At 33.4% G+C, this 72,089-nt stretch overlaps 2 protein-coding genes and 1 long non-coding RNA gene across 3 annotated transcripts; 2 read left to right on the plus strand and 1 right to left on the minus strand.

Moving 5' to 3' along the window:
- Positions 1–2,396: 2,396 nt before the first annotated feature.
- Positions 2,397–3,422, plus strand: LOC126693340 (uncharacterized). Its single transcript, XR_007645309.1, has 2 exons — positions 2,397–2,688; positions 3,212–3,422. It is a non-coding gene; the product is annotated as an uncharacterized LOC126693340 (long non-coding RNA).
- A 2,758-nt stretch (positions 3,423–6,180) lies between these two features.
- Positions 6,181–10,489, minus strand: LOC126693338 (uncharacterized). Its single transcript, XM_050389281.1, has 3 exons — positions 10,025–10,489; positions 7,351–7,580; positions 6,181–6,655 (listed from the first exon to the last, which is right to left on the minus strand). The coding sequence occupies exons 1-3, from the start codon at positions 10,350–10,352 to the stop codon at positions 6,377–6,379; spliced, it is 837 nt and encodes a 278-aa protein (XP_050245238.1). The 5' UTR covers positions 10,353–10,489; the 3' UTR covers positions 6,181–6,376.
- A 41,783-nt stretch (positions 10,490–52,272) lies between these two features.
- On the plus strand, positions 52,273–56,438 carry LOC126693341 (probable auxin efflux carrier component 1b). The gene is made up of 6 exons (XM_050389283.1): positions 52,273–54,146; positions 54,559–54,835; positions 54,920–55,005; positions 55,269–55,426; positions 55,541–55,617; positions 55,943–56,438. Exons 1-6 carry the CDS (start codon positions 53,024–53,026, stop codon positions 56,007–56,009), a joined length of 1,788 nt encoding a protein of 595 aa, XP_050245240.1. The 5' UTR covers positions 52,273–53,023; the 3' UTR covers positions 56,010–56,438.
- Positions 56,439–72,089: the final 15,651 nt, after the last annotated feature.

Raw genomic sequence — 72,089 nt, forward strand, 5'->3', positions numbered from 1 at the left:
ATATAATAATAATAAATAATATATATATATATATATTTTTTTTTTTTGCTAATAGTTTATTGAGTTTATGATATGTAATAATTATTCTTTGGTTGGTTTATAACCCAAATACAGACCTCATGGCTACAAACCCATACCCAAACACAGATCTCATGGGTACAAATCCATTTGCAATATGTGGTTTCATTGTAAACCCCACCTCCAAATCCCCAACTCTCACCATCTATGAAGTTCCAAAAACGTCCTAAAGCCATCACCTCTCTCACCACTTCTCATCCAAATCCCAAGCAAAAATTCTAGAAATTTCATGAGTTAAGGTCATTAAAGATTTTGAATTGAGGAAAATTTTCTAATTTATGATTCTAGGGTAGTGAACAGAACATCAGTAGTGCCTTTAATTGATGGTGGTTTTTTGTTATCATGAATAAATTCATTCACTTAAGTAATCTGCTACTTTATGAAGGAAGCATTGGGTTCTGGTGTGAATTGGCACATGTTGATAGTATTGCCAGTCAAAGGATGTTTTTGGTGCATTGGTTTGCTGTGAAATGTCTGAGTTATACTCTCCAGTCTCCACCATCAAACTCAAAACTCAAAATATTATTTTGCAACAAAGCATATCCCATATCCATTAAATAGGATTATGTATATATTTTCTTTGGATTTTACCATGATTTCCATTATTGAGTTGTTTTCCTATCCTATCTGTAGCAGCCTTGCCACAAAACTTAATACCAACTTGAAACATTGAGCATTCTTTTTGGCATGTTAGAATTTTTGTGAATGAATCAAGAAAATAGAGGTTCAATTTTTAACCAAGATTTTTGTGAACTCCAAGACTAAACAGCCTTCTCATCAGCTCATCTCTTATTTATTCAACCTCGGGTTTAAGATGAAAATAGGAATCATCATCATGTATTAAACTCAGCATATTACTTGGGGTTGGCCTTAGAAATTACTTTTGTTAATTTGATCTATAAAGGATCATATTTAGTTCAATCCATTAAAAATATTATGATTTTTTTATTTAATAAGTTTTTCCTAAATTTTAGTCAATGTTTCTTTTCCAATTAGTTATGTAATTATTAAACAAAGACTTGAAGAGTAAAATTCCTTAGCCTCAAGTCAAAATCATTATGTCATGTGACCATAAATTTGTGTTCGTATAACTATGCTAGAGTAAATCTTCAATAGTATTTAAGCTTGAGTTAGAATATCTAAACCTATTTCAAGCCTATAATTTATAAAGTAAAACATGTCATATCAAAAACAAATAAGATATGTATAAAGAAAAAGTATTAAGACATATTTTCAAGTGTAGATTAGGAGTTGTACATTAAGAATTATGTTCTGCCATCATGTATAAAAACAAACCATTCCATTGTTTGTTGCAATAGTAAGAGAAAATAGCATAATATCTTTCAAAGGGGCCAACAAAGAAAGCAATGGTGCAGCCCATGCCTTTATTTCCTTGAGAATTTTCAGATATTGTAGTAAAAGCCATTTTGGCAGCTGTTGTATCTCTATTTACTACCAATTACTTGAATAACAGTTTCTTTAGTTTGCGAAAGTGGGGGTGTTTATAACTTATTTGGATGAATTTAGCAATAAAATTATCTCTAAAAGTAGTTAAATCATTAAATTATTATCCCTAAGGTTTATTATGAGTTTCTTCCTTTATATTTTTTAGACAAATTTATTCTCTTAATACTTTTTTTCCCTTAAGCTCTTATATTTTAACTTTTTTGTGCTCATGTAAATTATGAGTATCATCTACATTCTAGATTATAGAGGAAAATTAATATATATATATATATATTTTTTTTTTTTTTAATTAGTAAATTAATGAATAAAAAAATAGTTAAATGATATATTTGCCTATCAAGGTTTGTGTTCTATCATAAAGTAAGCATTCATATATATATATATATCATTCAATTAATCTAATTTTTTGCAATAATTGATATATAATTGTTAAGTTTCATTTCAAATATAATAATACTTTCATAGTACGCTTTGAGCCATAGTATGTAGAAGATGAAATCTTATTCTTTCCAAATGATTATTACTTTGAGAGAGTAAATATATAATTTTCTCTAAAATAATCTCGTGCATCGCACGGGTTAGCGACTAGTAATACTAAAAGCTGAAGCGTAGTATTTAATGTTGCTACGCTCACGTTGAACCACATCAGCAGCCATGTCATTTCCATCATCTTTTCTAAATTTATCCTACAATTTTAAAATAGTTTTTATCAATTTTAAAATGCTGATAAATATAAAATAAATTCCAGCCCTATCTCTACCATAAAGCCCACTTCTTCTAAATTTAATTCCACCATAAAACCCAAACCCAAAGCCTTTTCAACTAAAATCCTTTTGTTCTATGGTTTCACATTAAACTTTGTAAAACCCTTTGTTTTCACGCTTTAAACTCTTTTGTTTTCCCTTTCCTTTTGTTACACGGTTTCAATTTCCTGTCTCCCCACATTTTAGTTCTTTCCCCTTCCCCTTCAACGGTTTCACATTCTCCCCACATTTTAGTTCTTTCCCCTTCCCCACCTTTTGTTCTATGGTTTCACATTAAATTTACGCCAGCCTTACTCCCTTCTAATGGCAGCCTCTCTGTCTTCCTTCCTTCTTATCTTCCTCTCTTTACATTATATGAATACTGACAGAAGCTGCTAAGGTATCTCTAAACCTCAATTCCTTTTGTGCTCTATTCTTTTGCTTGATGTTTTTTTCCCCCTTCTTACTGCGGCTTTCGTGCTTTAGGGTATTGAATTATTTATTGCTGGGTTTTTTAATTGGAGCTCTACCTCTTTTGGGTTTGTTCATTTTGAGTTTTTAGATTGTTGGGTTTTAAATTCTATGTGATTACAACGACTTATTGTGACTCTAAGTTCTTAGCGTAGTGCTGTGGTTTTTGCTTCCGCTATTTGTTAGTGTGATTCTAAATTCCTAGTATTTGAATTTTCTGCAGTAATTTTTCTGCATAATTCTGTTTATTATGGTCTTTGGTTTAGACATGGTTTATTCCAGCAGTAGTGATGAAACTGTTCCGCTTTGGGACTACTGTACGTTTAATCATCAATGTGCTAATGTGATTGATATTGGTGACACTAAAATGAGTAATGTTTTGCTCTCAATGATTTGTTCTTATTTTGCTATTGTCACTTTTTTTTTCTTTTGTTCATTTTTCATTTGCTCAGTTCAAGATGTGATCTGGATTTGGCATGTTGGTACTGTTGTGGATGTGGATACCGAAACAGGTGCTGAATACAATCTTAATGGACCTACTTCCTATGAAGTTGTTAATGAATTGCTTTTCAACATTGGTGACATTATAATGAGTAATGTTTTGCTCTCAATGTGTAGTGAAGGTGAACATTAACAAAGTAATGATTTGTTCTTATTTTGCTATTGTCACTTTTTTTTTTTTCTTTTGTTCATTTTTCGTTTGCTCAGTTCAAAATGTGATCTGATTTGGCATATTGGTACTGTTGTGGTGTGGATACCGAAACAGGTGCTGAATACGATCTTAATGGACCTACTACCTAGGAAGTTGTTAACGAATTGCTTTTTAGCTGAGGTAGAGGGTAGACCTAAACTTCTTTGCTAAGTATTTATCGTTGGAATTGGACTTCTATTAATTGGACTTTTGGATTCATAAACGGGTTAGATGTGAATCAGTTAATGTATCTGGTTTGAGAAATTATATAATATTTTGAGATGCAATTCACTATTACCAACACTGTCAGCATATATGCACATCCTAGCTACTCTTACAACACATGATTCCTGGTGTTTGAATTTTCTGCAGTAATTTTTCTGCATAATTGTGTTTATCATGGTCTTTGGTTTAGACATGGTTTGATATTCATGGTTTCAATTTTAAGAATTTGTGAATTCATGAAACTCAAGTCATTGCGTAAGCATTTTTATGTTACTAGTGTTAGAACATCCCTCACATGCTACTTCAACGACTGTCTTCTCAACCTATACACTGGTGCTCTAGAAATTAGTCAGGGTATGTAAGTGGTTAGTGATGGATTTATTATATTGAACTTTATGCCAATGTGAACTGAGAATTCTTTAGTGTTGGAAAAGTACTTTTCTGTTTGTTTTGTTTATTTGATTTCTTTCATCATTCTTCTTTATGACTAAATCCTGTTATAAAAATTCTTTTTCTCACGGGGCCTTTAACTTTTATCCTCTAAAAACCGGTTCATATGGGGTTTTTTATCTCCAAAGAATATGGTGAAAAGGAAAGCACTAAAAGAACAATTACTCCTCCAATTGATTTCTTTTTCATTTTCCTTTTAATTTAATTGTTTTGAGAGGTTTCAAATCTAATGTCTAAGCTGTGGACTGCAGAGAAATCATTCCTTCCAAAATGAGATATGGAGTGGTTCTTCTTTTGTCTTCAATAACTGATCTGGATATTAATTAATTTTCAGCTATTTCAAAATTATTAATAATTTATTTATATATACAACTTATGCAGGGTTTATGTTTGGACGGCTCTCTTTCTATTTCTTCTTGCAATATTCAATGCTTGCATTGTCATCAATAGATATCTAATTTAAGTTAGTGATATATAGTTATATACAATTATTAGTGATATAATTTTAGACTTTTTTATAAAATAAAATTAATACTAATTAATTGTTAAGGATAAGAATTGTTATTCAACTGAAAATCAAACTCATGCTGGTTGTGATATGGTGATATCTTAGAAATTCGAATTACAAAAGAGACCTACAGTTGGAGGTAAGATAAATGATAGCATTAGCCATTAGAAATAGAATCATTTGGGGTAATATTAACTTCTCACCTTCTCTACACTGCTTTAAAGAACAAAAAGCAAGGATGTGGATGTATGGCATAGGTTTGTTAAGATAGAGTCACAGCTATTTATTGAATAGGTAACATGTTCAATCTAAAATTTACTATTCTGTTATACAAAAGATATATAACTTTTCGGTTGCTCCACAACTGATATTTTTCCATTAATGAAAGTAACTGACACATGTTAATTTATTTGCTACCCTCATCATTTGCTGATCATTTAGATACATGGAATATATGATTGCTAATGAAAACTCTATAAAATTGTTTAAGACATTGCTAGGTTGGCGGATCAAAATTTTGTAGCCCAAATCAATTCAAATCAAAACATCTCAATAATGATACACTTTATGGAGGAGGACATTAAACGTAAGTTACAATTGAAATATATATTCAATACTATAAGATTTAAGCTTTATAGTGGAAGGTATATGAAAGGCGTCTATTCACACACAAACACACACACACAAAAACTAAAAATAATTGCTAATAACTTAAACAATCACTCATCCATAAAACAAGCAAAACACTGTAAATTACAATCCTAAATAACTTCAAAAATACAAACCAAAAATATCATTAAAGTACTCTCTACACAATCACGAAAATGAGCATATAACATGAATTACCTATAGAATTATTGCTCGAAATATTTTCCAATGTTGGAAGACAATTGCCAAAATTTTTAGGCAACATCAAAATGAGGTACACAATTTTAAATTCACAACTAATGTCTATTACTTTCACATGAACTACTTTCTCTCTACTAATCACAATTTACCACGTCCAAAATTGTGTCACAAAATATTGTAGTCCTATATTTTCTCTTTTTATTAACTTTATCCAATGAAGTCGTGCACTATTCTAGAGTCATTGTTATATTTTTGAAAAAAAAAAAATTTGACTTCATGGATCCAATATTGCCATTAATTCTAAACCAACTAGATGGAAAACAATTGATGCAAAACTATCGACAAATCCTTCGGCATACAACTTTTGGAACAAACACATTTCGCATCTCAAAAAACCAAGCATGCAAGAAAAATTGAGTGGGTCATTGGGATCATGAATGCCCTTACCCTTATGGAAATGAAGAATTACATGTTACATTCAAAATGTGCTCAATTGACTTGGAAATGTACAAATTAGCCAACCAAGTATGGCAGAAATTTTGTTTCCAAAATAAAAATCTACAATAAAATTTCCTCATTCTATTCCGAATACAAATCTCTAATAATACAAAATTAATTCCATCACCAAAACCTCCAATCACCATGAATCTTGCAATATATTGGTCAAACATATATAATGCAGCTTGAGTAGCAATACATAGAAAAATATTAATAATTAATAATCTATAATAATAAACTTATCGTAAACAAATTTATCACGCGCAACGCGCAGGTCCGCGACTAGTATAACATAAAACTCTACACCACCCTTATGGTGATCATAAATAAGTGCCACAGATAGAAAATTCGAAACCAAAAAAATACGACGGTTCTATCTCATTACAGTACATCGCTTTAAAGGGAAGAGTAAATAGGGACACCTGGTAAGGTGGCACCCGCATCAACAATGAAAATGTTGCCCGAAACATATTCAGAAGAGTCGTGTACCAAGTATCGAACAAGTGATGTCAATGCGGGATCTGAGGTGCCATACTCTCTTAGAGGGACGGTTTTCCTTTCCACATTACGCAGCCAATCTCTTTGCATAAGACCTTGAGTAATTTCAGATTTGAAAAGGCCAGGTGATATAGAATTCACTCTAATTTTGTATACACCAAATTCCAGGGCCATGACCTGTTATAAGTAGAACCATCATTATATGGAAAAATAGTGACAAGAAGAACAAAACCAACACAACACAACACACACATATATTATGCAGCACTCTTATATAAAAGTAGGAGGCACAAAAGTTGAAATAAAAGACAAACTAGTCTGAGTCTGATAATTGATAAGAATACATTTCCTATGGGCAAAGACTTAAAAGAGACTGGCTCTTAGCTCCAAATAAGTGCAGGGTATTCCATAAATATTAAGTTTTTGATGTGTTCATCATATAGTTACAGAAAAAGACATCTAGGCAAACAGTCAGCGGACATAATACACCTGTCCCAATTTCATGAAAATACAGTATGATGGTAATTATGTCTGTTCTGACACTCAATTCCAAAGGGGATTAATGTGAAAATCTTTAGGACTTGCAGTTGAAAATGCCTGACCTGAAGAGAATCTCTAGTCTTCATTTGTGTGTCTACTATCTAGCTTCCTCTCTTGGAAATTGGTTCTTTACTCTTTTATTTTTTTGTCTCCAAATGGTAAAAAAGAAGCATACATTTGTTTTCCTATTGTTGAAATAATTGAAGTGAACTTTTTCTTTTTCTATTACGATTTTTCATCTTATAGTAATTATTTTGTTTCCAAACAATTACAAAACATGACAATGGTATTACCCCAATATTTTGGAAGAGTTGCATGGCAATCAACATTACCTTTGTCAAGGTGTTTAGGCCTGCCTTTGAAGAATCATAGGCCACACCTCCAGGCAATAGCCCACGGTCAAGACCAGCAATAGAAGATATGTTTATGATTGATCCTCCCTGCTCTGCATCGCGCATGCGTATGCAGATGTATTTTGACACCAACCAGGCTCCTGTTAAATTTGTTTTGAAAGCCTGATTCCATTCCTCCTCAGACAATTCTAATGGAGATCTCACATTACCTAATGTACATCACATAAGAGTTAGAAATATGTATCAGCAATAACCTTCAACAATCAAATAACGAAAACAGACAGGTTGACATCCAATGTTAACAATACACTCCAAGATGCACAACTGATCTTGTGAATTCAAGAATGAAAAGTGAAAACTCAAAGATGTAAGTCTTAAATAATCAACTGTGGGATGATCCAACCAAGCCATCTAAATCACACTTTTCCATTTGACTTCATTCCTGTGTGATTACCTTAAATATACACAACGTTCACCTTTATGAGCAAGACAATGAAGTCACATGTGAAAATCATGTACAAGGTGTTTAAAGAATAAGAAGCTAGGAGTAAAGGGCTTTAAACTAGAAATAGAAGAGCAGACTGCGCCTCATTTAGAGAGTAAAAAAATGAGCAACAGCTTACTAGTGACTATTAGATTAGAAGATAAAATTCATAATTTCTTAATAAATTAAGCTTTTGGGGCTGTTAGTAATTTACCATGGTATACAGGTCTTGGGTTTAGTCCACGTTTCCACCATATCTCTCATTTTAAAAAAATTTCTTTGGCCCCATTTAATAAGAGCAGTTTAGCCTCGTGCTTGAGAGAGCATTAGATTAAATGATTAAATTTATTATTTCCTACTAACTTTAGTTTGTTGGACTATCGGTATTTGCCAGTGACAAACATGGGGCAACCTCCACTTTCATTCCAAACCAACAGAATAAGCAATCAATCCAAGAACACAATCGGACAGGCAGCCATTGAGAAACTATTGATAACTTTCAACACAAGCACAAACATCATCTCTAATTGCCTTGAACAGCTAAGACTTCACTTAACCATTATAGATCTGGCAATTTTTTGAAGTCAAAATATGGTAAATAGTAGCAGAAAAGGCAAGCTTGCACAGATTCACAGTTCTACCATTCAACCCTCAAACACCCCAATGAGATCAACAATCATTGTATATAAGGATTAAGGATAGCTAATACTACTCTGCAATGTTGACTTTTGGCCTCACTGACCCACCAAAGAACTAGGATAAATAAGCAAAATTATTATATTTTAATGGATCCGGTTACCAAGTGTTTAAAGTGCATTACTTAGGATTGAGTTTTTTTTTTTTTTTTTTTTAATAAATTGCAGTCATCAACAACAACAACAAAGCTTAGTCACAACAATATAAGATGTAGGATATTAGTTTATGAAATATTTTTATAGACTTTTTATGAGAAATGAAAAAAATAATTAACCTTTTAGGTGACTTTTTATATTTCCCATAAAATATTTCTCATAAACATAGTATTAAATATTTTATAAAATAATTCATTAATAAATACCGCAAAAACACCCATTAACCACATATATATATATATATATATATAATGTGATGAGTTTTATTGCAATTGACTAGCTTTTTTTTTATTTGGTGACTCAAGCCCCATATAGTCAAAGGAGTATTTGATTATGAGTTATTTTAGAGCCACAGTCTTAACCACATTTGTTTTTCACAACTATCCTACTAAATAAATTATGATTGATTGACCGTCACTTTTAATTGAACCATCATTTTTTTCTCCGCTTATGATAGGCACGTTTAATAGCTGTGGCAAATGATGATAAAAACAGTTTGGTCCTAAAATTTATGTTTGATTATTGGCTTTAGAGATAGTCGTTACTCACAATCAGTACAACTCGCTCGAAAGGGCGAAGGTATGTGTGACGTGTAACATGGCCCCCCAAAACTTTGAAATCCTCTGTATGATGGTTTATAAATTTAATAGAGCCTCTACTGTTAGCTTTTATATTAGTTTCTACATCCACACACTTTTACTAAAACTCAATAAATCCCTAGGCACCATGTGTCCTTACCTTTTATTTTCTTTTATGAATACAAAAGTATGCACTGTGTTCCTAGCTTCTTTGTGTGTTAAATTGTGAAAGTGCATTGTGCACTGCTTGAACTTCAAGAGTTTTTTCAATTTTTTTGCCCCAAAAAATTAATCTTTTTCTCATCAGTAAAATTTTCTGTCATCACCATCATCTCGGATTTATTTTTTTGTCTTTTACTTTTGGACTTAGGTGTCTAATACGTTGTGCTAACATTGATTTATTTCTAGGAGAGAATTTAGGTTGTCATATCCTATAAAATTGATAATGGATGAATTCTATTGAATGAAACATTGATAATAACATCTATAGAAGATTCAAGATTTTTTTTAAATGTTTTTTTGGTGCTTGTTTATAGCAAATTAGATAATATTTGTACAATTATTTGAGTCAAGAAATTATTGTCATAATTTGATTTTGTTCATTTTGTATACAATATATTTATGAATTATGACTAACATATAAATACAAAATATCAGCTTTCCAAGTAATAAATCCTAACTACGCTCGTGGTTGCACAATTCCTACCTAACAAAGTAGGATCAAACATATTCCTTCGTACCTCGAAATCCGGCATTATTGACTAGGGCGTGGATATGGCCAAACACATCCCAAGCCTTCTGTACAGACTTCTCGATGGTGGGTCCATCGGCAGTGAGGTCGAGCTCCACGGCCACAGCTCCTGGGGAGCCTGAAGAAGAAGAAGAGAGGTGATTGATTTGATGACAGAGTGATTGGAGTCGATCGACACGTCGAGCAGCGGCAATGATCTTGCAGCCAGCTTTAGCGAGGTCAAGACAGAAGCCAAAGCCAAGGCCTGATGAAGCCCCAGTCACCATCACCACTTTTCCCTCTAGTTCTCCCCATTCCTCCAACGCCAATGCTGCCATTTCTGTGACTCTGTTGGTTTTCTCTAGTTATCAGTTATCACCAAACTTTGCTGTAAGTGTAGTTGTTGTTTTAATACTGAATGGTTTAAGATTTTTAAAAGCATTAGGAGAATTTACTTATTACCGTTTTAAGAATGTAGAAAGATGCAATGAGTGAGAATTGAAATAATGTAACTGGACAGCTTTTTGGAGCCAAAACCAAAACTCCCAGTACCACGAAAAAGGAAAATGCGAAGGACAAAAAAAAGACAGCTTTAGAGAACGTGCAATTGAAAGTCACATGCGTTCAATTGCAGTGTATTTCATATGATAATTATGGCAAAAATTATGGTAATTTATGTTCTACTAGCTAAAATTACTTAATTGGTAACTCAATCGGTAAAGACTTTGATAGTTAAATAAGAGATCTGGGTTCAATCCTTACCTACACTAAAAACTGATTGATGTCTTAGTCTGATGATAAAGAGCTATCATCAAGAGCGAACGCTATAGGTTGAAACTCTCTCAAAAAATTAAATAAATAAAATAAAATAAAAAACCTAGAATTACTCATGTTAGTACACACACTTGTCACAATTGTCATATGTAGCATATTGTGATAAATTCTAAAACTAACTAGTAGTTATTCACGGTCTATCATGTAGGATAATATGACAAAAATTATGGTGTTTTTTGTGATATTAGAATTACTCACATTTGTATACACACTTTTACACAATTGTACTCACACTTTTACACACTTATTACAACTCTCATAAGCAACAAATTTGATAGATTATAATTGATTGTCTACCCTTAGACATGGCAAAACGGGCAAAAATTTGTTGACCCGACCCGAATTGTCACATTTTAACCTGACCCGAACTAGAATTTTTTAACTGAAATAAAAAAACAGGTCAACCCACAACCCGTCCGTTTTTTTTGTGGACCAACTCGACCCGGCTAACTTGTGACCCGTTACATCCATCACTATTACATGAACCATTATTTTCTCTCTACTGCTCATCGCGTAACATCATTTTCTCTCTACCACTCATTATCTGTCTCATTGTACATTATCTGTCCCATTGTACAATCATAACAAATGAATGAAAGTGAATGATAAAAGAAAAAACGTGATAGAAAGAAAAAAGTGGAAGCTAGCAGCTTTTCTTTGCAAATCTTATTTTATTTCTAGTCAAGTATAGGTACAGCTTTCTTTTTTGAGTAATGGTCAGGACACAATTTTGTGTCACAACTCGCCATGTGGCGAGTTGTAAGTGGTGGAAGTGTGTCCCCATATGGCCCACCATCACACTTTCACCACTCACAACTCGTCATGTGGCGAGTTATGGCACAAAGTTGTGCACAAAATTATGTCTTGAGCATTACTCTTCTTCTTCTTTTTTTTGGTTAAAAGACGATATCATTAAATCAAAAAACTACATCCAATTTAGTACAAAGTCTGTTAAAGAAGACACCATTACAATCATCCTCCAAAGCCTTAGCTAAGTCCATAGACGGACTTGAAAACAAAATGTAATCTAGCTCTTGATCAGCCCCTAGTCTAGCCATCAAATCAGCGCACCAGTGTTTAACTTGAACTTACTGAAATCTGGTCATCCTACAATCATCCAAAATGGGAGATATTATATGATTTACATAGTTAGAATTTTGAAAGACATCCACAACCACTTTGGCATCTATCTCAACAATAAGGCAGGGGATATTCAAGCTACAGCACAACATAAGACCATCCCTAAGCCCCCAAAGTTCAACAGTAAAACTATTAGTTGCTCCTACATATCTTATGAAACCTACAACCCAATTCCCCCGTTCATCCCTAACTACTCCTCCTCATCCAGTCCGCTCCATACAACCTATAACCGAGCCATCAGTGTTCAATTTTTTCCACCCTATTGGAGATTTCTCCCACCGGATTCTCTTGCTAATTTTGCAGACTAGGTTTCGTGGTGAAGTGACACAATACATATACTCTGCAGCTTGGTTGTAAATCTCCCTATACAGGTTTGGATTTGGACTCTTCCTATTAAAGACAAAAGAATTTCTACTCTTCCAAATGCTCCACACAGCAAAATTGAACATGATTCTCCATGGTGGCTTCCCTTGTATAAGACTGCAGCTCACTTTCCCATTGTTTTGTAGCCAATTATGTAGATTACTCCTCCAAAATTCACTACTTGTTTCCTTCACACCCAGCTAAACCCAAATTTGTTTTACCCTTGGACAATCTCTAAGGGCATGCAATATGGTTTTCGGTTCTCTTTGGCAGATGGGACACCCTTCTTCATCCACAAATCCTCTCATAATAAGACAAGTTTTAACTCCTATGCTACTGTGAACACATCTCCATAAGAAAGTCTTAATTTTAGGGAGTGTCTCTAATTTCCATATCCTACCAGCATCTATAATACCCACACCATCCACCTCTCTAGCAAAGGAGTAGGCACTTTTGAGATCAAACATGCCTCTTGCATTACCCTTCTAAGCTATCTTATCCCTACCTCCATCCACTAAAGAAATAGGAATGGATTGGATGATCAATTTAATTTCAGGTGTAAACTCAAGGGGAATTCGATTCCAATCCCATCCTCCATTCGTCAATACATCTTTAATCTTCCATTGGCTTGCTTCACGGGTTAAAGGGCCATGAATAAGGCTACGGATAGGACCTTTACATGTCCAGTTGCCTAACCAAAAGATGAGTGTACTGCCTCTATGAACCATCCACATGCTGCCTTTGTTAAAAGCTTCCCTACCCTTTTTAATGGCTCTCCAAATCTAGGAACAAGGCAGTCTATCCATATTAACAGCATTTAATCTCCTATTGCTGCAATATTTTCTTTTCAGCACTTGCACCCATAAAGCACCATCTTCTGTATGAAACCTCCAATTCAACTTAGCAAGGAGTGCAATGTTTCTACCCTTCGCCTCTTGCAAACCCAGCCCACCTTCTTCTTTAGGTTTTGTTACTTTCTGCCAGCCAACCCAATGAATTTTCCTCGTAGTCTCTAATGAACCCCGTAAAAAAATTTTATTAACCCGATCTATGCCATCCAAAATTCTTTCTGGTAAATAAGTGCCTTGCATGACATAAGAAGGAATTGTTGCCAAGGAAGCTTGAATCAAAACATCCCAACCAGCTTAGGACAGCATGTTAGCTTTTCATCCCAACAACTTTTGCTTGACTCTATCCAAGATAAAATTAAATTCATGAGTGGTGGTACCCGGATGCTTGATGGGAAACCCAAGGTATTTGCCAAGAGAGGGCGTGGATGCAAACTCAAGAATATCACATAGTGATTCTCTTGTATCCCTATCCACATTAGGAGAGAAATACACTCTTAACTTGGTAATGCTCACTGATTGCCCCGACATGCCACAAAATTCACCAAGAACATCTCTAATAGCAACACAATTCATCCCACCTACCTTCCCGAATAAAACTAAGTCATTCGCAAAGAATAAATGCAAAAAAGTTGACCCACTTTGAGAAGCCTTAACAGGCTGTCACATTTTTGCCTCGCATTTTTCTTGAATAAGTTGACCAAGGAAGTCCATGCACAAGATAAACAAGTACAAGAAGAGTGGGTCTCCTTGCCTAATCCTTCTCGATGGATAAATGGGATCCAATGCTTCTAGATTAACCAAAATTGGGGTCGAAACTGTTGACATGCAACTCATAATGATATCAATCAGATCAAGGGGCAAATTGGCTCTAATAAGCATGCCTCTTATAAAGCTCCACTCAAGCTTATCATACACTTTCTCTAAGTCCACTTTAATGGCCATATATCCCACTTTCCCCTTCTTTTTTCTAAGGGTGTGTACAATTTCATGCACTATAATTGCATTATCAATGCCTTTCCTCCCCGGCACAAAGGCAGTTTGAAGAGGGGATATAAACTTCTCCAAATAAGGCCCAAGTCTGGCAACAATAATCTTCATTATCACTTTATAGACTGTATTACATAAACTAATAGGCCTATAGTTGCCCAATGTCTCCGATCCTTGAATCTTTAAAATGAGGGCAGTGTGAGTCCTATTCAAGAATTCTGGTACTTTCTTCTCAATAATAACTTTCTTCACCAAATCAATCACAAAATTGCCAACAATCATCCAAAATCTATGAAAAAATCCCGCATGCAACCCATCCGGCCCTGGGGCCTTAAATGCCTTTAGAGACTACAAGGCATTTTTAATCTCCTCCACTGAAGCATCCCCACTAATGCTATCCCTTTCCTCATCTGACAATCTACCTTGCCAAATAGTGGTAAAAGGAATAGACCAAGAAGCACTATAAGGTGAGGAAGAGTACACTTCATTAAAACCACTCCTAATGAAAATTTTTATTGCCTCTTCCTCATACACACTCCCCCACTGAATCTTTAATCGCCAATATTTGATTCCTTTTCCCCCTAACCAAGGTAGACACGTGATAAAAAGTAGTGTTACGATCTCTTTGAATCACCCAATTAACTCTAGACTTTAATGCCCAAATCTCTTCCTCCTAATTCAGCACATTATCATGCTCTTTAAGCAACTCACTCTTAAGATTTAGGAGGAAGTTTGACAGTCTGATCGCCACAGCCCGCTGAATGCCATTTAAGCGAGCCATAATATTCTTTTTTCTAGCAAAAACGTTCCCAAATTGCGTTCTATTCCACTTTTCTGCCTCTTTAGTGAAACACTCTATAGCATCCGCAAGCATGGGGTAATGTCTTCACGCTTGAGAGACTATGTTGGGAAAAGTTGGGTCAAATAACCAACAAGCCTGGAACTTGAAATGTTTTTTTCCTATTAACAGCAACTCTCAGCTGTATTTCCAAAAGCACGGGGTAGTGATCTAAATGGCATCTAGTCAGGTGTACCACTTTTACTTCAGGGTACATAAGGCACCAACTAGGGTTAACAAAAAATATATCTATCCTCTCTTGAATGAGAGCTTGAACATTTCTTTTGTTAGTCCAAGTAAAATGCGGGCCAGAGAACCCAATGTCCATCATACTACATTTATCCAAGAACTCCTTAAAAAGTAAAGATCTACTGACACTAACAGCCCTACCCCCAAATTTATCACCCTCCATAAAAGGCTCATTAAAATCCCCAGCTAAAACCCAAAGCATATTATGCATCTCAGCAACTTTAATTAAATTATTCCATAAAATATGTCTTTCAGCAATTTTAGGACTAGCATATATTACAGTAAACAATCAATTGGAGTTAGAGCTTCATACCTTCACCACAGTATGAATCTCCTATTCAGTATTGGCTAAAGCTGTTATCTCCACCCAATCTGAATTCTACAGCATCCATAAACCTCCCACATACCCAATGGTCTCCGTGTGAATCGTACCATCGAATAGCAGCCTATCTGTGATCTCCCTAGCCCTATCACCTCCAATTCTAGTTTCCATCACTACCAATATTGCTGGATTATGGCACCATATCAATTCCCTAACATGTCTTTGAAAAGAGGGCTTCAGAGCACCCCTACAATTCCATATTATTATATTCATGATGAGAGAGTGCTCCAAGGTAGGACATTCATCAAAAGGCAGAAGCGATTTCACCTCTTCCCTCAAGTTCCATTTGATCCAGTTCACCATCTCTTTTGTCTACCCCTCCTCTGGAAGCATAGTCAAGTTGTGCTAAAGCACTCCCATCTCCATTTCTTATACTACTACATGCATGTTGAACACCATCGTCAGCTTGAAAACTTGGAAGAGCTTTGTAGTGTGCTTGTTCCCCATGATGAACGTGGAGATTGGTGATCTTTCCAACATCCGTCGCTCGGTTAGACATTCCATTGGATCCACATCGCACAATAGGGGAGTTGGTGATATCTGAGGCAACAACTCCTAAGTCAGACATCTCTTCCCCTCCACCGACGGCAAGTCCACCATAAAAACCCACCATGGATTTTTCGCTTCCTCCCACGCTGGATCTAGAAGAGACAATCCACCCTCCTTTGCACTCCTCTCCGTTAGAGAAAAGATGAACTTCCATGCCAACTGTAATTTCTTGTTGAACCAACCTATAGTCCGAGTTGGATACGCCCTGATCTCGACTAAGACCACCTCTGGTATCTCTACTACAACCCCCTCTAAATTGATAGCCCAACATTGATTTTGACCCAGTTGAGAACTGAAATTGAGTGGGAGTTCCCGATTGTTGCTTTCCATCACTTCCTTCCTCTCCTTCATGCGAGCTCCTTTCTTGCGAAGTGATTAGTAGTGGCAAGCCAAATACCTTTGCTCCTTTAACGGTGTTAGATTGAATAGAAGATGATGCCCTACTTCGAGCAATTCCCTTCTTACCCTTTACTGAGGCTTGTGGGTTGGACGTGTTGGGCTTGATAAGTGCATCAGATGATCTGTCTCTGTCATTGGGCTTGATAGACGTTGCCTCCTTTCCAGGCCTAAATTGAACCTTCTTTATTAGCAGACCACTTGGGCCTACTTCGTTGGAATCATTAATTTGATTAAGGCCCTCCTTCACTAGGTGCTAGACTACGTTAGTAGATTAAAGCCCATCAACAGCTCTTCGAGGTGAGAGCTTTCTCTTAAAATCTCTACTCGGCCCAGTACTCGTTTCAGTTGATCCAGGAAGCATGTAGGACCGCGTCTCCTTCCCTATTCATGGTTGCCCATGCCCTATATTCATTGTGGTCCCATCACGCCTCTTTTGCTTAGTCCCTTGTTTCTTGCACATTACCACTACCCATGGTCCGTATGTACTTTCGGCTAAATCCTTTTATGCACTATCATGCATGTTCAAACTGGGCCCCACATTTTGCTTGGCATTGTCAGGGTCATGCATATTGCATGCCTGCACCTCAGTCTCTCTATCAGATTGGTTAACCTCCATTCTCGGTGGTGATGGCTGACGGATAGCATACGGACATTGCTCTTTACAATGTCCTATTCTCCTGCACCCAAAGCACAACTTGTGGATTCTCTCATAACACACTGGCTACTCATGTTTTCCTATCAAAATGACCGTAACAAGCAGCTTCTCGACATCAACTTGTACGCAAAGCCTGGAAAACCTACCTCTAGATTTAGAGGCCATGTGAGTGTCCACCCTCAACATGATACCAATCGCTTTTCTGATCTGAAGCAAGGCCTCTGCATTGCAATACTCTATCGGGAGTTCGTTCAACCTTATCCACACTGCCACCGATGATACATTTGCCAACGCCGGTCGAAAATCCGGTTCCCAAGGTCTTATGGATAAGAAGTGCTCTCCAATAAACCAAGGTCCCCTTTTAAGCGCAACTTCATAATCTTCTCCCAGTGAAAATCTTGTATGGAAGAAGCCATGGCCTAAATCAACACAATCCAATCTTCCAGCAGGCCTCCACATAGATAGCAGTCTATTTTGTAGGAAATTAAACCCCACAGACCGACCATATACTTTTACTATAAGGGCTTTAGACCAAGAGCTATGAATCCGCTATTTAAACTCCTTAGAAAACTTCACTGTTACCAATCCTTCTGTAAGGGCTTCGACCTCTTCATCAAATTCAGCATCGTCTTCCCTGAGGTTTCCAAAGCTGAAAGCTTATGTGAAAGCACCAAGGATTTCACCGACTAGTTTGTCTTTGAATGGAGTGGCTCGACTCCAAATACCTCCATTGTTTCTTGGAGAAGAAGCAACTGAGTCCAGACCTTCTTGAAAACCCGCATGACTTACATCTTTAACTTTTTGCTTACTACGCTATATTTCCTCCTATTCCTCCCTAGAGAAAGCACAAGAGCATTCCTCTTCTTTCTTACGAGAAAGCCCTACATTTTCTGAGAAAGCTAACATTTTTTATAACTTCATTTGTATTAGGATTAGGTGGGTATTTTCTTCTCCCAAAAAAAAAAGATTAGGTGGGTATTTAGTATTTACTACTTTTTTTCTCACAAATTCTTTTTACTTTTTTAACTGTTTCTTTTAATATTTTAAATTTAATAGTTGAGACTGAAAATTACTTTTTACAATTTTTAGTCTTTATCATTGATTACAATTGCAATGCACCTGATCTCTATCACCATTATTTTTGTCCCATTATTAGCCTTTAGGTACAGTAAATTGATTAGACTTTTTTATGATTAAATTTAAATATATGGCTTTTACTAACCGATAAAAAAATTAATGCTATTTTCTCTTTTAAGGACAATTAATATAATATAATTGTAAGTTTTAATTTAAATTTGGGAATATACTTTAAAAATTGTACTTAAGTTTTATGTTTTTACCCAACCAAAAAATGAACCTTTAAAAAAAAAAATATTGATGATTAAATGAAACATACCCCAAATTTTTAGAAAATGAAAATTACCAAGGAAAAAAGAAAGACGAAAAAAGTGGTTTGAGCATACTACTAATACAAGTGAGAGAAAGAGAGGAGAAGAAAGCTGCATGGTGGAGCTGATATCAATTAACTAGTTTTGTTTGCTTTTTATATTTCTAGTCAAATAATTACGAACAGAATTTTTTATTGTTGTTGTTATTGTTGTAACTATCATTTCGATAAGTAGATAATGAGGGAGGGGGATTTGAACCAATATATGAGATACCACAAATATGTTCTTATTAAGTTAATGTATTCTCACATGAGTTTATTATTAACACCACTTATATCATGTACCAATAGTAAATTATATTATTGGTTTTAAAAAATAGTGTCCCATTTTCTTAGAAAAAAATTTGTCCCCAAACTTATTAATATCTTATTCCAAACTTTTATGAAATTATAATAAAATATCATCAAGTTTATTCTATAAAATTTATAAATCCATCTAAAAAAAAATGATGTCACATTTAATTTTGTTTCGATAAAAAAAAATATGTTATAAAATTTACAGCACGTGATTGTCCTATGTCTAATACACCTAGGTAGGGGTGTTTGCGGTATGGTTCGGTACGATTTTGTGCCATTTAAGCACTGCACTACACCTCAGTTTTATGATAAAAAAACCACACAAAAGCTCACCCTATAAATATATATATATATATATATTATATTAAATATATATTAATATTATCTGAAATATGAAGCAGCCATTGTTAGTGCGTTTCAAGTATGCCCAGGGAGTAAACGACAATGTTTTAGTTAGTGTCATTAGGCTTCTCACTTTACTTCTCCATCAATCCATCTCACTCACACTCTTCTCTTCTCTCTTGATATGATGATACCCTCTAACATGTATAATTGTGTATAGTTTAATGTCATGGATTATTTTTTTGTCAATCTATCTTTATTTTTTTGTCTAGTAATTGGTATTTGTTATACTTGTTTTGTTTTATGGGTTTTTGTTTTGTTGTAAAAACTACTTAGTTACTAACTGTGTAATCTATGACTCTATGTCATACTGTCATGTCATGGTTAAGCAATAAACATCATTCTATTACAAGGAAAAAAAAACAAAAACAAAGCTCTGGGCTGGCCCAAACTTGCCTAGCAGGTGTTGATTAGGAAAAGCCAACCCAAAATTATAATTTATAAATAAATAAATAAAACTAGTCCAATAGTTTAAAATTTTCCCTAAAACAAAGAAGAAGAAAAAATCAGTTTTGGACTAGGCCAATCCGGCCCCAAATTTTGAAAAATATATCAGCCCAAAATCAACCAATCATACCTTGTACACCACATTGAATTGCATATGTGACCACAAATTAAGGTGCAAATGGTTTTGGCCAAATCGCACTGAAAAGTGAAATGCTAAAAATGACCCAAAATCACACCAAACCATACTATGAACCAAGGTTGTCAAAATCGGGATCCTATGTGGGATCGCTGAAGGTAGGTGAGATCGTAGATCGTAGGATCGGATCGTGAATCGTAAGATCCTACATATTTTCAGATTTAAAACAAAAAACACATTGATAATGACTTTGTATGTTGAATAATTACGTAAATTATAAATTCATCCATAAAAAACTTAGATTTGCATCATATGATGTAATTTGCATGTCATACATCGCTAAGTCTATACTAACGAAACAAATATATTTAAGTTTTGACTTAATGTATCTAAAAAGTTCAATAAATATTTAATTAGCAACCAAATACCAAAATATTTATCAAAACATAAGGAAAATATTTTTAGGTTCTAAGTTCCAAATTTGAAATCCAAAATAAGTTAGCAAATGGAAACTAGCTAACTACAATATGAAATCCAAAAGTAAGATGAATATTAAGATAAAGTGAATATTTAATTATTCTCATTCTAAGGTTCTTATAACCAGGGGCGGAGCCAAGGGGGGGGGGGGGGGCGAGGGGGGGCAACTACCCCCCCTGACCTTCCTCCCAAACCACTTTAGTATAAGATTTCTGGATTACTTTGCTCCCCCCACGCCAAGAATTTCTGGACAAATTTCAAAGACAACCAATTAACATCAAATTCTAACCCATAATTTCAGTTAACTATGCAAATGATACAAATTTGATAGTTTGATGCCGAAATTAATTCCCCCCAACAAAGAGAAGAGTATACAATATGTTATATATCTTAAAACGAAAACAAAGAGCTGTTTAACAGCGTTTGGGACACTTGCAAAATTAGAATTGGCTACCATAGTGTTCTGATACAAAGAACTGCTTAATATGCTTCTGTCAAATACCTAAAGTTCAAGTAAATTGAGATTTTACATTCTATTGATCTAATATCATGAATGTTTGTGAGAGTTAGTGCCTTATGAGGTGGCTTGTTATTCTCTAGCAGCACATGCAAGAACTTGATGTGCTGTCATGAGATGTGCTACACACTTGTACCTTTATCAACAAAGTTATACTAAATATCATACTAGAGAAAAAAGATACAAAGAGATAATACTAAATTGGACACATTGACACTTACTAATTTTTTTTTTTTTAATGGGAGATACACAACACTTAATCTTTACAACAATTGAAATTCAATTTTCATCACAAAGTTTAAATAAAAATCATCTACTAAATTGTGTTTAAAATATTTCATGGCTCCAACTCTAAGTAGCGGATCCATACTTTCAAATTTTGTCTAATTTTTTCATGACACTAAATCTCTAATGCTTACATCTTTCCACTAATCTTTTTTTTTTCCCCTCAATCTCTTTGACTCTTTCATTGTTTCAAATTCTATGTTTTGGTAACAAACTTTGAGGCTTTTTAGCAATGAAGTGTTAAAAATTAATTAAAAAATTGAGTGGAAAATCAATAGATGAACGATTGTGTTTCCAAAGTTCTCTATAATTTTGCCCCCCCTGAATTGAAATCTTGACTCCGCCACTGCTTATAACCACCGTCCTAAATTCCTAATCATCATCATTCATTTCATCATCTATGTAGACATTATATATTTGTATACTAGAGTTGTAAAAGATATCAAGATACAATTTCACACTCAACTATTCAAGTTATACCACTTAGCAACAATTAAAGAGTATACTCAAAAAAATCAATCAATCTATATACAAATACAAGCATAACTGATAAAATTATATATATAAAAAAATATTTTAGTAATATTAGAACACAAATTAATATATTGATCAAACAAATTTAACAATATTATAGCTTAAAATGCAGCAAAGCTAAGTCAAATTCTTCATTTAGAAATGATGAAACATTCTTTCATTTTGATTACAAGTGAACTAGAAACTAGAAAACATTTGCTTAGGTTGACATAATTTTATAAAATAAAAAAATAAAAAGTCATACCATCACTACATGAAAAAATAAAAATCCTTAAAGCTTCATCAAAACAAAAAATTCATCCAAAAAAAAAAACAAAAAAATTATGTTTTTGGTAGGATCGGTAGGATCGGTAGAATCCCATACGATCCTACGATCCTATACAATCCTACACGATCCTACGTACGATCCTACCATTTTTACGATCCTAGTGCGATTCTAATCATTTTGGTGAGGTGGGATCGTAAAATCGTGCGATCCTACGATCCAGATCGCGATTTTGACAACCATGCTATGAACACCCCATAAATGCACCCACTCTTTTCCTAATGGGGGTAAATACAAATTCTTTATCCTATTTTTTGTGTTTCATTTTATATACTATTAGCTACTCGTATGTCCATGTATATTTTTACATATTTTTTATGGAATAATTTTTCATTTTAAACTTTGATTATTTTATTAATGGAATATCGATAAGGAATATTTGAGGAAACTTATTAGTGCAAACCTATAAGTTAGCACCTAATGAAGCTGTTTGCGGCCAAGCGGCGGAAGCAACTCCTACAAGTTATGACCATATTTAAGGCTAATCTAACAAGTATTAGAAATGCCAATTTTGAAGTAAAAAATCCTGTAGTTTAGTGATATTATCCGAATAGGGTATTGACGCTCTATCGTTTTTTTTTTTTTTTTGCACTGTTGTTAATCATCCTACTAGATTTGTTTAAACAGAGTTAAAAATCTTTTGGTTCTTCGAATATAAATCTTGTTCCTTAAAAGTTGTTAATGCTGCAACTTTTGTGAAGAAATTAACTCATTGGAATTTTATTAGAGCATTCACATTTGGTATTGCAAATGCTATATGTAAGAAAATTTTAGCATTAATGCACCAAACAAGTCCAACATCAGGACTCGCAACACCAACTATTGCAAAAAAATTTGCAATAGTACTACCGTGTAATTCTACCTTTAGAATTACATTGTAGCAGTGCAATTCTAAAAAAAAAAAACTAATATTTTATTCATTTTATCAATTTTTCTCTCTGGATTTTGAGTTTTTGTTTTTATTTGGGTTTTAGTATATATTATTTTATTGTATAAAAATATTATTTTAATATATTATATTGTAAAATAAAAGTTGAAATGCTAAAAGTATTATAAAATGATATAATATAATTGATAAAATAATTTTTTAAAATTATAAAATAAAAAAATATAAAATTTTGAAACGTAAATACTCTAATAAACCGAAGACCCAAGCCCAATGCCTTCAAATTATAGGGCTCTGTTACCAACAGACTGTTAGTGATGGCCGACCTGACAGGGGGATCAATCTATAATAGAGGCATAGACAGGCCAAAATGGCCCATTAGCATTAATTTTTGAAATATTTAGCAACAGAGCACTGTTTCGGAAATAATTAGGGAAATACCACTTTTTCTGGTACTCGAGCTTGGTGAGCTCGAGTACCATATTTTTTTAATTCACCGTCGCCCCATATTCAAGGAGCCCTATAGTGGCGTTTTTAAGCCCTATAGTGACGTTTTCGGGCCCTATAGCGGCGTTTTTAAGCCCCCATACCAGGTTAAGTGGCCCTATAGTGACGTTTTCGGGCCCTATAGCGGCGTTTTCCTGCAAAAATTTTTTTATAAGTCCCCATAACAGGTTCAAGGGGCCCTATAGTGGCGTTTTTAAGCCCTATAGTGACGTTTTTGGTCCCTATAGCGGCGTTTTTCTGCAAAAAATTTTTTACAAGTCCCCATAACAGGTTCAAGGGGCCCTATAGTGGCGTTTTTAAGCCCTATAGTGACGTTTTCGGGCCCTATAGCAGCGTGTTTTTTTTTTTAGAAGATGTTTGACCAATGAAAAGATGGTACTCGAGCTCACCAAGCTCGAGTACCAGAAAAAGTGGTATTTCCCTAATTATTTCCGAAACAGTGTTCTGTTGCTAAATATTTCAAAAATTAATGCTAATGGGCCATTTTGGCCGGCATAGACAAGTAGACAAGATGGGATTGGCCCACATCACTGCTTTTTGTCTTTGTGATTTAGTTCTATTGGCTCCACTGTCATAGAGCAAGTAAAAAATTTGATATAAAGTTTTTCCTTAACAAGTTTCTTAGAGTATCTAGATCAATCAGTCATGGATAATCTTGTAAAATACAAAAATTAGCTCTTTTTACATATTTTGACCTAGAAATGCTTCACATCATTACTCTTAAAATTGTGTAAAAATATGTATATCTCTACATAAGCTACAGTAACCGTGTATATTACACGGTTACTGTAACTTGTCCATTTATTATTTTATTAATTTCCCGTTAGCTCCCTTTTTTCTCTCTCTTCTCCGTGCTCAACAAACTCAGTAACTTCTCCTTTCCTCATCTTCTTCTTTTTCCTCAGATGCACACAAATGCACCTACACACAAACACATCCACACAGAAAAATCAACACAGAAATACACTTACTTAAAATAAATAAAATAAAATAAAATAAACAGAGATACACAAACACACCCACACACAAACAAACCCAAACAGACAAATAACAAAGAGACAGATCGGTGCTTATCGGATCGATCGGTGCTTGACTGGAACGATCGAAGCTCGTGGGTCTCGCTTGATCGGAGCTCGTGGGTATGGGTCTTGCCTGATCGGAGCTAGGGAGATCGGTAATTGTGGATCAGAGCTAGGGAGATCGGAGCTGTGGATCGGTGCTTGTGATCGGAGCTAGGGAGATCGGAGCTGTGGATCGGTGCTTGTGATCGGAGCTGTGGATTGGTGCAGCTGTGGATCGGTGCAGCTATGGATCAGAGCTGTGGATCGAAGCTGTGGATCGGTGCTGTGGATCGATGCTTGTGACCAAGATGATGTAGATCGGTGCTTGTGACCGAGAGGGAGAGAGATGGGTATAGAGAGATAGAAGAGAGAGAGCAACAAATTAGAAAAATGGGTAGAAAGAGAGAAAGAGTGCGTATAAAAATGGGTTAGTTGAGAGAAATAATAAAATAATTGAGAAAATTGATTATTTAAATAAAAGAGGTGATAGAATAGATGAACTAATGTGGGTGTTTTGTAACAGTAGATGTGTAAAATAAAAAAAGTAGGTTTTTTCATGTAAAATAGACAGAAAATTTAAACGAGCTGATGTGGTTGCTCTTACGGTGTCTATTAACACTAATCAAAAAATAAACAATAAACAATGCCAAGTCAGGACTCAATTACTATAAATTTTTTATAAAAAAATATTTTTTTAGAATAAATAAAATAAAGTTAAAATGAAAGAAGAAGAAGAAATTAGGATCCAATTAAATATTATATGTACCTTGATTTCATTCCATGACAAAACTTATTGTAAACAATCTCAGAAGTACTTTCAAAGAGCATCTTCAGCAGTTTTTTCAAAATTTTATATAGTTTCGAGGGTAAATAGTTTATTTTTTCTATATACTTTTTCAAATAAACTTTTCAATAGACTCGCAATCTTTTTCCTATACCATCTCAATTTTTTTTTCTTAATTCATTCTTTAATCTTTATTCATTCATTACTAATGAATATATTTTTCAAATTTCCAACAACTATATGTTTTAAATCTCCAAATTTCCCAATTGCATACTTTTTTTTTAACGAATTTCGTGGAGCACTCGTGGCAGTGGTATAGTAAGTTGTAGGACCATCTAATTTTAATGAGAAATGCTATATCCACGTACAATATTTTTACAATAAATTTTAGGTAGTAAATTATTATTGATTCTAAAGTGAATCTATTGCAAAAATTACATTTTTGCCCATTTGTAATAGCCAGTAACAACGTTTCGCTTAAGATTTGTGGTAAAAGTGTTGTGAAAATATTATGGACATAACATTTATCAATTTTAATTTCTTTATCTTTATTTTATTTTTCCCTTTTTTCTTTATTTTTTTCACCCTCATCAACCCAACTCAGCATACTATGAAAATTACTTTTTTGCCCACTTGTAATAGCCAGTAACAACCTTTCACTTAAGATTTGTTGTGAAAGTGTTGTGAAAATATTATGAACATAACATTTCTCAATTTTAATTTCTTTATCTTTATTTTATTTTTCCATTTTTTCTTTATTTTTTTCACCCTCATCAACCCAACTCAACCTAACCCTTAGCCCAAAAACTTAATAAAAATAAAAACAATTAGTCAAAATTTATAAACCTAATTCCAATAAATAAGGGTAAAATACTATTTTGGTCCATAGATTTTACCAAAAGTTTGTTCTTCATCCCTAAACTATAAAAAGTTAGTTTTTATCCCTAAACTATTGTAAAGTTTATTTTTTGTCCCTAAATTATTGAAAATGTTTTACTTTCCATTCTTAAACTTTATTAAAAGTTTGTTTTTCATCCCTGAACTATTAAAATAAGTTTTTTTTTTATCCCTATTTTTGTTTCTAAACTATTAAAATAACTCTTTATAAAATTGAAGGATGAAAAAAAAAACTTTTTAAAACTTAGGGACGAAAAACGAACTTTATTAAAGTATAATGATCAAAATAGTATTTTACCCAATAAATAAAGAGTAATGCTACAACCACAAACTATTTGGCAATATTTGTACAAAACTATTAATGTAATAAATTCTTACGATTTATCATCTGAGTCCACCACTAACATTACTTTTTTACTTACTAATAACCACTCATCACATTGGTAGTTTGTAAAAAAATTATAAAATAGTTTGTGCCTTAAGCATTTTCCATAAATAAAATAAAAGAGAGAGACGCAAAGAGACTAAGATATGTTTATTTGTCTTTGTCTTTGTTCATAATTTATTAATACTAAATAGATGCTTATTTGGAATTTCTTGATTTTTTTTTTATTTTTTTTGCTATACTCCGGTTCCCCTTAACTAGAAACCTAGCTTCATCCCTAACCATACTCTTCTCCTCTCACACGGTCTACCACCATCACCTAGGACACGCAACGATCCATCAGGCCCTTCATCATGAGCACCCCCTGCAAACACCAAAAACCAAGGTTAGAAAGAATAAACAGACAACATGACTGAAAGGAAAGATGGATGGATGCATACCTAAGCCAAACTAAAGAGACTTGTCTCCCCCATGGCCTCAATAGAGTGGTTACCCAGATCCTCGTAATCTTCGCTCGTGATGACAGACGAAAGTTGCTTAAGGGCATATTGAGGATCTTTGCGAAGAAGGACGGGGCGTTTTTCGTTGATGGGGCCTTGACCCATCATCAAGCCCTTACCTTTCCCATGGACGGGCGGAGGAGGTAGCTTTGTCTCGGTAGGAGTAACCACAATAGACCTTACCATCACCTTAGGTTTCTTAGGTGGACAATTGGTCTTGTCCAACGGTTTCCTCTTTGTGGATGGGTTGGACAGACCCGTTCCCTCCTTCTTCCTCGCAGCCGCCTACTGCTTGATGTAAGCCCTCCTCCTTCCGTCCTACATTTCTGTATAAAACGGACAGAAAGGAGTTAGGTAAAACTACTATAAGTTAAAAAGGAAAAGTAATAAATGACGGACTTATGTTGATGCGCTAGATAGTCATGGTGACGGACAGCTTCTAAGGGTTCAGGACCCTTGTAATACCAATAGATAGTATCCAGGGTAACTAGCTTCGCCCAGGTTCTCTCCGACAACTTGGTCTTAAAGATCCACTCCAAAAACTCCACTACTCGAGAGTAACCTCTGGACGGTCCAAAGTTGCAATAAGAGATGATCAGAACATTACATGAAACGAATAATAACAAAATAAGATTTAAGACTAACAGACACCTACCAGATGGGGGCATTATACCCCAAGTCTTGTCCACTGGCATGAACTCCTGATCGTCGGGGTGACACATCCAGTCATCCCCCTGAAGGAAGAAGTACCAACTCTTCTAGTTCTTGTTTAAGTTAGAAGTCTTACACACTAACCTAAGAGATGGCTTCCTTGGTGCATGCCCAATTTGTAAGAACTCCATACAAGACTTTTGCACCAAGAAAAACTTTTCAGGCGTTTGGAAAGATTTGGATGACGGCCAGTCCAAGGTATTGGAGAAGACGACGATGAAGGCCACTTAAAGGGAACCTAAGTCCCGCTTTAAACATTTGCTCGTACACTCCGACATCATCGACACCCTGGTAGTAGCATTTTTCATATTTAAATGGCAGATGGATTGGTATGCCGACAGAGATCTAGTACTTTTCCCTAAGGGTATCGAAGTGTTTTTTCTTAATGGTAGACCTGAAGTCATTCACTATCCACAACGGAAGAAGAATGAACTACCTAAGGCCATCAGGACCTATGACGGATTGGGAAGGGAGTTCAGCACTGACTATGTCCTATCATTTGAGTCACCCTCTGATCCGTCCACATCCACATCATCATCCCCCTCCGCAGAAGATGAGTTAGAGGACGGAACTCATTCATCATAGGAGGTGCCGAGGTCATCCTGACCTGACGGATACACCTCATCGTCGCCCGTCCTATCGCAGACACACGATTGATCACTCGACGCCTCACTAGACATATGTCACCTACACATGACAGATAAAACCCTAAGACTTTACAGTTTTACATAGTGGACTAGCATACAATATTTAAGAAAAGCAAAAAAAAATAAAGTTCAGCTTAAGGCAAAGGGTACTTACAGATGAACAGTGCAAGAAGGCGTGGAGAACGGTCACACCAAGAAGACGGTATATTGGTTTCTGGTAGGCAATGGTAGTTCTCTGACTGGAAATTTGTGATGGAAAGTGAAAAATGAAGGGGAGAAGCAACAAATATATAGAGGGAATGGCACGGGAGACGAAGGGACGCTTCGATCAGAGGGAATGACCACTAAAAACATGCCATGTGTCCCTACTGCATTAATTGCTCTAGGATAGTCTGTCCACCAAAGCATATTTCCCAATGGATGAGCTAGACCATCACTCCATGGGTCTGTCCATAAGATAAGGTGACGGACCCATGGAGTGAGGGGTAATTAAAAATGATAAAAGTTAAGGTTGACAAACCCGTTCAAAACAAAGCTACCATAGGTGACAATGCTGAGTTAATGGATGATCAAAAATAAGACGATGGATTGAGGTACTGAACGGAGAGACCACATGACGAATGGTCTCCCATAATGGACGGATGATCCTCTATGATGGACGAATTCTAGGTACACGGGCAGAAGGCCGACGGATATCAAGGCCACGTGGCACCCACATGGCTTAAGTAAACTCCAAGGAATTCTAAATGGAAATACCTTGCACCCTACGATTGACCGTGGTCAATGGAATCCCTATATGGGAGGAATCCCACAAAATACATACATTTATTAGGATCCTCCCCATTAGGAAACATTTTCTCGCCCAAGAAATAGAAGTCAGTTCTACACTACTATAAAAACCTCAAGCCCTCAAAAAACAAGGTACGCATAATTTACCCCAGTTTTAGTACTCTAGAGTTGTGAAAGTTCTCTAACTTAACCTTCGGAGGGTCTTTGGCCAATACCACACCGATGCTCTCTGTAGGGTTTTTTTTCTTTTTTGTTGTGTAGGTTTAGTCTAGAGCATATGAGAATTATGCGGCTTACCAACGATTTTCGACATCATCAAAACTACAAGCATTAATTTGATAACTTCATTGATGTGTATAATGATACACATTTTGAAAACAAAAAATTATGCACCTGATAAAAGTATTAAAGCTAAGTCAAGTTGGACTATTTTTGTACAAATATAATACACGAAATGTTTAATACAAGATTTATATGATTAATTGTAATAATAAAAGAATATATATATTTTTCTAGAATTTTTGCTTCACATGGTAAACAGGTTTTTTTTTTTTGAAAGCGTAAACAGGTTCTTTTAAGAATATATACATACGTGCAGTATATTACATATATTTTACTAGCTATGTTTTTTTTTTTTTTTTTTAGGGTGATTTTACTAGCTATGTTGGTGAGTTATGAAACCTCCTTCATTCTTTTTTTTCTCTATTTTTTTCCCCTATATTTAAGAATACTTTACTTTAGTTATTTCAAAATACTTTAATATGTATGAATATTTTTTGTTCATTTAACATATCCTATATGCATATTTAAGAAAAAAATAACTAAATATATAATGTTTTTATCTAAGTTTGACCCTATTAATGTTCCATTTAGAGCATTTATGTAAATAAATAAACAAATATTTATATATATATATATATATAACAATTTTAGACCACCCAAAACTTTTTCTTTTTTTTTGGATAACTACTTTTATAACACATCTTACATCTCATTCTCATTTTGGATACATCATATTAAAACAATCTTTTTTTTTTTTTCTCAACAAACCTAACCAACCAATCATGGTCTATAAAAAAAAACCAACCAATCGCAAAACCCGATTACCTCACCGACCCAAACCCAACACTATCACCACCCACAAACCCAGCATTGTTGATCCTCGTTGTTCACCCAAACCCACCAACCACCGCAACTCAAACCCAACATTGTTGATCTAAAACCACGACCTACACCAATAGCCAACAACCTAGTGCCACGACCTATGCCGAGACCCACACCACCTGATCCAAAACCATATGATATGATGAGAGTAAAAGAGAGGGAGGGAGGGAGGGAGTCTTGATTTTTTTTGTTAAGAGGAGAAAGAATGAGTGAATAAAATATTGGGGAAATGTTACACATAAGCTACAGTGCTTGTGTGTATTTATATAAGCATTGTACCGTTGTGTATAATTTTATACAAAATAAATAATTGGATAAAGCTTCTTTTTTTTTTTTTCTTTTTATCTACAATGTCATCATTTTGCATATTTATATAACCAGATGAGAATGCTTTTATAAAGATAACGCGTGGTAGAGTTTGTAAATCATTCATTACTAGTCGCTAACCCGTGCGATGCACGGGATTGTTTTAAATTAAATCAAACGTTAACATGTTCAGGTTTAATCATTTCTCAAATTTCAATTATTGAAAGCTAAATTGGCTCTAATATAAGATGAAACATGTAATATTATGAAGTAATATATTGCTATAATCATAATGTGCTCTTACATTTGGTTTAATAAGTATTACAAAAGACCTAGTAAATAGAATAAATATACAATTGTGCTTACATCTTCAAGCTTTATTCAATGCTTTTCAAGAATGTATTTCCTCCCTTTCTTAAGCTCTTCTCAACTTCTTTAAGCTACTTAATTTTTCACTAAAAAAATTTTCTAAAATGGTTTACTAATATATACCCTAAAAGTATATTTTAGTAAAACCCAATTTGTAATATCCCTGACAATTTTTTTTGTTACACGTATCTCATCTCAAGTACTGCAGTACCTAACATATAAAAAAAAAAAAATTTGAAAGTACCGCAGCACCTAACATTTGACAGCCTTTTTTTTTTTTTTTTTAACTAATGTTTTTTCACCTCCACTCATTCTTTGTTGCTTTTAGGTTTTATTTATTTTCTTAATCTTCATATTATCTCCTCCACATGTTCTCTTCCAATATGTACTTACATTTCAAAATTTACAAACCCACCATTCACTGTTTCTTGGACAAATTTCAGTTGCTTCTCCTTTGATTCAAGAGAATCAGTGCACTCTTTGACGGACTTTTCTACCAAATAAAGTTCCTTCTCCTTTGATTTTTGTTCCTTAAAGCATTCCACAATTGCTTTCTGAATTGATCTAAGCTCTTCCTGTTTTGATTTGAACTCCTTGTCACACTCTTTAATCAAATTCTGTCTAGAATTCAGTTGATTTCCTTTAAATTCAAGTTCCTCGTTGAGTTCTTCAATAGATCTTCGGATTGCATTATACTCCCTCTGTTTTAGCTCAAAATCTTCACAAAATTTTCTATACAATTCTTCAACTGAATCAAGTTGCTTCTCCTTAGACTGAACTTCTTTAGACTGGTCTATCAATTTCTTCTCTATCAAATCTAATATCTTCTTTTTTGACTTAATTTTTTCTGAACTCTCTTTAATGCAACCATCAATAGACTCAAATTCATTCTCTTTCACTTTCAGCTCCATTGTCCGCTCTTTGATTAACTTCCCTATTTCATTCATAACTTGATAACCCAAAGCAAAACTCAAAAACCAATAGAGAGAAGCGGTAACCAACAGAGAAAGATCTTATAGAAAAAACGAAGAAGACCGAGAGCAGAGGAACACGCAGAGACCACAATGAAAAAATTGTATTGCAAAGCTCACAAGAAACAAAGTAGAAGAAGAGAAGAGACCATGACACAAAAAGAGAAGCATCAGATTAGCAGATTTGGGATAATTTTAAGGAAGTATTTCTGGCTTCTGAAGTTGTCGAAGAGTTAAGAATTTATGAAAGAGCATAAGAGACGTTGGATAGAAAAAAGTCGGGTTCGCGCAAGGGAAAGGCAGAGCATCGGGTTTTAGAAAACTTTTATTATTATTTTTTTATGTTTTTTTTTTAAATATTATGCTGACGTGGAAATTTGTGGGAGCTCCAAAAGCTTCGGTTTTATATGTATATATAGATTAATTTGTGCATTTTAGTTTTTTTTTTTTAAGTAGTTTGTCAACCTATTTATATACTTAGTTTTATTAATTATTGTTATTATGATATAACAAATTTATTTTATGTTAATATTTTTCAAATAATCATAAAAATTGACCGAGTTATTATAAAAATATATCGAAAAGGAACAATTTTTTTTTTTTTTTTTTTTTTTTTTTGGAGAAACCAGACCACTGGCCTGGGAATTTATTCCAACCTGAATCAATGAACATCGCAAAAAACAAGGGGAGCAATGTCAGCAGGTAAGTCTTCCAACCATACCTGAAACCCCACACTGGAACTAGCTTTCCTTGCTAACGCATCAGCAACAGAATTACACACACGGCTAACGTAATTAAAAGCAATACACTGAAAAGCAGAGGCTTGAACATGAATATCATCTAGAATGTTCCCATTACTGGCGAGCTTGCCCGTCCCATTCAGAAGAGCATCAATGACTATGGCTGAATCCCCTTCGATAACCACACGAGAAAGACCAATCTCTAAGGCAAACTGGACAGCCCGATGACAGGCCAAAGCTTCCAATCCTGCCACAGACCGGCCAAGAGAGGTGGGCATGGAGAGCGCTCCAATAGCTGCACCACAATTGTCACGCACTATCACACCTAACCCCGCCAAATTTGAAGACCGGAATACCAACTCATCAATAACAAAGATTTCAGCTCGGAACTCATCTCGGCAATGCAGAAACCTGGACAGAAGCTCACTGAAACTTAGCAGGTTGAACCGGGACAGCTTGGTGGAACCACTCCAAGGATGACCATACACTAGAAATTTCCTTACAAAGCCAAAGAGCGTGTACAGCGTCCTCTGAATGCTCTTTACGAAGTTCACACCTAGCGGAAGAGGTGATATGTCTTCGATGCAGATTCGCCATAGTTGGCAAAGCTTCATTACAAGCCCTCCACACAAAATGCTTAATTTTATGCCAAAGACACTTTTAAAACTTCTTTTGGTTTTCCAGATTGGAGCTACCTGCATTAGGAATAGAATCACAGGATACAATCATTTTATATGCACTACTGGTAGTGAACATACCCGAGGGAGTGTGAGCCCAGGATTTGCATATACTTTAGTTAATAATGAGTTTAGGTAAGAAAATTTGGATCGGCTTCAAAAAAGTTGGAAGTAGTTAAATGGGCTTAAAGTGAAATGGATTGTAAGTAATTTCTTATGGGCTCGAAGTAGAATGGGTTTTAATGGGCTTCAAATAAGTTGGAAGTAGTTAAATGGGCTTGAAGTAGTTTATACTTATCAATTATCATAAATTTCGAACGCGTGAAACTAATTAGAACGACGTGTATCAAGTGACTTGATGTTTTTTCACATCAAAAAAAAAAAAAAAAAAAAAAAAAAGTGACTTGATGTTTTTGACTTAACGATTTTAATAGTAAGCCACATGGCAAAACCCCATTGTAGGATACACCCATACGAGGAGACACTTAGTGCCAGCCACCACAGTTGACATGACCAAATTTTTTATTTTTTAAAAATAATTAAGTACATAAAATAAATAAATAATTAAAATAATTAAGTACATAATTAAAAATTGTATACTCTTATACAGTTTCTTTGATGACCTAACATAGATTCTTCAATTAAGTTTAACATTGTGGTTGCATTGGCCAATAAATCACGTGATTGAATCTTCTAAAAAAATAAATCATATGGTTGAATTTAATTATCCTTTGAAAAGATAGTACAGATTGTGTTGTATTTGTGAATATAACCTTGTGTATAAATTTGATTGGGAACCTAAACTACAACACTTAAAATTTGTACCTAAACTATATCATTCATTATAATTAAAAGAAGTAATAATTACTTATAGGAAGGAAACTTTAAAAGGTGAAGTATTTGACCCAAAATAAAAAAATCAATTTTAATATGGAAAAAAAATTATTTAAAATAATAATACTTAAAAAAAGGGAAAGGACTATTTGATTGGGGTGAAAGGGGAGGATTAAAAATGAAAGAAGGAAAAAATAAATAATTTTTTTTATTGTTTGATTGAAGTGAAAATGGAGATAAAAGAAAATAGAGTGGATGGACCAAGTATTTATTTATTTATTTTTTCTTCCAAATTGTGAAGACAAGAGGGAAGAAAATGACATTGAAAAGAAAAATACTAAATTACCCCTATTTTCCATAATTTTATTTTTAATAATAAAGATATAATAAAGTTTTTGATGGTTGAATAAGAGATCTGAGATTCAATCCTTGCCTATACTAGAAACCGATTGATATATTTGTCTGATAATAAAGAGTTATCATCAAAAGCGAATGTCATAGGTCGAGACTCTCTCAAAAAACTTAAATATATAATAGTAATTTATTTTTTATTTTTCTACTTTGTCGTTCTCTTTATATACACTAATGGTAAAAAAATAAAAAAAATAAATTACTTTGCACATCTTGGAATTTCTAACATTCTAGTTCAAATTCCTCTACTTCCAATTCTCTATATGAGAAATATTATGTCAACAATATTTTCACTACAAATCATAAATAGTAGATTCTTATGAATTGTTATGGATGGATAAAAAAATAATTTTAATGTTGAATTCAAATTAAAATCAGTAACAATTTATCACCCAAATTTTATTTTAAAAATGTTATGAATTTAACTATTATCATCTGATATATATCCTCCAAACATGTTTTAGTCCTCTCAATCTCTCACTTTTCTAATATCCAACCAAATAGAGCACGGAGAGATTAAATATAATAAATACAATAAAACAGAAAGGAAATGTGTTTTACTGCGAAATGCGAGGAACATTAAACCATACTGCTGCTGCATAAATAGATTTTGGTCATCAATGCAGCTTTTTACGGTGCAAGAAATCCCTTTCATATATACATGTGCCGTCTGCCAAATGTTCCTAGACGTCACTTTGATGTACTTCTAACATTGCTTTGCTTGTCTTCCAATTCTGCATGCACTGTTTCCTGTGACTTTTGCCATTATCAAATCCTTTTCATTTCATTTATGCTTCTTTCTTTTTCTTAGATTTTAATTTTTATCCTCTTTTCCATCATCATAGGGTTCCGTGATTATATATATTACTCCAGAATTAAAGACTACTCCAACATACAGAATGCTAAAGATATTAGGCAGCCCCAATGGGTCTCTAGCATTGGAATACAAGAATACACTCCTGCAAATACGTGGCGACTGGCTTGGGATATGAGCAAACGGGCAAATGCACTCATGTGTTTGAATACAAGAGTTTGGAGGATTTGGGTTGTTTGGTAACATGTGTTTGAAAAAATATGTAGAAATATGTGTGGATAAAAAAGTGTGCAAAAACACATGTAATATTATTTAAAAGTTAAAAATATATGTTTAAGTGAGTGTACCAAACAGGACCTTGAATTTTAGACATATTTATTGGAAATGGCCTGGTGTTAACAAATAGAAAGTTATACAAACATGAATATGTGATTGTTACATGCAATGCGAGACGGGGCTTCTATATAAAACATTGGTGCCACAATTCCTGAGAAATTTCAAGGTTTAGGGATCCTTGGATTTCAATTATTAGCAACAATCCTAGCTAAAAAAACCAAACCAACAATAAACTTTGATCCCAAGATTTGAAGTTGAATCTATATTTTGTTCTCTATTCCATTATTAGAATATGTTTGGATAATGTTTGCAACAGCAATAAGTTTGCGCTTTAGTGTGGGTCCTCTGCACTGTTTACGAAACCCACAAGTACTTTTTTTAGCAAATTTCTCTTTAAAATTTGGTCTCACGGCACTATTCACACATTTAAAAATTATTTTGCTACAGTATTTTCAGTTTTCAATTTTTAGTAATAAGTGGTATCCAAACAGACCCTTAGTCTCATCAATCCCTCTTTACCAACTCCTAAGTTTATTTTTACTTTTAAGCATTAGCGTCCTGTATCTAAAAAATATCATATTTTACTATTTTAAAAACTACTTTATTTATTATGACGTATAATTTTACAACACATCCAATATCTCAAACTCTATTTCTTTTGTCACTTTATTTAAACATTCTTTTTTATTCTTTTCTTATTATTTCTCTCTCTCTTCCTCTTCCTCTCTCTCCCTTTTCCTCTAGGCAACCAAGCTCCAGCAAAACCCATTAAAAAACCGCCACTCACATCCCATTTTACCCATCAGACACCAGCCAGCAACCACCACGCCAGCAAGCAAACCCATTAAAAAAACCCACCACTAACAATAACCACCAACAAAAAAACACATACACAAACAAATCGCCAAAAATTACCAGACACTGGCCACAAAAATCATGCCCCCACCAAGAGAAAAAAAAACACACACACACACACAACTACAACAACCAAATAGAACCTACAACTCATAACCCACACCACCACTGCAACGCCTTCGCCACTAGAGATGTGAGGAAAGAGAGAATGAGAAAGAAAAAACTAAGACTAGAGAAAGAGAATGATAGATAAGAGAGGAAGAATAAAATAGATTAAAAGAATGAGATGATGAATAAAAAAGAATATTTTATTTTTGCAATTGAGTTACAGTACCTAAAAATTTAGGATTGTACTACAGCACAATTATAAATTTTTTTACAATTACAATACCAAATAATGCATCATTTTAATAAATTGATACTAAAATTTAGCATATTCAAAATTTTACAACTCCAAATACTGATGTTCTAACCTACATCTTTGTTTTATATATATATATATATATATATATAGAGAGAGAGAGAGAGAGAGAGAGAGAGAGAGAGATAAAAAATATGTACAATTGAATTCTTACATCACTTCTGTGTTAAACAAAATAAATCAATAAAAATGAAATCATTTAAATGCACTCTGAGCAAAATAAAAAAAAAACCTCTTCACTCCATGTATTATAAATGCACATGATAATAATGGAACGCTTTGAATAGGACCGCCCAATTATTTTATTTTTCTTGGAACCCCAAATAAAGACTTCATAATTTATAATCATGTATACTCATAAATGTGGAAGGAAGCATATTGGTAAATTAGGTCCAGAGCTTAGGAGACAGTGAAAGGGAAAGGTTTTGTCTTTTTAGAGGAATTTACCGACAGCATTATAGACAAAGTAGTAGATTGCAAATAAAGCAACGTATCTAAGCAATAAAGGTCTGATTTTAATTAACAGCGAAAGCACAGGACCTAAGGCAAGACATTGGTGAGCACGTAATTGGTGAGGCATTTATATATAGAGCGGTGAGTGACTGATGGTACAGCAATTGTTGTAGTGTCTCTCACTATATCACTGTCAACAGCGGCGCCGCCTGCGATAGGGTTGTAAAAACGACAGACAGTATTAAAGAGAGCTATAAAAGTCATTTGGACTCACTGCCTTTGGTCAGATCGATTATATAGGAATTGAAATGACAACAGAGGCAAGCGTCACGCGACATTAGTCTCGCACGATTGGCGTTAATTCCTTTTTGGTTTTGTTTAATTTTTGTTTTTGCTAAAAAAGTAAAAAGATTTGTCATGGAATTAAGACGAGGACTTGGATTAAGGGTTTGTTGGATATAATTTATTTGGTTGAAAATATTGTAATAAAATAATTTTTAAATGTGTGAGTAATATCATGAGATCAATTTTTAATATTTTTTTAAAATAAAGTAGCAGTGGATCCTGTGAATAATGCATGAATAGTATGCAAACAGTGCATGAATAGCGCAAACAGTGTCTGAATAGTGTGTGAACAGTGTATGAATAGTGAAATTTGTTTCCATGAAATGCGTGGGAAAAAAAAACGCAAACGCAGTAAACGTACTATCCAAACAGTCACTAAGTCAAGTGATAGAATTACATTTAAATAACGACACGCTTTAACCGTGGATACATGGCATTATTTGTATGGGTCTAATGTAACTGGATACATGATTTAATTCGAGTATTAATTTATTAGTTAAAGTCAAAAATATTATTTTGGTTCTTATAGTTTGGAATTGTTGTTAATTTAGTCCATATATTTTAGTAGCTTAAAATTTAGTCTATATTATTTATAATTTGCAATCAATTTATCCTTTAACAAGTACCGTCAACTCACAACTTTTTTTACGCACTTTCTTGGTAACCAAATACAAATCAAATTTATCAATCTCCAACTTTAGTAGATGCATATATCATCTCAACAACTAAAACAAAACCCAAATTTTGACTTAGAATGAATGTAAATTAAAAACAACAGGAGTCAAATTGAGTGCAAGTTGAAAATAACATAAACTAATTTGACCACTACCAAAATGTAAGGACCAAAACAGTACTTTTACTTTTAATAAATTTAGTAATAGATTTTTTGTTTACTAGAATATTATATTTTATCCCTAAACTATACATAAAATTTGTTTTAATTTGGTCCCTAAACTTTGTAAAGGGTTTTTTTTCAATATTTTATGAATAAAAAATAAAAATTTCCAATATTTTAAAGATTAAAACATTATATATATATATATATATTATAGTTTAAGGATAGAGAATGGAACATTTTCAACAGTTTATGAAAAAAAAAAAAAAAAAAAGAGAACATTTTAAAGTTTAGTAATAAACAAAAAAATTCATGCAAACTCCATGGATGAAAATACTATGTTAGCCCTTTTTTATTCTAAAAATATTTAATCATAGAATCAACAATTAGGCTCTATCTCTCTATTTTATTGGGAGGATGTAAAAGTGCGATGGTGGAAAGATATAAAATATTGGGATGAGAGAAAATTTAGAGGATATAAAATATATGTGTTCTTAGTCATTTGTGGTTGGTAGAGAAGATGGAAAAGTAGAAAGATGAAGAGTTAATTACTATTATGCTCTTATTATTTAAAGTATAATGATGGAAAAGTGGGGGCAAACTTGACATTTTGCTTCTCTAAAGTTTTCTCCCTATTTTGCAAAAAAAGATTTGTGGGTCCAAAGAGAAAACTCAAACCCTACCCCCATTTTTCTTCCACCCAATTTCTCATTTACTAAGCAAAAGAAAATGACAGTTTCTCTCATTTTTCATTCCACTAATTTGCATCCTCCTAAAACGCCTCCAACCAAACGCACTTTTAAGTATACATGCATGTGTTAGTTTTATATTAGATTGGTAGATTATTCATGTAGGCTTGTTTTATATTTAAATTAATATCTATGATATAAGTACTTAGGCTGTATATGTTTTGACCTAAAAGGGTTTTCCACATAAAATGTTTTTAGTTGAAAACATAGTAATGTTTTGATGTTTAGTTGTGTTATTAAAAGAAATTTTGAAAAATATTTTTTTGGTATTTGTTTCATACTGAAAATTACTATTTAACAAAATTTGTATAATTTCTAAAGGATTTCTTGAAATAATTTTTTTTTTTAATAGGAAACCAATAGATTTCCTATTACACAATAAATTTCCTCAGTTTCTCTTAAAAAAGCCCATGAGTGAAAGAAAAGCTACAAATGTATTCCCCCATCAAAATAAATAAATAAATAATATATTATAGGGATAAGGGGCCCAGGGGTATATATTGGGCCTTGGGCCTTAGCTGAGGACGTTGAGTGGTTCGAGGACAAATAAACAGTAGTGAAAATATAAGACTCAGAGCCCCATGAGTAAGCTACAAATGAGAAGATCGGAGAAAGTAGGCCGAGGAGGAGTATCTCCTTGACTAAACGAAGTAAAGATCAAAGTGTGTGTTCTATCATCCAGAATTACGTTCCAGGAAATTCTATTGATAAGGATATGCATTATGAGCGTACATGACAGATGGGAGCTAGGAAATATCTAAGAGAAAGCTGCTACCACTGCATTGAATGCTCTGTAGCTAACTCTCTGGCTACATTAATGAGGAAGTGATATCTGAACAGTACTCTTTAGCCTTACAACTACCCCCAAAGACTTCAGGAGGGTGCTGATGGGATAAGGATCAACACAAGCAATCTAATGTCCACGTGGAGGGTAGAGATAAAAAGAGGGAGATAGTATATAATAGAGAGGAGGCCCTAAGATAAAAGGATCCGAAAATTGAAAAAGAAACACTATAGCAATTAGAACTGTATTTGTAACCAATTTCAAGTAATATATACAAGAACTAACCTTCTCGGACTATGCCGAGGGCAATTTGCTTTAGATAATACCAGTCTACTTTTACTTTATTGTCATCTGGATCTATTATAATTGCTACCCTACTTATTAGAATCTAAATTTCCAACCCACCTTTTACAAATTCATTGTATTAGGCTCATTAGGGCTAAATCCGCTTACTTTTTGGGCTTAGGACCCCAAACTGCGTCCTTACATATATAATCCCGATTCATACTATTGATTTCCTATCAAATGTACAAAGAAGAGAAAAATAAATATATACTTCATTTTCACTCATTTCCATTATTTTTTACTCTATCCATTTGATTTAATGTCATTCATTTTTATTTATTTCCTTTATAAATTATATGCGTATATATGGGTTGGGTTGGATTAGGTTGGATTGATGAGATTTTTTTTATAATTCAACTTACCATGGGTGGGTTGAAAAAAGTTCTCAACCTTACCGATTGAGTTGATTTTGGCGAATCAGTGGGTTGCCACTCGCCACCCTCACCTGAAAGGCTGAAACTCCCCAAGGCTCTGTTAGATGTTAGCATGCGCAACGTTATCAACGGAAAAAAAATGTTAATAATGTTGACAAAGAAAATTATTTATTTAATTATAGTCTGGCTTGGCAAAGAAACCAACGGAATAAATGCTGCACAGTCCGAGACCATACCCATTAACGCACAGGCATTGTTACCACAACGGGTAATGGTGGCCCATTGTTTTTTCTAATAATACTGGCAGAAAATGGCCCATAATACTTACGGGTTCTTTTTTTTTTTGAGAAGATAATAATTGCAGCTTGAGTGGGATTAAACTGATTCAATTTTCAAACCAAGATGATAATTAGAGGCAATAATCTTGATTTTGCTTTTTAAGAAATTATTGTGTACTCTCAGAGTACCATAAATGCGTACTTTCCATTTTCACATGAAGGATAGAACCCACTATTCATGTGAGAGGGAGAAATACACATTTATGATACTCCGAAAGTACACCATAATTTTTCTTGTTTTTTACGCATAAATGAATACAAGACTTTGGCAAAAGGGGGGGGGGGGGGGAATAATTACTTCTAGGTTTTTTTTTTTTTTTTTTTTTTTTTTGAGAAACAAAAAGGGGATGCAAGAAAATAATAACTTTCATTGGTGCTTAACCTTTTTGCTGAATGGATGATGTATAATATTTCCCTAGAAAAAGAGTTATGAGCCTTATGGCGATAAAAGTGATACATTCTACTAAATTAAGAATTTCTCACGTAATCGAGTAGCTAATCACCGTCCATCATCTAAAAATTTAACATCATGATCACCCACCATTTAAAAACATACTTATAATTTCACAATATATATCAACTTCATTATCTATATTACATTTCATTCTTCTCATTACATTTTATGACCGTGTAATACAACAAATAATATATGAAACATAAATGGTTAAGTAGTACGTATAATAATCAAATTTCGGAACATCTTTTTTTTTTTTTTTTTTTTTTGAGAAATTTACAGTTTAAACACACACACACAGGGGAATTGGGAATGAACCTTTAATATCACACAACTCACAACCAACAAAAGCCGGTAACTCTTGAAGGTTGTGTGAAGGCTTTAAAGGGGAAGACAGACTCAACTCTAATCGATGTGGGATTTACCCACGTTTCTTTCTTTTTTGAGAAATTTACAGTTTAAACACACACACACAGGGGAATTGGGAATGAACCTTTAATATCACACAACTCACAACCAACAAAAGCCGGTAACTCTTGAAGGTTGTGTGAAGGCTTTAAAGGGGAAGACAGACTCAACTCTAATCGATGTGGGATTTACCCACATTTCTTTCTTTTTTGAGAAATTTACAGTTTAAACACACACACAGGGGAATTGGGAATGAACCTTTAATATCACACAACTCACAACCAACAAAAGCCGGTAACTCTTGAAGGTTGTGTGAAGGCTTTAAAGGGGATCACACAACTCACGCAGGATTTTCACTTTTTTTTTTCTTGGATCGAGGAATTCATTGACTTAATTAAAAGAGTATTAAATGTAGCTATTGGAAGACATCAAATAAACCTATAAATTAACCTAATTAAGTAGTGTTATGGGAAGTAAGAAAAAAGCTGACTTCAATCGGCACATTGGTGATGTGAGGTTAGTGAATAATTATAGTAGTACTTTAAGAATCCAAAAATTTTGTCCCAAAATATAAAATTAATTTATATTATTTTTTTTAAAAAGAGAGGGCTACATTGAAGTTTTGGTGATTGTGCGGGCGCTATTAGCTAGTTTTTTGTAAGCCATATGGCAGACAACCTCAACCAAAGGGAATGAATGACTCCCATTCAAGGATTTTAGTGTGTAATATTCTCTACAGCTTTTGTCAAGATTATGAATAAAGTGTCTCTCAAGCCTTTTTTTTTTTTTTTTTTTTGGGTTTAAGATCATCTATATATTAGAGGCTAGGGTAGATTAATTAGTCATTTTCCTAATCTGTACTTCCCATAAGACGATTGGGTGCTTTGTGATGGTTCACTTTGTTTTTGGAAAAACAATTTTTATGTCTTCTCATGATTGAAGACAAGTGCACAATCAAATTGATATGATATTGATAATAATTTGAGGAAAAAAAATGTTATGTTAACTAATGCTTTAAAGGCATATATTAGTGAATTATTTTTAAAAAGTTTTTATGAGGAAAAAAAAAAAAGTAATTAATGTTTTGACAATTTTTCTATTTTTCATAAAAGATGTATCGAAATTTTTTTAAAATAGTTTGTTAATAATGGTCTTAAAGGTATAAGTTAACCGAACCTTAAAACAAAAAAAAAAAAAAAAAAAAAAAGTTTACATGTTGCATTGTTGCTCCCTTAGGAGATAATGTCGCATTTATTTATTTTCACAACTTATCGAATCTTTGTATTATGGTCTAGGTAGAGTGTTAAATAACCAAAATCACTTTAGTCTATTTGTTTACCAAAAAGGAGAGAAGGGAAAAAACAAAGTAAAAGATTTTATGTTTTGAAACTACTAAGATTAGATGATAAGCCATTAGTCAATTGCTTAAAGTAATGGTCATCTAGAAAAGCACTATACATGGTGTGGCTTTTTAATCTGGTTGGAAAGGAATTAAGTTCTTTTCAAGCTGAAACATGCAAAGTCGGCATTATTTTCTCAAATCTTTTGCTGACTGACTTTATATTTACTAATGAAATACGCAATTCCGAGCATTTTGATAAGTAGCATCCGGTGCTAGACATGCACTCACACCTGGGCTGATCTTTCTTTAAAGAAAGTGGTTACTTTTTTCTTTTAGAAGTATGTTGAATTGAATTGAGTAATTCTAGAGACACATCTAATCACATACTAAATTTCACAATTTGTTAACTTGTGCAACTGTGAGTGATCAACACTTTTTATTCATATAAACTCATCAATTTTGATCGACCACTCACAATTACACAAGTCAATAAATTTAAAATTTGGTGTGAAAATGGTTGTGGATGGTATTGTTAAGTTGAATTTGTCTTAGGGACAATCAGGATAGATATTTGGACAGACCATGCGGATTTAACAAAGGCCAAAAGAGAAGTTCCAATGATTGATCACCGTGATGACCGAAAGACAATGATGCATGATAGTGGTGACAAATATTTGTTTGGTGCACTTTGACTTGTTTTCATGGGTTCACCAAGATCATGCAGCATATTCAACGTTTGTGGTCAATTTTAGGTAAAAACTTTAACTAAACTTACTTATTAATTAATGAATGTTAGGTAGCAGTACTTTCAAAGCCCTAACTAATTCTCCGAATCTCATTTATGGCTTTGGAAAGTTAGCTCTTAGATGAAAAATGAAAAAGAAGAAAATCTATAAAGTGCAAACCTATGACGTACACTTTATGATTATTATTCTTTATCATCATGTCAAAATATCAATTATTATTATTTTTTTGGTGGCATTTGAATTCATGTCCCTTATAAGACGACAAAAGTCTTTGAACAAATTATTGACAATCACATTAAATTTCAAGGGCAATATTAATAAAATACCAGTTATTTTTATATTGAATGTTAACAGATCGTTTCACCACATTGCCACATATATGTGTGTGTGTGAAAGGTATTGATGATGTTTGAAATCAATTTTGTCCCACCCAAATTTTGGAAAACCTACAAGAACACTTGACAAAAATCTCAAAGTTGACACTAGTATAGTGTCGGCCAATACTATTCTAATACCTAAGTTAGCAGTCATAAGATGATATTTCAAGATATCTATTGATTAGGGGAGTTCTTCATACCTTGTCATGTTAAGACGATGATATATATACAAAAGACATTTCGACATGCCCCATGATTCTAGCCACATCCCATAATTGTGATGTAGGACACGGTTTAATATTTAAATTTCATAAATATTTAATTTTAGTATTTTTATGTAATTTTTGGTTTAGGTTATTCATTTCCTTCTTTTTAAGTGCTTTTAATGTTGTTTAGTCAAATTAGGGTTTTATATGCTTTCATAGCCGCCTTAAGGTTTTTAGTTGCTCTAAGTTTTCTTTTTACTACTTAAATGCATTGTAGCATCAAAAGGCAATTTTGTTTTCAGATTTATAAAAATATAGATTTTGACTATTTCTCTCTGATGGATTCCAAAACCCTATTACCTCGTGGATTCAAGGGATCCCTCATGGATTCGAGATTTACTGCCCAAAAACTAAAATTTTAGTTTATGTCCATCAAAGAGAACATTGTGTGTACTTTCTTCAGGCTTCCGCGACATTAGTTGGTATTGGATCCTTGCCATACCTTGGTCTGATGACTAACTAGCGAGACAGCGACGACCATAACAATAATGGCGGCAATGACGTTGACAACACAATCCTCACTAGGGCTGAGTTCCTCAAGTTTCGTGATGAGGCTCGTGATGAGAATCAAAAATTTTGTGAAAAGAGTCAGCAAATTATAGGCAAAATCTAGCAAATGATTGCTACACTTCTTGCTAGGAAATCATCTCACAACAACAATGATCAATATATTCAAAGACGCACTCCTAACTACAAGAAAACTCCATTCTTTGATGGACATATGTGTAAGTTGGATTTTATTAACTGGCTTCTTGATTTGGAAGAGTATTTTAATTTTTGGAAGATTTGTGATAAAGAGAAAGTGTGGCTTGCATCCAATAAATTAGACAATGAAGCAGAGGAATGGTGGGAAGACATTTAAATCAATAGAAAGTGACGAGGTAAGCATCCAATTTGCTCTTGGCAATGAATGAAAAGGGTATTAATTGATTTATGATTTCCAAATGACTGTTATGATATACTAGATTATACAAGTGTTGATTATAAATCTGTATATTCATATGAAAAGAAATATGTTCAAAACGTGAAAGGTCAACCACAAAACCAAAATTATCACAACCAAGTCCACGTGTCAAGTAAAGGAAAGGATTTGAGGGTTGAGAAGAAGCAACCTATTTCTAAAGTAAATTTTGAAGTAATTAAAAAAGATAAAGACTAGCAACAAGTTATTGAATTGAAAATTGAAGATACCACTTGTAAAAAGTTTGATGAAGATGTCAAAGAAAAAAAAGTTGAGTTGATTGTGGATAATGATAGAAGTCAAGAGATGGTAATTATTGAGAATATTAAAGATCCAATTGAGGTTAAATATAAGGATGAGTACATCACCCACAATCTTCAAGTTCCAGTTGATTTGTTGAAGATGACTACACAATATGTTGATTTTCTTGGAGTAGAAAATATTAAATTTTGTTATCAACCCTTTGTTGATTGATGTTGCAAATAAATTGAAGGTAGATGAAAATAAATTTTATGCTACGTTTTATGAAGAATTCAGGTTTCAAAACCGGATCAAGTTATTAAAGCATTCAAATTAATTGTTTATTTGGAGCGGAAGATTTCAAACTTCGACCATCAACTTGAGGACGAGTTTGTTTCAAGTTAAGGGGTCTCATGTAAGACACAATATAATATTTAAATTTTGTAAATATTTAATTTTAGTATTTTTATGTAATTTTTGTTATTTTAGGTTTAGGTTATTTATTTTCTTCTTTTTAGGTGCTTTTAATGTTGTTTAGTCAAATTAGGGTTTTATATGTTTTCGTAGTTGCCCTAGGGTTTTAATTGCCCAACACATTGTAGCCTCCAAAGGCAATTCAGTTTTCAGATTTATAATAATACAGACTTTGTCTATTTCTCTCTGGTGGATTCCAAACCGCTATCACCTTGTAGATTCAAGGGATCTCTTGTGGATTCAAAGTTTACTACCCAAAAACTAACAGTTTAGTTTTTATCCATAAAAGAAAGTATCATGTGTGCTTTCTTTAGGCTTCCTCGACATCAAGGTGGAAATAGAGGTAACAACGTTAAGAGTTTGTATTAATTCCTAGATACAATGTATTTTTGGCCAAAAGCACAATCCAAAAGCTTTGAGATTTGGGCTCTCTTAATTAAGATGGGACGTTCACATTTCTTCTCCACATCGTGGTTAGACATGTTGTATGGATGAGATGAGCTATATAGATGACCTATATTCAACAAAATTGATACCCATCACTCCATCGGATGATATTTATTGTTAGGCAAAAATATCAATGAGTCTTTCTTTTTGATGTTGGTAGAATTTGACTCCAAATCTCTGGGGGGCTGTTTGGTAAAGTTATTCTAGTAATATTATTTGTATTTTTTGAAAATACGTGTGAGTGAAAAAATATATAAAAATATGTCTATTGTTGTTTAAAAACCGAATGGTGTTTAAACCTATGTTCCAAACGGGCCCAATGTCTTATATTTATGTTGGGGTTTTGGTTTTTTTTATTTGTTTTTATTTTTTTTATTTTTTAGGTTTTGGTTGGGGTCATTGGCCATTTTAGAGGGCCACGCGGCTGAGGAAACACAAACCAAAATAGGCCCCGTCTTTAGCTAGGAATAAAATGATTACATGAGAACGTGACACATGCCAATTGTTGCGCATGAAGTTGTGGGATTCGGAAATTTCAGATTCCCTTTTTTTGCAGCAATCATTCCCAGCATTTGAGGGTTTTTATGCTGCTTCTTTTGATCTGTTCTGTTGCTATTGTTTTTTTTTTTTTCTCAATTTTGTTGTTCATGATTTGTTCTTTTCATGGTCCTTCTTCCTGTGATGGCACAGTGGCAGAGACTATTGTCTCTTCCCATTGGACTCTTTCCAAACCTCTCCGTCTTCTATCAGTGTATTCATATTTTTCTAACAAATGAAAAAAGAAAAAGAAAAATTATAAAATAAGATTAGTATATTATTTAGAGCCACTTATTTTACTGAAATTAAAAATTTTTTGTTGAAAGTAATATAGATAAAGGTAAAAGTTAGTTGAAATAGTACTATGTGACCTATAAATAGTAATAAAAAATGCAATAAGACTCATAAATAATAGTAAAAATAAGTTGAATTTTAAAATAAATTGGCTTTTAAATTTGGAACCAATCACACACTTATTGTGATACATTGTACATGTATTGAAATTTGAAAGTTCAAGGTTGCGCGCTTGGACATGCAATTTTCTATTGTTGTTTCTGGCTTCAACATAATCTTGAACATTTTGGGCAGATTCATTCAATCAATTCCAGCTATTCAAGGCTTAATTATCTGTTGTAATCACTCTTTGTTATTGCTTTAGCAATAGCAATCAACAATCTTTTCTTTTTTAATTTTTAATTTTTTGTAAAACACAATCAACATTCTTTCTAGAAATAATTACATAATTGAATTTCATCTATAAAGACTTAATTATTATTTTTTTTATCTATAAATATATATATATATATATATATTTCCAAATTATTAATAGTGTAAATTGAACGAAATTACTTAAATTGAAAATTTTACCGCTCAATCCTAATCCAACCCAATCCTTATAACAAGTTTAAGACGCGATCCAACCAACTGATTTACAAAAAATCATCAAAGTATTACTTAAAAAGCATAATTTTTTTTTCCAAATTAATATAGAGCCATTAACCTTAAATAAAAATATATAAAAATAATTTCGGTGAAATTGTTCCTTGACTTCCTTGTACATGGATTAAAACTGGTAAAAGAAAAGGAGTAACAAGAACTATTTTCTTTTCCTCTTGAAATGTTAGATTTAGTTATAATTATAAAGCCTTTTTTTTTATTTTTTATTATTATCTAAGTCGTAAAAGAGTCGATGAAGTTGGGGAAATCGCACATGGGTACTTTTTAATAATAATAATAATAATTGTGGGAGCGGGTGATCCGAGCACATTTTTTGGCTACGGTCCCTATTCGAGAATGATTAAAGACCTGAGGATGATTAAAGATCTATGTGCACATAAACAGGAAGACTAAGGAGAAAAGGGAAACTGGCACGTGAACCGACGATCTCGAGGAGCAGAGGCATCTCGGGAATACTTTAGGTAATCAACCATACTAGAAAGAGAAGCACCAAGTAAGGTAATAAAGTAGTGTAAGCAACGAAAAAAAGGAATATCTGGGAAGGTGACTGCCACCTCTACATTTAAGGTGTTGCACCAATTGAACTGACCGCATTTATGAGGAAATGACACTTGAATAGTGTCTTCATAGCTCATAACCCCTCCTACCACCTCCAGAAGGGTCTTGATGAGACAAGTATCCAAAGGGTTTCCTAAGAATTGAACAGATGGAGGGCTGGGATGTATTGGAAGGAACTATATACGAAAATGACCCCCACAAAAATGGGCATGTGATACTAAAGAGAGGAGAGAGAAAAGAAAATACAAGAACTCATTGTAAAAAGATTATACTTGATCAATATATGAACAATATGTCCTCGGACTTGCCCGAGGAGGGATTTTATGTTGAATTTATGTCTCTTTCCCTTTTAACTTAAGCTTAGTCATTCTTGAGCCTAAACTTATGTGGCCTTGTAGTTTGCCTGTAAAATCCACTCTGTAACAAATTTATTGTTTTGAGCTTATTGGGTTGGTTCACACTGTTCTAGGTGGGCTTAAGCCGTGATTCAAGTCCCTACAATAATAATAATCATAATAAAATAAATAACACGTTTAGTGTTCCTAACAAGAACAAGAACAAGAAAAAAAAAGGGAAAAGTTTTCTATGCAACTGGGGTTTTAGGGATTTTTATGCAACTCATTTCGTGGTAGTTAAAAAAACCATCCACTTGTACTTATAGTTACCCGACATTTTTAATGACTCGTGTGATTTATTTAAATAATACATATAGATGGTTTTTTTAACCAACACGTAGTGGGTTGCATAAAAATTCTTGCAATCCAGGTTGCATAAAACCCTTGCAAAAAGAAAATTCAGAAGCATACTCAATTCAAAAAACTGGTGATGAGTATAAAGAAAAGAAAATTTGAATTTGAATTTCTCTCTTAAACATTAATCTACATAATTATATTTCCAACTTCAAAATAAAAGGCTCTTAGTACAACCCATCAAACTAGTAAATTAGTTCATATTTATCTTTCTAGCCAATGGAACATCTTGGCTCTACTATTGAAAGACTATCACTCAATTCCTATATATATATATATATATATAGGTATTGAGTGATAGTCTATCAATAGTCTGGTTACAAACTTAGTTATAGCTTAATTAATTGGATGTGCATTTTGTAAATCTACCATTAGATTATGTTTTCTTCTTATACCCTCAATACTTTCAAAATTTTTAGAAGATTAAAGATCAATAGCTATGTCATCAATTGATTATTTAAATTACAAATTTTTGTAGTCTAAAATTAGGCATAAAAATAAGTTTATGAATTATATAGTAAATAACATTCAATTGAAACAAAATTTAATATGTATGTTAAGAGCATAAAAAATATGCTATCCAGTAGTTAGATTTTTAAAATATATAGTCATACTACTTTTTTTTAATGAAAGTTGTAACCTTAGACTATAATCAAATTTGTAGCCAAACTTTGTCATATTTTAAATAAGTAACAATTTATTATAGAATAAAAGGAGATGGCCATTAGTTTAAACTCTCTCTCCATTTACATGTGATATTAAAAGTTAAAGATTTCACACATTAGGTATATTTAAGCCATGTGCCATGTATTGCAGCCAAAAAAAAAAAAAATTATTGTGGCATATGGATCAGTGACATTCCATGTTCTCTTTCATGAGAAGAATTATGGTTTGAAAAATTTTTCTCCATTATTGTAACTGTCAAATAATAAAGAAAATTGGCACATTTATTGAGGGAACACAAGGGGTTGGTGTAATAGTTTAAAATTGGCTCTCAAAGTGCTCTGGATAAAGTTTAAGTCGTGGCATAAGGCAAACATAAAATGGAGGAAAGAAAAATGATGGACGCATGGGAAAACAATTCCCTCGATTTCTCTCCAATCCTCCCTGCCTTTTCCTTCTCTACTTTCATTTTCTTCCATTTTCACTCAAATCAAATATAGTGTAGTATGTTTATAACCTTGGACTAAATTGTAGTTTCTACCTCTTACTAAGGGGGGTAGGTTCTTTTTGGCTTAATGACACTTTCAAAGTTCATCCCTTCTCTGTGCTTCATCTGTGCTTAGTTCAAGCTTCTTAAATACAAACTTATGGCACGTGATTGATCCATGAACTTGCAAGAGTGTATTAGCAATAATCATGAAGATTGTAGTAAGGATCAATGAAAGCTTTATCAAAGAACCAATGTGGACCAAAGAAGCAAGGATCAAGTGCCTAATGATGGTGCCAAGAGCTTAATAGTTGTGGGTTCTTGTTAGTTCAACTGATAAAGTCTTTGATGGTTGTATAAGAGATTTGGGGTTCAATCCCCGTCTACACTTAAAACTGATTGGTGTCTTGATTTGATAATAAAGAGTTATTATTAGAAGATGACGCCATAGGTTGAAACTTTCTTAAAAGAAAAAAAGCCTAATAGATCTCATGGTTGGCATTTCTTAGTGTTTCTAATAAAAATATCAAATGTTCAAATTCTCCCTCCTCCTATAATTATATATAAAAAAAGAAGAAGTATATAATGATGTAATAACGATGATGCAAATTCTAATCAACTATCATGTAAGAAAGATATTAAAAGTTAGATACATTCACACTTAAAAGAGATATATTCTTTTTTTTTTTTTAAAAAGAGATATATTCTTGTTTCTTAAAAAAAAAAAAAAAAAAAAAAAAAAAAAAAAAAAAAGAAAAAGAAGAAGAAGAGAGATATTCACACTTAAGTGTGTATTTTAAATTTGAATAATATATATATAAATTGATATATTGAGCTAGTTATTTAATGCCTTGAAAGCTCATCTAAAAAAATCTTATGTTAATTTATTACTTTTTCATTTATAACCTTGGGCTAAATGGCATTTTGTTCCTCTTTCCAAAGGGGACGTTCTTTTGGGCTGAATGACCCATCATAGGTTCCTCCCTCTAGCTCCCATAGGGTCTTATGTGGAAATTAGGAAGTTAGTTCACTGGGATGGGATATTACATATATATTGTAAACAAAAAAAAATTGAAGGGGTCCACTCCTAGTGCCAAAAATATTGATATGTTCCGACAGAGAGAAAAAGAAGAAAATATATTTCTTATCTATCTCATTCTCATGTGCCATAAGGATTAAGGACACTATATAAATTGCAGAAAGTGAAGAGAATCTTGTGAAGCTCTCCTGGTTTCTCCTTTTCTTTCCCTTTTCCTCTTACTTCTCTCTCTTTCTCTCCGATGCTGCTTGGTCTTTTCCCTCTCACTCACAGACTCACTTTTACTTTCCTCTGAGGTGCTCATTCCTCTCTCTCTCTCTCTCTCTCTCTCTCTCTCTCTCATTTTTCCAAATCCAAAAAAAAGGCTGAAAAGAAATAGAAAAAGAAAACAAAAACCTTCAGAAAAGCCCTCAGCTTTTATTTCTTTGTCTGCCATTAAAATGCCATAAATATAACCGCTTGCTTCTCTTTCCCATCCCCACTTGCTACCCTCTTTCTCTTTCTCTCTCTCTCTAACCCTCGCCGGAAAATAACCTTCCAGTCCTTTTCCGGCGATTTCCTCTATTTACCACTATCACTATTTTCCCCCCTTATTTTCTTAAGTTTTGTTTCTTTGAGTTTATAAAAAAATGGGTTAACTTTATGTGCTTATTTTCTTCTACATATTTTCCTCAACATCAATACTGGACTCTTTTAACTCATAAAAGAACTAACTTTCCTAAGCTGGACTGGTTTTCCGAATAGAAAACACAAGAAAATCTCAGAGAAAATCCGGGAAAGTTAATAGTTTTTCTTCCACTTTTTGCAAAACCCCATCTGGGTTTTCTCTTTGACCCCGTTTTCTCATCTGGATATCACTCAAAACCCTCCCAAAACCCCATCTGACAAAAGAAAAAAAAAATATGATTACTCTCACAGACCTCTACCATGTCCTCACAGCGGTTGTGCCTCTCTATGTGGCTATGATCTTAGCTTACGGTTCTGTAAAATGGTGGAAAATCTTCAGCCCTGACCAATGCTCAGGCATCAACCGCTTTGTTGCCCTATTTGCAGTCCCTCTGCTTTCCTTTCACTTCATCTCCACCAACAACCCCTATGCCATGAACTTCAAGTTCATAGCAGCTGACACTCTTCAAAAAGTTATAGTCTTGGTGGTCCTAGCCATTTGGTCAAGGGCCAGCTCAAGAGGCTCAATTGAATGGTCCATCACGCTCTTCTCTCTCTCCTCTCTTCCCAACACGCTTGTCATGGGTATTCCTTTACTCAAAGGCATGTACGGTGATGCCTCAGGGACTCTCATGGTTCAAATAGTTGTCCTCCAATGTATCATTTGGTACACACTCATGCTTTTCTTGTTTGAGTACAGAGGAGCCAGGCTTTTAATCGTTGAGCAATTTCCAGACACTGCTGGCTCTATCATATCTTTCAGAGTTGATTCTGATATCATTTCTTTAGATGGGAAAGAACCACTTGAAACCCAAGCTGAAGTCGGTGAAGATGGTAAACTCCATGTCACTGTTAGAAAATCCGCTTCTTCTCGTTCAGAAATCTTCTCTCGCCGCTCTCATGGTCCAAATTCTGGTCTTTCACTCACTCCTCGACCTTCAAACTTAACAAATGCTGAGATTTACTCTCTCCAATCTTCAAGAAACCCAACTCCTAGAGGTTCTAGTTTCAACCACACTGATTTTTACTCCATGGTGAATGGTAAGAATGCTAGCAATGTGAGCCCAAGGCAATCCAATTTTGGAAACTTGGGTTTTGATGAAGAGAGTGGAGTAAACGTGTTTGGAAACGCAGGGAGAGCTAATGGGGCTTATCCAGCTCCTCCTAGTGCTGGGATTTTCTCACCTGGAACTACAAAGAAGAAGGCTAATGGTGTTGGTGGTGGTGGTGAGGGAGGAAAAGACCTTCACATGTTTGTATGGAGCTCAAGTGCTTCCCCTGTGTCAGAAGGTGGCATCCATGTTTTCAGAGGTGGAGAGTATGGGAACGAGCTTGGTGCTGGGGTTGGTCACCAAAAAGGTTTGAAATATTAATCTTTGAAACTTTAGTAGTTGTATTTGTTTTTTTAGTGCATGTTTTGCTTGACTTTGTGGACTATTAGGCATGATTTGGCTTTGTTTTCGAGTTACTCTTGGAATTTTGTTAGTTTGTGTAGTTGAATATGGGATGTGGATGAGTATTAAACGTTGTTTTAACTGTGAAGTGGGGTTCGTTACATTTTGTTTGTTACTCAACGTGTCTTATCGTTTTCCCATTCAATCTAGAATGGGATTTGGCTTGTTTTCCTTGCTTTTTAGTTCCGATTCAAAACAGAATCCCCTTTTTTTGGTTGGTCTTTGAAACAGTTGTCATCACTGGGGACATTTTTCTTTTTGTTTTTGTCATTTCCTCATGTTTCGTATGATGGTAAACTAATTCTTGTGTTTGGTAGATTATGATGAGTTTGGTCGGGATGAGTTCAGCTTTGGGAACAGGCCGGTGACAAATGGTGTTGACAGGGAAGGTCCTGTGCTTTCCAAGCTTGGTTCAAGCTCTACAACTGAGCTTCATCCCAAGACTGGGGCTCATGTTGAATCAAAGCTGACAAATATGCCGCCTGCTAGTGTTATGACCAGACTCATTTTGATTATGGTGTGGCGAAAGCTCATTAGGAATCCCAATACATACTCCAGCTTGATTGGCCTCACTTGGTCTCTGGTTTCATTCAGGTATGTGAAATTAAATCTGCACTCGTTTTGAGGCAATTTCGAATTGTTAGCACATGTGTTTTAATCAATTCTGTAATTTTACAGGTGGAAAATTGAAATGCCGGCCATAGTAGCTGGTTCAATAGCCATTCTCTCTAATGCTGGTCTCGGAATGGCCATGTTTAGTCTTGGTATGTTACTCCCTTCAAGATTTCCTAACTTTCTACTTAGATGGCTAATTTAAAGATTGAAAATGTTTATTTAGTGGTATGTTAATTTAGATTATTTTACTTGGCGTTTATAAAAACAAAAAGATTATTTTATTTGTACTCCCAAGTAAGATTAGGATTATTTTGTTCGTACCCCAAGTAAAATTGGATACAATGAAAGTAGACTTGGTCACAGCTTGATTTTTACTGATTTTAATCATGTTTTTGTTCCTGTGGTGTTGCAGGTCTTTTCATGGCATTGCAGCCAAAAATTATTGCATGTGGGAACTCCATTGCTGCCTTCGCCATGGCTGTTCGATTCATCACTGGTCCTGCGGTCATGGCTGCTGCCTCATATGCTATTGGACTAAGAGGAGTTCTGTTGCACATTGCTATTGTCCAGGTAAATGAGGTTCTTATACTAAATCATGTTTGATTATCTACCTTTTATGTTGTTTTACTCTATTTTAATTGTGATTTTCATAGGATAATGTAAATTCTGTCCTTGATTTTTCAGGCTGCTCTTCCCCAAGGGATTGTCCCCTTCGTTTTTGCAAAGGAATACAATGTTCATCCTGACATTCTCAGCACTGGGTTAGAGCACTGTTCTAATTCTCATATAATTTCTGATGAACTGCATTTATGTGATTTCAAATCTACATGTCACTGCATGAACATTAGTACTGATATGCCTGACATGTCAGTTTGGACATTGGTGGCCGTGGTCCAAAACTCCAAAATATAGTCACACACATCTATATTGTATGTAATCATAAATAAATTTATTGTATGTTAATTCCATTGAGAGTATCCGTATGTATATATTGACTAGCATATGCACTCTGCAACAATACTAGCTTTCTCTCTCTCTCTCTCTCTCTCGTATTAATGATCAATTTTGGTGTCCATATTGGTGCAGGGTTATATTTGGGATGCTAATAGCTCTTCCTATTACACTAGTTTATTACATCTTGCTGGGACTTTGAAGCTGAGACATGAAGCTACTAAGGAAATAGTTAAGGTAGAATATGTTGTAACCCTTTTGAAAAGGATGGGGTGTTTTTTGTCATTCTCTAACAGATGAACAACATAGAATTTCATGACTTTAGAGAGGGAGGAAGGAAGAAAAAGTAGGGGGAAGCAAAAGGAAAGAAGAACGAGCAAATTGAAGCCATTGGGGAGTGCTCTAATTTTTTGTTGTCATTTTGCCTTTCGTGCTGAACCTTGTGCTTAGTGCCTTACTACTGCTTTTGTTCTTTTGCCGAGGAAAGTGAAGTGTATTGTAGCTGTAGTCTTGTAGATACGTCTACTTTTTACTACCTTTTTAAGGTCAAAAAAAGATTTTAACTCAATTGGAATCTCTATGCAAAGAAAAGTCCAGCAAAAAACTAAAAAGTGCTTTTCTTTTTTCTAGAGATATCAGAAACGTGTGAAAGTGAATATCAAATATCAAAGTGTGCTCGCTGGTTTTTGTTTCTTCGATTTAGAGTGGGGTACAAGCTGTCTGTTGTATTTATATCTTTATTAAAACCAACAAATTTAGGTTTGGTAACTTGAAAAGATTGCAGGACTGTTTACCGAAAAAAAAAAAAAAAAAAAAAAGATTGCAGGACTAGCTCTCTCTAGGGTTAGAATTAGGACAAGGCTGGCAAATTCAGTTTATCTTCGTGACAGCATTGATGGGGGCTTGCTTAGTGTAGTCTAAGTGGGTATAGACTGCCATTGGCAACCAGGTACCTTTGTGTCCTGATGCTCGGGGGTTCTAGCCCCCGCAAAATCACCTAGCGACAAAAAAAAAAAAAAAAAAAAAAAAAGGGTATAGACTTCTGTAAAGGCTAGGACTAGGGTGCTTCTTGGCTCTCTCTTTGGGGTCATGAGGACCTATTGCTGACACCGACTATCTCTCTCCCGAGCGACAAAGCCAGTCATCAATTCTTGTCTTTGGATAGGATCATAGGAACAAGTTGGGAGTTCAAACATTTGGACCCCCTTTGCATACGAATATTAATTATGGATCAAGTCTTTAAGCATTGGTAACCTGATATGTTCACAAAGCAAGTAACCTGCTAGCAAAAAAATAGAATAGAAAAAATTTCTTCTGAAAACGGTCTCATCACACATTTTTCTTACCATATGTGGACTTTATGCATCTGAGTTTCACTTGTGAGAATGTTTTGGAAAATCGTCTCTTAGGGTCTGTTTGGATATAATTTATTTTTGTTGAAATTAAAAACATTGTAGTAAAATAATTTTTAAATGTGTGAATAGTGTCGTGAGACTCGTGAATAGTGTATAAACAGTGTATGAATAGTGTATTTTGTCTTCTGCACAGTGAATTCATGTGATGTTACTGTTCATATGCGCTGGAAAAAAAAAGCAGTAAACACAAACGTGTTTGAAAAAAATGTGAATCCAAACACTCACATAGTGAGCGTTTAGATCACGTCCACGTATTGTGTTTCAGGCTCTTTCTCTTTCTTTTTTTTAACTAACTAGCGTTTAGTGCACTATTCATGTCTCATAAATAGTACAACAAGGCATATAAACAGTAATTCACGCATGAACATTAACCTTTTTATTATTATTTTTATTGTTTTTAGCAAAATAAGTGGTATTTAAATGTACTCTTAGTGTGAGTTTGGATAGCGTATTTTCCTTGGTGTTGTGCGTTTGCATTTCATTTCTGTGAGTCTCGTGCACTGTTCACGGGACTTGCAAGTACAGAATCTAGCAAAATCAACTTTAAAATTAGGTCTCACAGCAATATTTACACTTTTAAAAATTATTTTGTGTTGCCTAAAAAATTATTCACTAGGAAGATAGCAATGTCATGCATCTAGTAGTACTTATGGTGTATGGTTAAGGAAAAAGAAATTTCTTTGAATTTTGGGATATAAATAAATACACAATTGGATTCTCAAAAAAGAAAAGAAAAAAAATAATTGCATTTGGATGGTTTTCACTTTTTAATCACCCTTTATGATTGCGAATTTATATGCTTTTGATACTTTCTGGGCTTTTTATCTCGTAAAAGCTTCAGTGGATCCATGAGGATTGCATTTTAATGTACAGTGTTACAGTGTGTGCGTGTGAGAAAGAGAAAAAGAGAGAAACAAAGGGATAGAGAGACAGAGAGTAGTAGCACCTCAATTATCGATGATGCCCCAATGCTCCGCTCGTTAAAATTTCACCACTCTCTAGCTCTGAAATATATTTTTCATTTCACTTTTTTTTTTTTTTTTGAGAAGATATTTTCATTTTACTTTGTTGCTTTTTTGTTTCATTTTTTAATGTCTTCAAATATGGCACCTTTTAAAAAGTTATTAGAAACAATGATGGTAACTTTCTTCATTGATGTATAACTTTATTTATAATATCTACATTTTCATTCGCTTTTTTTTAGTTTAAATTAAAATGATGCTAAAATTTATACTACTAACGTTAATTTTTTTTTTTAAATAAATAAAGGTAATACATCAAATTGAAATGAGGTAGCTACCTTCACAATAAATTAACAATAAATTCTAGGTGACATATTATTACTAGTTCTAAATTTTGAACCCACACCACCGCGCACCTTTGGTGCAATGGTCACTCTATAAGTATAAATGCTTGTGGGATGTGGGGGGCAAGAGTTAGGATTCAAGTTTCTAGGAGAGAGCTTCACACACATATACACTTAGATTAGGCTAGAGTAGAAATTCTATCTTATATAAAAAAATAAAAAAAAAAATTGAACCCACTACTAACATTATTTTTGTATCTATTAATAACATATTGCTACAAAATATTTGTTATGAAAATATTATAAATTTGATAATATTAGTCAATTTTTAAAATAAAGAGAAATAATATGGTACGGTCTATGAAGGGATAATAAGCAAGAGAAACAAAGCATGTGATTTTGTCCAAGAAAATTAGAGAAAACATTAATGGCAGTCATAATGGATGTCTCCAAAGGGATGGAATTCCCATATGCGTACATGTACATTTAAATAACGTTTTAATCAATCATTTTTGTTTCTAATTATATTTTTTATTTTTATTTTTCCCAATGAGATTAGCAATTTTTTTTTTTTTTTTTGGCTCCTAATGATGCGTCTGGATTTCATTGAGAACTTGATTAATCTCCACGCATGTGCTGTCTCTTAGTCTCACGCATGCTAGACAATTACCGAGATAAAATGTTATTTAGTGGTCCCAAACCCTAATTTTCGGCTGTAAAAATTAATAAAATGGTAGAAAATCACGGGTCAATGATGATATTGAAATAGTAAAACTTGTAAGAATATGATTTGTACCGGTGGTAGGTTTGTGTATGAATACCACAACGTAAAATGCATAATTTACAGTTTTACAGAAAATTAATACATATTTCAGGAGTATATTATCACACTCTCACATAGGAGTGGGGCCCCACTAGTTTTACACTTTCTTATTCAAATCTTGGCTCTATTTGCAACTACTCTCAAACTTGTTCGAGTTTGACTGAGTCAAATATATCTAAGGGGAAAAAAAGTTTTTAGTGTTTGGTAGAGGTGAAAAGGGGGAGAATGGAAAGTAAAGGAAGAAAAATGGAGAAGATAGAAAATGGAGGAAAGAATTGAAGAGAAAAAAAAAAAAGTGATTTTCCATTAGTTGGGATGGAAAGAGAGAAGAACTAATATTGGGTTGTTGAGTTTTCCACCCGGCTACATTGTTTTCTTCCAATTGGAGAAAAAATTGGGAGGGACATGTTATTGAAAAGAAAATTACAAAATTACTTATCTACTTTTCCATCATTTCACATTTAATAATAAGGACATCATATTTCTTAAAAAAAGGGCATCATAGTAATTTATTATCTATCAATGTACTTTTTCATCCTATCAACCAAACATATGGTGAAAAAAAAAAGTTTATATTCTCTCACTTTTCTATAATTGCAATATTTTCTATCCTTCCAACCAAACACAACTTGGGGAGGGGGTGGGGGGGGGGGGGGATTTTTATAAGTCTAACGGGTTCCATCATCTTGTATTCTTGCTTGCTAAAGCCCTTTTTTCTCATGAATATTGTTTGATGATGAAGGCCTATCATTGAATCAAAATTTTATCTTAAATAATGGTAAATAAATGATATTTTAATATAATTTCTAAACCGTAAAAACTTGCTGATATCCTGGATGCTTTATATTGATATTGTTTAAGATTGTAATTGAACCGTGCTGCTTATGAACAACTTGAGTTTGGCTAAAAAAAATTGCTCATTTACCATTATTTAAGTTCTCTATGGTAACTCTTATCTCCCTATGTCAAAAGTTGCTCTAGATTCTCTCTTTGGCTAGAATTTTTCTTTTGTTTTTAGGGGTGTTGATATCATTTCTCACAACTAATTAACATGATGGACTACATTTTGTAATTGGGATGGAGTCATTTCCATTTCTTCTCTTTCTCCTTGGGTTTTTACCCTAGAAGATTGAGATGGGTTGGGTCCATTCTTTGTTCTCTAGATATCCATATAATTATCTTTATTCATAAAAAAGAGGGTTTGTTTATGTTCATTTGTTTAGTAAACAAACCAAGCTCAAGTCATAATTTAGTCTCAACTATTAAATGAGCCTCAAATTATTTATATATAATATTATATATATATATATATATATGTCTAAAAATATATTGGTATAGACTTGGGATTGGTTTATGTAAATTTGTAAATAAGTTCATATGATATCAAATTATCATTTGTAGTTTATTGACAATAAAACACTCTATTTGCAGTAAAAATTCATAGATTTGTGAATGGATAAAAAATCTAGTCATAATTTTGCTATATATATGTTAGTTAATCAAGTAGCTTTGTTGTGAATAGGTTAATGCTTGTATGGCAAGGAAATATATGAACCAAGCTTGAATGTATTATATTATTTGACGATGAGCTCGAGTTTAGTTGGTGCTAATTAAATGAATAAATATGAACTTTTAATACTTGGTTTAACTTGGCTTGTTTACATCCCTAATGTTGTATCATTTGTTAATTATCTCTAGTTAAAAAAAAGAAAATTGTTCATATAACTTTTAATACTTGATTTAACTTTTAGGGTTTTTTTTTTTTTGGGGGGGGGGGGGGGGGGGGGTGATAAATAAATTTCTTAAAAGGTATGTAAACGAAAAAGTAAAAACTACTGTATACCTCATTGCACCCATGTTGCATCATTCTTATTTTAGTAGAGCAGATTTTTATTCTTGGGTAAGTATGGTCCATCATTTCAACCCATCAAAAGCCGTATTTTCAGTTAAAGCATGCTAAATTTAAGGGACAGCAATAAAATACCCGAGAGGGGGAGAGAGAGAAAGAGAGAAGCATTTTTAATCCGTTGAGTTCCACTCATGACCTGCAACTGCAAATGCAGTAGTATTATGATAGTGATTACTTAAAAGAGTGCTTTTTATGTGTGAGTGACACCAATCTGTATCAAAGCAGACAAGAACTGCTGTTTTCCTTATTATATTTAAGTGCTTTCTCTTTTATTCCATTTTTGTTTCAGAAGAAAAGTAATGCTAAACCTTCAAAAGTAATGAACTTGAATGATCATAGTGAATATAATGATGAAACAAGAGCTTATTTCTTTATTTGTCACTGATCTTTTAATGAATATGTTGTTAGCACATGTGCCACTTCACCACTCTTTTCCGAGGTTTCGTTTGGTTTTTGCCTTTTTTGAGTTTCAACATTCAACTGTTTAGTTCCTTTAGCAAAGTGAATGTTGTACTTGGGAGGTGTTAGGAAGAACCAAACCAGTACTCTCTTTTGTTTATATGATTAATTATTAGTTATACAATATGTTATTAGTATAGTTGTAAAGTTTGATGAAAGTACTGGTTCTTCTTTCGTGGAGGCCATGAAGAGAATTTTTGAATGTGAAAAATTGGTTTCAGTGGCAGCAGAAGTATATGTTTTTACTTAAAATAAGAAAAGCTAACTCTAATCAAAAGCTAGCTAGGGTGATAATTTTATTAAATACTAGTATAGGCTTATTTCAAGCATGCACCAGCACAACTTAATTATCTTATTCAAGCTTTCCTTTATATGCACTATAAATATTTCTATAAATAAAATTGGAAACTGACATCTGTGGTACAATTAGTCAATTGAGAATTTATTGTACAGATCGAGAATCAAATGGGTGGATACCATAAATTATAATTGGCATTACAACGAATAACCTTGTTAATTAGCAACCGAATAATAATCAAGTTTTAAAAAGCCTACCATTACTCGAAAGTAGTTGATGTTGAAACACCCATTCATTCACTTCTTTTAATATGTTTGCTTGATGAGTCTGCCTCATACATTCATGTGGCATGAATCTTTCTGTTCTAAAAGCACAAATGAGTTTGAGTATATGAACTTAAAGATCATTCTCAATTCCCCTATAAGCCTAAGTTTGTTCATAAAGAATTTAATCCGATACTCTCTTATTTTACCAATTGAGCCAAGATTTTCTAAGGTGGGATGAACCTGAATTGTTCATTATTCAAGTATCATTTTCTTCTTTGACACAACTAGTAGCTATATAGCTAGCTACCACATGCATGCCCATTGTCCAGATTACCCGAAGTTCCTAGTTGCCAAATCTTAAAGTATACATAGTTTTTATAACATGTTTCCAAAAGGGACCTTTAATGAACTGGATGTGGACTGCAAAGAAATTCCATAATTGGTTAATAATGGTAAACACAATATAGGTGCATTCTTAGGGGGAATCAAATATCAAAATGGTGAAGCTGTGCTGAAAGCAACCATATAGAAAGAGAGGAATGACTTGTAAAGGGTCCCATTTTCTTTAGTTGAGTTGTGCTCCTCAAATAAAGTTCAACGGACGTGACAAGTAAAATTTTAGTCGGATGATGAGTGAAGCGTGATATGTCATGAACACTTTTTTCAATTAAAATTTAATATAACAAAAAAAAAATTTTGAAGTACATTTTTTTGCTCTTAAAGAGTTTAGGGGTGTTTTCATTGTAGTCTTTTTAAGTTTTAAAGTTTTCATTTTAGACCTTCAATTTTTGATTTTTTTATTGGTCTTACCATCTATTTCTGTTAGTAACTTGATTGTTAGATCACCCCTTATTATTAACTATTTTTTAAAAATACTAGTTCAAAATTATTGTAGAATGCAAAATTTTCATTGTTATAGGCAAAACCTTTTGTCTTGTTAAATTAATGATTTTTCCAAAATTAAATTATTGGGATATGGTAAATTTAATAATATAAATGGGAAGTAAAGTAGAGGAGACATGGATCGAACTTAGGATTTCCTACTTCGATACTATATTAAATTATTGATTCTTCCAAAAGTTTAAACTTTTGAGATATAATAAATTTAATTATTAAACTACACAATTAATATGTTTAAACTCTAAACCCCAAACAACCCCCCCCCCCCCCACCCCAAAAAAAGAAAAAAAAGAAGAGTAAAGAAAAGCAAAATAGAGAACTCACTAATATAAGGGTAAATGCTTCCCTTTTGTGTTTGTGGGTTTTTTTTTTTTTAATCTTTTTTTCTTCCCTGGTTGGTTGGGATGGCTTCATGCTATAAAGATAAGGGGCCGGGCCTGGCCTTCTGAAAAGAGAGCCATATATATAAATAGCAGTCCACACATTCTATAAGTAGGCCAATTTACAGCCCAAGTTTTTGGCCCTGTAAGCAGGCCTCTCCATGAAGTTACGTTTGGAAGTCCACACACCCCCCCTCCCCCATCCCCCCAACACCCCCCAAAAAAAAAAAAAAAAATCATCTTTTTAAACTAATTTTGGCACGTTTCACACCAATTTTTCCCCCTTCTACGCTTTTTACAATACTAGTCAAGGCAGCACGTGCAAGGCACGTGTTAGCCATAGAAAAAAAAAAGTAATGATTAAGATCAATTTTAGATTTTATTTGTATCACAAAATAAAAATAAAAATATAAATAATTTGATTTTTAAAATACATAGGAAAAAAACGTAGTGATTAAGATCAATTTTAGATTTTATTTGTATCACAAAATAAAAATATAAATCATTTGATTTTTAAAATACATAGAGATTTACATTAATAAAAAGAGACATTAATTTTAAGAATTTTGATAATTATGTTATAAAAAGTTAATTTCAATCGTATAAGACCGTAACAGATCCCAGTCCAATATTTTATTATTTTATTTTGACCTATAACTTACATCTCAATAGTTGTGAATATATTGTAATAACAACAAAATGTCACGACATTTTTAATTGTGCTAGATCTCGGTGTAATATTTTATTATTTTATTTTGACCCATAAGGAATTGACATATGCATCACAACATTTTCATAATATCTCTATGTATACATTGTACTTAATTACAATGTAAATTTATATTGTAGACACAAAAAAAATTGGCAAATTTTGTACGCATTTACAAAATTTGTACAATATTTACCATTTTTTGTGCAAATGTGTATAATATTAACTACTTTTGTGTATTTATAACGTAAACTTGCATTGCAAGTACAAAGTAAACATATAAAGATCTTAAAAAAACAAAAAACAAAAAACAAAAACAAAACTCAAACCAACTAGCATACTTGAAGGGGAAAAAAAAAAAGAAAAGAAAAGAAAAGAGAAAGTGCACCTCACTAATTGAATAAACCAAAAAAACACTATTCATGAGCCTTGGGCTCTTTTTATATAGTTAATAGATATGGCAGCTTACATAAATATTTAAAAAAAAAAAAAAACACAAACCGATAACTGGAAAAAAAAAAAAAAAAAACTTTAGGCACTGTATAAATTAATGTTAAAATGTTGTGGACTTAGCATTTTTTGATTTGATTTATAAAAAACTGAGATCTCAACAATTGTGAAAATATTATGATAACAATAAGTGTTGTAACATTTTCTCAAAATATTTATTTTTAGTTGTGATTGGTCATAGTCTCATATTTTATTATTTTATTTTGACTTGTAAGAAATTGACACGTCAATAATCGTAAAAATATTGTGAAATTTGTTGTGTCAGTATAACAATATATATACCAGCTTACATAAATATTTAAAAGAAAAAAAAACACAAACTGATTACTATAAAATTAAAAAAAAAAAAAAAAAACTTTAGGCACTGTAGCTACTGTGCCAATTGAATAAACCAAAAGCACTGCACAATAAGTGTTGTAATATTTTCTTAAAACATTTATTTTTAGTTGTGGCTAGTTATAGTCTCATATTTTATTATTTTATTTTGACTTGTAAGAAATTGACACATCAATAATTGTGAAAATATTGTGAAATTTGTTGTGTCAGTATAACAATATATATATCAGCTTACATAAATATTTAAAAGAAAAAAAAAACACAAACTGACTACTAAAAAAAAAAAAAAAAAAAAAAACTTTAGGCACTGTAGCTACCGTGCCAGTTGAATAAACCAAAAGCACTGTACAATAAGTGTTGTAACATTTTCTCAAAACATTTATTTTTAATTGTGATTGGTCACAGTCTCATGTTTTATTATTTTATTTCGGCTTGTAAGAAATTGACACGGCAATAATTGTGAAAATATTGTGAAATTTGTTGTGTCAGTATAACAATATATATATAAGCTTACATAAATATTTAAAAGGAAAAAAAAAACTATAGTTATTGTAGCTACAGTGCCACTTGGAACTGTAGTTACTGTTCAAAACTTGGGAAAAAAAAGCGGCTCACTAAACCAAAGCGTTGTACCTACAGTGCTTTAGCGCATTCGCGCACGTCAATAATTGTGAAAATATTGTGAAATTTGTTGTATCAATATGACAATATATATACCAGCTTACATAAATATTTAAAAGGAAAAAAAAAAAAAAACACAAACCGATTACAGGAAAAAAAAAGAAAAAGAAAACTATAACTATTGTAGCTACAGTGCCACTTGGCACTGTAGTTACTGTTCAAAACTTGGGGGAAAAAAAAAAGTGGCTCACGAAACCAAAGCACTGTAGCTACAGTGATTTAGTGCATTCACGCTTTTATATATATAGATTTATTTGTGGTTGGTCACAGTTTCATATTTTATTATTTTATTTTGACTTATAAAAAATTGATACCTCAATAATTATGAAAATATTATGAAATTTGTTGTATTAGTATAACAATATATATAAAGGAAAAAAAATACAAACATAAGACTGAAAATAGAAAATAAAAAAATTGTAGCTACTGTAGCTACAGTGCCGCTTGGTACTGTAGCTATTGTTCAAAACTTAAAAAAAAGGACAAAGCGGCTAACCAAAATGGCACCGTAGATGAACAGTGCTAAAACACTAAAGCGGTAATGAAATTGACATCTCAATAATTGTAAAAATATTGTGAAATTTATTGTGTCAGTATAACAATATATATAAAAGGAAAAAAAAATGTATCTACTGTAGCTACAGTGCCTCTTGGAATTGTAGCTACTGTTCAAAACTAAAAACTTAAAAAAAAAAATATATATATATATATATATATATATAGAAAGTGGCTCACCAAAATGACACTGTAGATGAACAATGCAAAAACACTTAATGAACATTGCTAAAATACTATAGCGGCATTGTGGCTTTTCACAAAACATTTATTTTCAGTTGTGGTTGGTCACAATTTCATATTTTATTATTTTATTTTGACTTATAAGAAATTGACATTTCAATAATTGTGAAAATATTGTGAAATTTGTTGTGTCAATATAATAGTATATATAAAAGGAAAAAAAAAAACGAACGGAAGACTGAAAAAAAAAAAAAAAAAAAAAAAAAAAAAAAAAAAAAAAAAAAGACAAGTGTCTCACGAAAATTTCACTGTAGATGAACAGTGATTTAACACTGAATGCACAGTATTGAATCACTGTAGTGGCATTGCCGCTTTTTGAAAATATTGTGAAATTTTTTGTGTCAGTATAAAAGTATATATTAAAGACAAAAAAAAAAAAAAAAAAAAACGAATGGAAGACTGAAAAAAAAAAAAATGCCTCACTAAAATTTTACTGTAGATAAACAGTAAATAAACAGTGATTTAACACTGAATGCACAGTATTAAATCACTGTAACGACATTGCCGCTTTTTATATACAAGACTTTCAACAAATAAATAATCAACTAATCCGTTTTTATGTTGTTTGGGTTCTTATCCTCCACTATATGGTCAAATGTTAGAAAACATGTACCGTGACTTCATCGTGATTCTCAAAAAGGTTAAAAAAAATTCACTTGACCGTGTTACGCACAATTGAAATAACCATCTGATTGATTATCAAAAAAAAGAAAAAAAAAAGAGATAACCATATGATATTCTTTCTAACCCATGGGTTCAGACATATTACCATTTTTTTTTTTAGAAATACTATATTTACAACATTTTTACAGTACTTTCACAATAAATCTTAATTGATAAATAGATTGTTATTGGTTGTTATGTGTGGGTAAAAAGGTAATTTAAGTTAGGAATTCAAATTATAACTAATAACAACTTATCACCTATGATTTATTGTGAAAATATTGTAGACGTAGAACTTTTCTTTTTCTTTAGAGTTTGTTTGATTGGGGAGATGGAAAAATATAAGAATAGAAAGTTAAGAAGGAATTGGAAAGTGAAAAGATAGAAGAGATTTTAATTTATCTCATTTGTATTAGAAGTACCAAGATGTGTTAGTTAAGTTGTAAGACTTTTGACAAGGAAACTCACACTTTTTTGCTGAATAAGAAACTCACACTTAAGTATGAAAGAAAAGAAACAAGCATAAATGGAGGTAATTAAATGGTTTTATTTTTCATATAAATGGATGGTGAAGTCCAATAACTTATGCATAAGCAGTTAAGCAATATGCATGAGTGTGGTGGGCCTTTTTATATTTTGGACTGGATTACTCATACCGTACTATGGCCCAATGATTCTGGGGTAGGAGAGTCGGGATTGACTTAATTGAAACTCACCTTAGGCCAACTTGTGCGCAAATTAGAACCCTTGGTAGGAATCTTGGTGGAGTCACGTGCCCAAGGCAGGAAATACTGTCACAAAAAACATTATAGCAAGAGAAACATAATACAGCAGGATAACTAAAATGTTTTAATTAAAGTACTTGCTACTGATGACAATAATGCTTAAACAATTCCACGAATGGAAAATATGATAATGTAATTATGACAGAAGTAAGCTAATAAAAAGAAAATAACATTAGTGTTTGATCAATCATAACAAAAGAAGGAAGAGGATTAGTCTGCTAAACTTGGCTCCTTGTCAGATTCAAGTCCAAGAAGGGAATCAATCTCCAATGTGGGTTGTCACGCCCCAAACCCAAAAGGGTCCAAAGCATGAAAAACCAAGCCTTCAAGAGAGACTGTATGGGATTTTTTTTTTCTTTCCATTTGATAAAGTAAATAAATATATTGATCTCTCCAAAATACAGGTCAAAGCTCTATAACATATTTACAAGCAATACAAACTACAAATCATGTGTCTCCAAACATACTTAACAATCCAACACTCCAAATAAAATAAACACAAAGTCACGATCCTTTTTAAGGTACACAACCTTAACAAAAAATCTAGGCCTACCACACCCAAGGCTAACAAGCCTTAATAGTCCAATCTCTAGTAGTATTAGCTATGGCTTCGATAAATTTAGTAAGTTGAGTCACCAACAATTTATAGCACAAATCTCCCACTTAGCATAACACTTTAATCACCACCAATAAACTAAGCTCCACGCCCGATGTATAGCTAATTTATCTGTAAAACTGTTGGAAAGTGGAATGAGCTAAAACTCAGTAAGTAGCATAATTAATGGGGGTAGGGGAAATGCAAGTTTTGCGATAATGAGCATTTTACAAAACATGCTATAATTTGGAAATTTCCATTTAATTTATGCAAAATCAATTTCATTAACAACATGACAAGAATAAAAAGAAATAATATAGCACCAAGCTTCTCAAAATAACTGTGAAATTATATTTTATTCATTGTGAGCCATAAAAATATCCAATACCATTTCAAAATCAAAAACCTCACCCAAGGTGCCACAAAGATGGAAATGTCACCAAGACATCATACTGTCATAGACAAGTCAGAACCCAAACACACTAGCATGATATGTACCTCTTTTGACATGTGGTCTATTGGCCCTGCCTAGCCTCACCCATACTCTCAAGGATTTATCTATCCCTCCCATGGGCAGTAGGGGATAACGCGTCATGTAGTACCTCTTTTGCATGTGGTCTTTTGGCCCTGCCTAACCTCACCCACACACTCAAGGATTTACCTCTTCCCCCCATGGGCAGTAGGGAATGACGCGTCACATAGTATCCCTTTTGCATGTGATCTTTTGGCCTTATGGGCAGCAGCCTCACCCACACACTCAAGGATTTACCCATGTCATGCAAAGTGGGAGCCTTTAACTTGGCTTGTAGTCACAAGGACGGGGTTATCACACGTCACAAAGACGTTGTCACAAGTACAGGGTAATCACATGTCACAAAGACAAGGTAATTACCAATATCATAGCACAAGGGCAAACCCACATCAAAGCTCACAAGTTAAATGTATTAAAAATATATATATAGTTTACTTCCAAGTAGTTTCATGAGATATTTCAATAACCAAATATCCACAATTTTCTCAAAGTCAAAACCATTTTTTGTCAAAAATGTTTTGCATCAACTTTCCCAATTATCAAAGCATCTTTAAATTTTCTAATATAACATAAAATCCATGAATTCCATTCTCAAGAATTTAATCAAAGATGCTAGTCTTTTCCATGCTAACAAATCATGCATTTCTCCATAAACAATAAGAAATATGATGCACTTTTAATGCCTCAAGCATTTTCCATAAATGATTAACAATAATAGTACAAATAGTAAATTTTAGGAAGACCATGAATAATGTTCCAAAATGGTTTTAACTGTAAAACAATTGAGTGCAATAATGATTCATTTTCAAAAATCCCATTAAGAAGCCACTTACCTCAGAAAGCCAACCGATTTTACCTCAACCCACAAAATCAACCAATCCCGTCACTAGAACCATCACCAAGAATCTCGAAACCTAGAAACATAAGGATCAAGCTTATTAATAACAAGGCATTTCGCAAAGTTTATCATCACATTTGTCTCCAAAATTGAAAATGATCCCCTAAATCAAATCAAATACACTAAAGCCTAGCTTGCCCAACCTAAGACAAGTACTCATTCCTAAACAGGAACCAAACAAGAATACAAACTTATAGTGCCACAGCACAAAACCAAAACATTTTAATTCTCTACTGCAAGCAATGTGCACATATAAACATAACATAAAACACATCAATTCAAAAATAGAGGTAGCATATCTCATGAGTTTCCCTTTTGAGCACTAAATGATTAAACCAAACCATTATTAAAATTAACTAAGTAAAGAACATGTCTAAGAAAGCACATGAATTAGCAAGCCAATCCATTCAACAAAGATTTGAAGTAAATTCCACAAAATCTCAAGGTTTTCATTGCATTTTCAGATTCAATACATAGCAAGCCAGCCATTTTGTAAAAATTGTTTGGTCTATGAAAAGTTATCCGATTAACTTGAAATTAAATAGGGATAAGCTTTTATATGTATAGTATGTACCATCAAAAATTAAGCCTAAAATAATTTTTCTATGATTTATTAAAAATCACCTGCTGCGACTGACTTAGGGACAGATTTGGAGTCCCAAAAGAAAAATACTATAATTTTAATACTATTACAAAAGTTTTGAGACTTGATTAACCTTAAAACTACATGTGTTAGCACACATTAACAACTAAGAATGCAACTCATAACCTCATATAACAATCATCACAGCGCAAGCGAGAAATCCAATCCCATAACTCATATAGGCAATTTATTAAACACTTAGCATGCAACAAGCATAATGTACATATCAATTAAACAATTTCATAGTCAATACCATCAACTTTCACATATTTCAAAATCTTTCCCAAAATGCAAGGAGCTCACTTTCAAAAAATCAATCCAATCCTCAACATAAATCAAAGACCCATATGATTTCTCAAGAAACCCAACTCATATGGTTGCCAAACATAACATCCAATTCACCTCATTAAATTAATAGCCTCCAAATAAAGTCTTAAATGTCCTAACACCTCAATAAAACATCCCCAAAACAAAACCCATAACATCAAAGAACAATACAAACAAAATAGGATAAATACCCATGACATTAGAAGAAAGGTCTTGGAGATTTTTACCTTAAATTGTTGTTGGGAAATGGCACAAATAAAGGAGTACATGGTGGCTAGAGGGACGATCTAGTGGTGGCTGATCATGAGAGATGAAGAAGGAGTGAGATTTGAGTGAGAGGAAGGGAGAGGTTGGCAGCATAAGAAAAACGAGAGAGGGAGAGAGAGATTAACGTGAAAATGAGGAAGAAAAAGGGGGGGGGGGGGGGGCGGTGACTTAAGTTGAAAAGCTTAATTATCAATTTGCCCCAAAAATATCTTGTGAGTAAATCACCAATTTTCCCCTCAAGCTTCTTGGGAGAATCTTGCCATAGAAATTACTCACTTTGAAAAATGGACTTAAGTGGCTTAATATCATATTCTTAACTTGCTAGAGAGTGGGCTATTGAGAGGGAGAGAAGTGGGTAGCCTACTGGTGCATGCTTTTCACTCCTATCACTCCTATTTTCTTCCTCACTCTTGGTTATCTTACTTTATTTGTTTATCCTCTCTATTTTTCTTTGTTTCCTCCATTTCTTTGTTTTTTGTGTTTTCCCCTATTCCCTCATCTTCATTGTTTATTGTGCACGGCTAAGGCCTTTTTATATTGCCTGCCGTGATAAGATTTACCACTTTTACCCCTAAACTATTTTTGGCCTATTGTGGGTGTCTTTCTCGGACTGCCCACTAGTCTATTGGCTGCTCAGCCATCACCACTACCTTATGTTGGCCGCACCACGCTTTATTCCCAGACAAAAGTAGTTTTGTTTTGTTTTCTTGCTTCCCTTGGCACTCCCATTCGGATAAGGGTTGCGTTTCTCTCTTACTAACTCCTATAGCATGCACCTAATG

This window comes from Quercus robur, chromosome 7 (assembly GCF_932294415.1).
Source record: "Quercus robur chromosome 7, dhQueRobu3.1, whole genome shotgun sequence".
Lineage (NCBI taxonomy): Eukaryota > Viridiplantae > Streptophyta > Magnoliopsida > Fagales > Fagaceae > Quercus > Quercus robur.

Coding starts and splice junctions, on each gene's coding strand:
- LOC126693338 (XM_050389281.1), bottom strand. CDS start 10,352: ATGGCAGCATTGGCGTTGGAGGAATGGGGAGAACTAGAGGGAAAAGTG. Junction 7,581..10,024: donor CAATAATGCCGGATTTCGAG/GTACGAAGGAAT, acceptor GATGTACATTAG/GTAATGTGAGATCTCCATTA. Junction 6,656..7,350: donor GCCTAAACACCTTGACAAAG/GTAATGTTGATT, acceptor TACTTATAACAG/GTCATGGCCCTGGAATTTGG.
- LOC126693341 (XM_050389283.1), top strand. CDS start 53,024: ATGATTACTCTCACAGACCTCTACCATGTCCTCACAGCGGTTGTGCCT. Junction 54,836..54,919: donor TGGTCTCTGGTTTCATTCAG/GTATGTGAAATT, acceptor GTAATTTTACAG/GTGGAAAATTGAAATGCCGG. Junction 55,006..55,268: donor AATGGCCATGTTTAGTCTTG/GTATGTTACTCC, acceptor GTGGTGTTGCAG/GTCTTTTCATGGCATTGCAG.